The sequence below is a fragment of the Sitodiplosis mosellana genome, unplaced genomic scaffold, assembly GCF_009176505.1.
Source record: "Sitodiplosis mosellana isolate CC-2019 unplaced genomic scaffold, AAFC_SMos_1.0 Smas_scaffold_3, whole genome shotgun sequence".
Lineage (NCBI taxonomy): Eukaryota > Metazoa > Arthropoda > Insecta > Diptera > Cecidomyiidae > Sitodiplosis > Sitodiplosis mosellana.
In genome coordinates, this window is record NW_022595246.1 from 3,706,727 (window position 1) to 3,778,815 (window position 72,089).

General features: G+C 37.2%; 3 protein-coding genes across 10 annotated transcripts in view; 1 reads left to right on the forward strand and 2 right to left on the reverse strand.

Annotated features, from left to right (window-relative positions):
* Positions 1-7,443: 7,443 nt before the first annotated feature.
* On the forward strand, positions 7,444-35,974 carry LOC129565949 (protein lozenge). 8 transcript variants are annotated; one of them, XM_055441339.1, is made up of 7 exons: positions 7,444-8,617; positions 15,055-15,626; positions 15,748-15,861; positions 28,216-28,329; positions 31,810-31,926; positions 32,929-33,138; positions 33,311-35,974. In XM_055441339.1, the coding sequence occupies exons 2-7, from the start codon at positions 15,257-15,259 to the stop codon at positions 34,039-34,041; spliced, it is 1,656 nt and encodes a 551-aa protein (XP_055297314.1). In that variant the 5' UTR covers positions 7,444-8,617; positions 15,055-15,256; the 3' UTR covers positions 34,042-35,974. The 8 variants fall into 8 exon arrangements, with proteins under 8 accessions (XP_055297314.1, XP_055297316.1, XP_055297315.1 ...); XM_055441341.1 differs by having other exon boundaries at positions 32,929-33,123; XM_055441340.1 differs by having other exon boundaries at positions 15,748-15,855.
* Positions 35,975-58,492: 22,518 nt separating this feature from the next.
* LOC129565673 (dnaJ homolog subfamily C member 7-like) lies at positions 58,493-60,176 on the reverse strand. Its single transcript, XM_055440785.1, has 4 exons — positions 60,151-60,176; positions 59,714-60,030; positions 59,155-59,331; positions 58,493-59,091 (listed from the first exon to the last, which is right to left on the reverse strand). Exons 1-4 carry the CDS (start codon positions 60,174-60,176, stop codon positions 58,493-58,495), a joined length of 1,119 nt encoding a protein of 372 aa, XP_055296760.1.
* An 8,679-nt stretch (positions 60,177-68,855) lies between these two features.
* Positions 68,856-72,089, reverse strand: part of LOC129565535 (uncharacterized membrane protein DDB_G0293934) — a 27,323-nt gene continuing 24,089 nt past the window's right edge. The window contains exons 6-7 of the mRNA XM_055440521.1: positions 70,894-71,070; positions 68,856-70,803 (exon numbers count right to left, since the gene is read on the reverse strand). Of these exons, the coding sequence (XP_055296496.1) occupies positions 69,884-70,803; positions 70,894-71,070 (1,097 nt within the window). The 3' untranslated portion in view covers positions 68,856-69,883. The remainder of the gene's footprint in view (positions 70,804-70,893; positions 71,071-72,089) is intronic.

Here is a 72,089-nt window from a genome sequence, read left to right on the forward strand (position 1 = left end):
AGCAATGCACGGGGTAAATGATCGTAAACAACAACATATGTGACTTTCGACCAGGAAACTGTTGAATTTATACTCGTTCATTCGCTCTGTCCCAGGGATGAGCCAATGGGTTGGTTTCTTTGATGCCATCGTTTTTACATATATATTTTCGAAATAGAGATTTCGACGCGAATCCACATACACCGAAGCAATTTTTACTGCTGAAAATGGCCCATTCATGCCATTGATGTTTATTCATTTCACCATATCGACCCTGGCATAAGATAACAAAAGATAATTTCCGTTGAACAACACATTTTGTAATAGAGAAAGAGAGAGAGAAAAAAGCGAACGAACGAACGAACGGTTTGGGTCCCATTTTCACTTGGAATGCAAATCATTGGGAAATATGTACGTACGCCTCTTGTTAAAGCAAAGCGAACAGCAAACGAGGCATATTTTATAATATTAATTTTCGGACAACACAGTGGACACTTTTACCGGAAAGAATAGAAGCGGTCGTGTTGTAGGTGGCGTAGTCAAAGAGAGAGAGAGAGAGAGAGAGAGAGAGAGAGAGAGAGAGGGAGGGAGGGAGAGTAAGAGAGAGATTGCCAAATGCGGACACGACAAAGGATGTGAAATATGTCAGCAGTAGAGAATGAAAAAAAAAACCCAACAGAATTCACATGCTGCAGATTCCTTGTGAAATAAAATAATAATACGGTGGAATGGATGAAATGGAAAGCATTGTTGGTCAATAAGTCGAAAAACAACGAGACAAAAAGTGAGCACGGGGCTAATGATAAATTACAAAAGGGAGGCTTGCGTACGAAAAAAATCTTAATAATGCAAACAATTTCGGTTTTTCTGCTTTGTTTTGTGAAACGACGTCGTTGCTTTTTGAGTTCAGTGTAAATATCAAATGGGACACCTTCTGTACATTTCAGGCACTTGTACATTGCATTTTCTGGGATGAATTGTGTTCAAACTTCAATATTTCTCAAATAATTAAAGTCCTGCTTCAAATATTCCGCTCAAAACGCAATATATTTCTTCGATAAAAGCATTGGAATTCCCTCGTCCCAGCTAAGAAAAGTCACTGACCATTGGTTTTTGTGCAATTTACTGAAATTGAATTGTTCTTCGATAATTCAATGGAATAATTTCCGTTATTTGATCCTTGCGAGCTATTTCAATCTATTCTTTATTTTTAATCTTTCGTTATTTCTCTCGTGTAGCGCAATTGCTTCGTCAGTTGTTTGTGATGATGAATGTTTTTGGGAGATGCGTTCATTGGCAATGTTACATCAAGATTGGCCTATGAATTATTTCTATTAGAATTTCCAATTGACTACATTTTCATAACTTTATCCCTCCCTCTCTCTCTCTCACACACACTATGCATCTTTCCTACAACTATTTCATTCTCTCAGTCGTTTTTTTTCCTTCACTCTCGATCGTTATTTTATGAGACCGAAGCTAAAACTATGCACAGACGAATAGCTTCGGATCGGAGATAAATATGCGAGGATTTAAACAAAAGCAATATCTCCTCCTTTACTTCTCGTTCGAGGTCGTAGCCCATTATGCAATTTTGCTGTAGCAAGAGAGAAATTATTTTCCTTCGAGAACAATAAGCACAGTGAATGCAAACAATGGCCCGAAAAGCGATTAAAAGTAGAATAATGGTGTAGAGGAAACAAGACACATCCACAGAGAGAGAAAGAGAGAGAAAGAGTAGCACAAACACCAAAAAAAGGCGACAAGAATAACAAACGCACCAGCAGCAAGAAGACAATGGGATTGAAATAGATAAAAAAGAGGATGGTGATAAATGGAACAAGATTCATTTGGTGGCAGGTCACTTATTAGAATTACTACACACATTCATTTGGTTTTGCTGTATGAATAAGAAATTAGAATGGAAAATATAGTGGGATTTTGCATACGAATAGTTTCTGTTGCTGCTACAGCTTCTGGGGTGTCGTTGTGCTGCTGCTCCGACAGCGAGGATGGCAACAGTTCAATTTTCAATCAACAGTGAGACAAAATGGTAACCAATACGTCTTGCTTGGAATACACCGCCTCTTATTTAGGAACCATCACGCGCAACGAATGGCAATAGACACAGTCTCTATCACATCTCTATAGACACCACTGAACCAAATGAATAATTCTCTTAGCCGGTTTACTGGTTCTTCTCTCTATCACATATGCAAATTTTATGGTTCTAATTCGAGAGGGTAATGACGATCGTCCAATGAATTAGATTAGGGTTCATTAATTCAGTTCGGCTTTTTCAGCCGTCTATTTTTATATTCTTCGGTGCAATGGGGGAAAGAAACCGCTCCATATGGATTTTCTTCTCGAGAGATGGAGATGGACGGAAAAAGAAGCAGCTCCACCGTTTTTTGCTCCTTTTTCACACAGCAAACGAGAAAAAAAAACGAACGCTGAGCGCTTTGGAATTTTAACTCTTTGGAAATTCCTTTAGTTTAGCAAGTGCTATGGTTGATGCTTGCCAAAGAGTTTGGCAAAAATATTTTAATGAATTTTAGTTTTTCCCTTTTCGTTTGTGTTCGATGCTGCATCGCATCGGAAATTCTTTTCGCTCCAAAAGACTCAATTTGTGTGCACACGAAATAATTATTTATTCATAAATGAAATTTTCAATAATAATGAATTTTCATGCATGAACCGATAGATTGAGGCATCGAGATGATATTGGGATTTTCTTCTGTGTACCGAACAGAGAAAAACCGCTGAGTTTGTCTTCCAACAATCTCTGGATGGATTTTTGTACCGAAAATTGTGCGCAGTGATTTATGAAACATCGTAATCACGCGGTTTCTTTTATCTATTTTTCGCCTTCATCTTGATCCTATCGCCCACACACGCACACAAGCCATCGCATCGACTTCATTGCATGCTTTTGGCAGGCAGACGAAAATACTTGAGCCAAAGCAATTTAATCCGAATATAGGATGTTGAGCGGTTGTGAGTATGTATGTGTATGGATCTTATTTGGTATGTCGCATTTTTCTCTCCCACATGGTTCTCATTTAGATCAAACAAAACACTTGATTTTAAATCGTACACGAGAAAATGTTTTTAATTAGCAATTAAAATGAGCACCATTCTCACATTTCGTCAAAGTGAACGCACATTTCCATTGTTTAAGCCATTTGCTTGACTGGGTTTTTTTTCCTTCCAAGTTTTATAAATAGGAATTGTACCCATATGCAGAGAACCGAGTTTGAAGAAGTCGAGCAGAAGAAAATCGCTTTTGCATTTGAAACTTTTCGAAACAAGTGGCACAAACTGAACAAATGAACAAATGAACACACTTTTGTACGGTATCATTCGCTTTAATTAGCATACTTGCACTCATTATTACATCTTACAGTGCAGATTACAGCCAGAATATGGCTGAAAAAGATCCTTAGAAACTCTTACACTTCTTACTTGATAAGTGGGACTTACATGGACACGTATGCCAAAACCGATGCACCATTTTCACAATGGTTCGGATTGCTTGGCACTTGAAAACGCAAAAGATTTCAGCAATACAACACGAAGAGGGTTCTCATTTTCTTTTACGCCTCAGTTAGCAACAAGCTTGATTTTTGTCTTTTTCAATTTACATGCATATGTGCTAATTGTGTGTGCAACTCCCTCGAATGCCACAAACAAAAGATTTTATGTTGTCAAGTTTTTGTGTAACATTTTTCTGGGGCTCAAGAAATTCGCATTTCAAGTTAACAATTGCGATGAAAATATTTGACACCAAATGAGTTTCCAACAAATACTGAAGAAGTCGTTTGAGAGTAATGGAGAGTTTTGTATGTTACTTTGCGTAGAAGGTGCGATTTAATCGTATGAAATTTACATTGAAGGAGATTCTGTAAATGAGAACGATTTAACCTTTCATAAATGTTAATGTTAAAAGATTATGTCAGACGATTTCATTATCTGAACACAATTGCTGGTGATAAAAGTGCCTATTTTGCATGTGAAAATTCGTAAATTATCGTTGAAATGTTCAAAGTCTATAAAATCTTCCGCCGGCCTCACCAGAGTAAAATCTTTCGAAATTCCATGGAAAGCCAAAAATCGTTTGCACGCAATGAAATTAAACCGTCTAAGCTGTGTGAATTACGGTCCTTATCATTTCCATTTAAGTGCCATCGAACCGATTGAATGCCGAATTTGATGTTCTCTCTTTGTGTGTCTGTCGGTATGTGTCGGTCGGTTGTCGGGCGGTTCCCATCAAATATGAACCCAGTGTTTTTGGTTGAAAAATCAACCGATTCAGTGGCGGCACATGAATAACAGATATTTATAGAAAATTGGTTGCAGTTTCGGCCACTAACTGGAACCGCTGATAAGACCTCACTATGGTCTGGTTTTCCAATTATGTAGCTACCGCACATCGAGCACAAAATCTGGTTTACATCTTTTACCACCAGTATATTGGCTAGCAAACACGCGCTCATTCTCTTTCTCTCTTGCTCGCCTCCAACTCCCTGGGATTTCACACCAAAAACACACTATTCGCCAGAGTAACCTCACTTAGCCGAAAATTGGACAGACAAAAAAAAATACATACACATACACATACTCGTAGCCCGAGTGCCGAGCATAGTGAGTATTGTGTCGTTTGTTTGGTTGTATATAAGCGCCAAATGAGCGCGCACATTGAATAAGAAAATGGTGTGCAAAAAAGGATGCTATGATAATGTATGAGATATGTGTGTGCCCGCTGCTGCAATAAATAATTTAAAATTAGGACCGAAAATTCGAAAAACAAAAGAGCAAGTGCTCGGCTCGGCTCTCGTATGTGTTCATGTGTGTAGTGTATGAGGGTCCTACAATGGTGAAACGTCGTGCCGAACTAATACATCGAAGTCGAGTAAAGGAGAGGAGCAAACGACATGCAAATCCCATGTAACGAGTTTTTGTGTGCGCGCTCTAATTAAATCCACAGTTCAACCAACGGCCGGATACATAGAGGCAAACGAGGCCACGAAAATAACAGTGTGTTTGATGTGTGTGCAGTGAGAGTGAACGAGCGAGTGAGAAACTGATTGCCAAATTCGTACGTGAGCATGTGTATGTGTGTAAGGGAGCTCGTTCGAACCGCGCAACTACATTCCTTAACTCCGCCCGTAACACGTGTTTTTGCGTCGTTATCAAAACGAACCGAACGTCACCACCGACGACGATACCAACACTGTACCGTTTCAAAAACTATTGTCACATTCTTATACTTGTTGTGAAAGAAGAAAAACTATTAACGATTTTTGGGCTTGAAAAGCAATTAGAACACTAGGATTTGGGAAGAAATTTTCCGGATTTACCCTTTTATTGCTTTACCGAAGAATGTTTCCAATTTTCAAAACAAGAAAAAACCAAACGATCTCCTCATTTTCACGCTATTTCCCAACATCCGATAGTGTCACATGTCATACTTTATCATTGGCACATAGAATACAAGTGTGGTGCAAGTGTATAGTTTCATATCGAATAAATGATTTTTTTGATCCAACCCATTTTGACCGCACAACAGATTTTCCACATTTTGGTTTGTGTGTGCGCGCTGCGCTCGCCAACTCTATCTCTCCCAGCCTCGGCATGTTGCTGTCTCTCTTACCGTTATGTTTTCATAATTTTGGTTGTTTTGCGTGCAACACACACGGCTAACGTCGTATTTTTCGGCTCGGTTGCCTTTTTTCCACTAGCTGCCAGCACTTTGCTTCTCTCCTACGCTTCAGAACGTCTTCTTCTGTTTCACCATTGACACTCGGCTCTCACTGTGCCACTAGCGTTGGGGCATGTGTGTGTTTCCGAGCAACGGTTCTGTGTGCGGGTCTGTTGATTGTCGGTTTATGTGTATTTAGTGGGACTCCGCAGAAACTTATCTGCTGCCTATATCATTAATTTAAATGCTTCTTCATCGTTTCAAGCGTTTTATATACCTAACGAGCGAACGAGCGCGCACGTTTGACTCTATACGACAATGTATAACAGCTCGTTGCTAAACGGCTCAACATGAATGCAAATGAGTGGAACATTTTGAGTGAATTTTCATCAGTCGATCGATGGAGCGTATGATCAGCATTATTTTTGATGAAATCCAATAGGACTCTCAATGAACAAACGCTGTTTAAAGAAGAAGCAGAAAAACGTGATTTTAAAACATATCAGAAATGAATTTTTTTTAATTGTTTTTATTTTGATTTCAATTTTTTTCGTCATTAATTTTTTTCAATCAATTTTTTTTCGTGATCATTATGAACATCTGAATCTCTTAAAGAAATAAATTAGACACTCAATCGAGTGTAATTTCAATGCGAAAATTTCTTATTGGACTTTGATTTTCCACTCGACTTTACCAAATGGATAAATTGCGTACTAAAACAGAAATAAAAGTTCTAAAAAATCAAACAAAGCAGAATTGAAAAAACTCCTTAGCTTTTAGCTATGAACATTTCAATCCCCCTGTCAAGCGAATTCCAGTACATCGAATGAAAATCGCTGGCTTTGAGAAAATTTGAGCAAAATGAAAATTGAGTGAAAATCACTTGAGTTTGGAGCAAAGAAAATCGTTTGGTTATGTATTTGGTTGCCCCGCTTCACGTTGCTGTATGTGTGTGAGAGAGAGTATCGTAGTTTTTGGGTTCACATTCAAAACTGCCACTGGTACTATAATCATGTGATGTGTATGTAATCAGCTTCTGTTTGCGTGCAACTCCATACGAGCTCCAGTGATTATTATCAGTAACATCATTAATGTAAAAACACATACTCGTTTGAATATTGTGCGGCAAAGTGGATAAATTTTGTATATATACAAAGTGCGATGCAGCTACCGCGGCAACAGCAGCAGCAGCAGCAGCAGCAGCAGCAGCAGCAGCAGCAGCAGCAGCAGCAGCAGCAGCGGCAATAGCAACAAAACACAATTTGGTTGAGTTGCTAACGCAACATTCTCGCTAGGCTCATTCTCATTCTCCGTCGTTCCGAAAGAGAGAGAGAGAGAGAGAGAGAGAGTGAGAGAGAGAGAGAGCAGCGTTAGCTACATATGTAAATACGACCAAAAATAAATTCGATTCATAAGCATTTGCTTACAACACACAGAGCAGCACCGACAGCACATATGTGTGTGAAACCCTTTCTTCATCGTATCACATATATGTTTGATGCGATTTTTCCCATATAGCGTGAGCGCTGTGTTGGGCTAACTCGAGCTAGAGAGAGAGTGAGAGCAAGCGAATGAGCCCATTTGCCTGTGCATTTTGGCGCCCGCGTGTGTGTGTCTGTATTTGTGTGAATAATTGTTGTACATATATTTTTCACTTTGTTTGATAAAATAGAAAGTGTGTGCAGGCGAGTGAGAGCTGTAGCTATAAGCCTAACATCCATGTGAATCCGTGAAATGCCAATATTTACGAAAAGTTGTGGCAACGACAAGCAGCAGCAACATCACCATCCGAGAGACAACATCGAGAAAATCAAACGCACGAGTAGTGAATAGTCGGGCAACAAGAGCACAACATATTCATACGATGATTGACCATTACCAAGTGAACAGTGTTTCTGAAGTTCGCAGTTAAACAATTTGGTTGGTGTTAAAAGTCCTTTCTTCGTATACCACGGCGAGGAAATTCAATTTACTCTGGCGACAAATTAAATTGAGCTTTTCTAGTGTTTTTGACAACTAAAAAAGTAGTTTTTTGGATTTAGTGCAAGATATTTTTTTGGGGAAAGTTTTTTTTTCCTCCTAACAAAGAATGTTTTATTCGACCAAAATCAGTCACATCAATTAAAAGCGGCAAAAATCTGTGTGCAAACAAAAAAACAAAACAATGATCCGTTAAATGAATTACAAAAGTTGGAGAGAAAAAGTCAACAAACGGCACAACAATTAACTTAAAACAAGTGTTACTTGTCGGCAATAAAAGAGACACCCATACGTCCAACGACAGTGATAAAAAGAAATAAACAACTGCAGCAGTAGCAGCAGGGAAAAAACGACAACGCACATCGGCTTAAATGACCATATCATGTTGAACAATTGATTTTTGCAGTGTTTTTTGAGGTAAAACACAACATTGCCAACATCACACTAAACGCCTAACAAATACAAGCGCCGAACTAAAGAACTCAATTGATGTGTTAAACCAGCCAACACAGAGAAGAAAAAAGAACACGAGTCATCGAATGTACAGATAAAAAAATCCATCGCTTAAATACTTAAATACTGTATGCAGCCACCAAAAAACACACATATCTGAACATAAAGCGGAAAAAAATCATTCATTGCACACACAAAATCGGCGTTAACTAACTAGATTCACAGCCGACTGCTAGAAAAATTTCCGCATTTTTTTTTTCAATCTGTTCCCGGCTTTTATACAGTCGTTCTTTGGCAGTGTGACATTACAAGTGAACTGAACAAGCAAAAAAGCAAGCGAAACTTTTTTTCGGTCGAATTTTCATTGCCGAAAAACACCAAACGCATCACGGAATAAAAGTGTAGGCCGAACGTGCGGGAGAGAGCGAATGAGAAAAAAATGCGCGTAAACAGCGAGTGAGAGTTCACATCAACAGAAAAATTGACCAACATCGCCACCGACGCGTACGTATATTGCTCAGTCTCTGGTTGTCTAGTAAATTTTTGCAGGCGAAAATGAATGTGTATATTTTACGCTTTGTTTTTCCATCATTCGGGCTTTGTTTTTCTCCCGGTATTCCAGTTCCAAGCGGCGGTAAACACACATAAAACTCCATTTACATCGATGCAACAGCGGGAAAAAAAACCAACAGACAGGCATTTTTGTGCACAAAAATTTCCTATTCACCATTTCGAATTGGCGCGGCACGACGAATAAGAGCGAAAAAAAACGTGTTCGTTTTGCGTTATGACATTCGCTCGGGTGACCAGTTAAAAAGCCTATCCAATAGATACAATTAAACCTTTTCTGCATACTCAATATTTTTTGCGAGTTTTTTTTTCTTGTTTTCGGTTCGTTGGTGTGTTGCGCCAGGGATTCTCTTTTTTTTCGACTGTTCTGTTGAAACTCGATGGCTCTTTTGCCATTCGGTGTACCGATGTCATTTTGCTATTCTGAATAGCAACAGAAAGCGGCGGATAATAAAAACGTGTGTGCACTTGTGCTGTTTTGATTGCTGCCTCTGACATCACACATTGCGTTCGTCCGTTGGTCATCTCGATGCACGTTTCATTTTTTTTTTTAACCGTACCGGTCGATTCGTGTTGTATCGCTACTACTACTACTGCTTCTTTTTTCCTCTCTTTTCTCCACTTCATTCCAATTTATGTTCATTTGCCAGTTTTGTGTGTTTTTCAGTTGTTTTTCTGTTCATTGTCCGGTTGTTGTTGTTGTTGTTGTTTTGTGTTCACGTGAAAAATTCACCAACTCGCCGAAAACTGGTAATGAACAGCATGAAAAAAAGAAGAAAAAATGCGACAACCAGCCGAACAGAAGAATAATAACCGTTCACGTACATTCCGCATGTGTTTATGTGTGACATGAGTGAATTTTAATTGGATTATACTTATTCGGTTTGAAACAAAAAGATATGTCGCGTGAGCAAGAGAGAGAAAAAAACGCTCCCGAACGGGCGAGAAAGAGAGATTGAGTGAGTTTGTATTCACTTTCGGTATCGTTGCGTTTTCCATTGTGTTCACGAGCATAAAACGTGCTAACCAACCATGTAATGCTATGGCCAAATTGATGGAGCTCAATATGCAGATAACAAGCGAAAAAGCTGCACAAGATCCATTGCATTCGTCTGGGATGGCGAGAGCGTCGGAAAATTTCAGCTGCTTGTTTAAAATATCAAATGGAAATTAAAAAATTATTCGCTTTGGTGATTTAGAGCTTTATATTTCATCGGCATCGATATCAAGTTCACTGCAGTTGGTTGTACTGCTGTATGTCTGCATGCATTCTCTCACTCGCTGTGCGTTTTTTTTATGTTGGTCGGCTCGGCAATCTCTGTTATTTTCCCAATTTCTCTCTGGCGTTTTTTTGTTATCATCATCATCATTGATGCGCTCTCTGTTCAAATACGTGTCGATTGGCCACGGCCATTCTGTTGTTGTTGACTTTTTTTTGCCACTCTCCCGCTACCAATATACTCATTTTTTTCCATTTCGTTCATTTAATATGGTTATCTCTGTGCGCGTTCGACATTTTTACTTTGTTTGTGCATTTGGGGAATGTCGCACATTTTGTTATTATTAATTTGTGTGCTTTACGTCCTGGGTTATTATTTCCTCCAGCTCGGTTGCTCATGCGGTTATGCCAACGATGTTTTTATTTCGGCTTCGATTTTTTTTTCTCCTTTCCACGCTGCTCTTTTTTTTTGTTTGCATGCATTGTTGACCAAACCTGTTTGCATGCTTCTGTCAATTTGAACATTTGTTCGAAGGGATAAAGATGATTGCGTTCATCATAACAGTAAAAAAAACATCAACTTTGTCAATGGAATGTTTAAACAGCAATTAATCTTCGGAAATCAAATTCAATTTCGATCAAATAATGGAAAATTCGATGAAATTTTGCCAAAGCGGCCGATGTTCCCTCGAGGAATTGTCATTTAAATCTTTCGTTAGGCATTGTTGGTGGCAACAGTGATGGTATTTCTTATCACAAAGCATAGGAAAAAAGAAGACGCTTTTCCGTTGGTTCACATTTCTCCAGTTACTCCACCCCTTTGGCAGATAAGAGACACGAAAGAAGCAAGAAGACGAACACAGAGAGCACCAAAAAAAATATGGAAAATGGTACGCACTGCGCTGGCTGCGGCACACGGGCGAATAAGAAAAAGTAGGAGTTTTCTTTATGCGATACGATGAAAGAAAACGGAAAAACGAACTTTCCACCGACTCGTGGACCCGAGCACTCTTTCTCTCATGTGTAAATGATGTTCGCATTGCACCATTGTGAATTGAGCACAATTTAACTGAAAACATTTCAATTTTCTTCATTGAAAATTGCGATTTTTCTTTCTTTTGTTCCGTGTTGTGTGTGTGTGTGTGTGTGACTTCGGAAAACGAACTTTTTCAATTGCAATTAAACCGCCTTTGTTCGATTCGCACATCGAAACGTACGTACGCGAGTGTGAGATTTCTTAATTGCATATGTGTTGTCGTGTCGTTGACGATGACACATTGTTTCCACCAGATGCGGGTGACAATTTGAAATTAATTTTCTCTTTCTCTGTCTCTCTCTCTCTCTCTCTCTCTTCTGCATACACACACGCAATTCGGATTCATGAGACTGTCTCTCCACAATCCCAAGTCTATATATTCCACCGTATTTCGAATTCGAATCGAATGTCCCATTCCACCAGTCCACACGGATGATATGTGCTCGATTGTTTGCCAGAGAGTGAATTATTTAAAATGTCGCACACACATTCGACATTTTAATTAATTTATTACAAAGCGACTCTTTTTTTAGGCATTGCTACAATTGCTCTGTATCGCCATACGAGAGATTTACTCCCGAATCAAATGAAGAACGAAAAAAACAACAGAAATGCAGCAAATAAAGCGGAACGGAAATCATAACGTTAAAGATAGTCAACGTGTAAACAAAGCGAGTCTTTTGTTTATGTGAAAGAAAAATTTTCATACGAATTATGAATTTTAATAATAATTGCTCCGAGGAGAATATCCCAATGTGTTGGCCCCGCGAAATCATTCGCGTTTATATGTGTTTTCGAAATGGTGTGCCTCATTTACGATTACTGCTACTGCCGTTTCGTGTGATGTGTGTATGTTTATTTATTTTTGGTTTACATAGAGGCACATTGAACACACATTCACACCCGAAAAAAAAATGCATCGTCCCTATGAACTTTTGTACAACCATTTTAATAACCGTAATAATTCTCTTTAGTTTCATTTTGGTCGCGACCATGTGATATTCGCCATAAAATTGAACATGTTTATATATTTCGCTCAAAGAGACACATATGTGACGACGCGCACAACACATTTCGGACACCGAAAAATAGCTCTAGAGGAGAAGAAAAAAAAAGCGTAATATGAAAAAATGTGTGTAATTAAAAACGTTTGAATAAAAAAGAGATAAAATGTTAAACGTTGAAGATACTTTGACAATGTGTGTGGCCGTTGGTATTTTTCTTTTTGTGTTCCGTAAATGACTCACATTTTGTGAACAAGCGATCACTTTTATCATTTTCTTTCATATTTTCGGAATGGAAAATAAGATCAGCTGAAATAAACAAATTTTGAATCGAATGATAAAATAGACTGAAATAGAGAGTCGTGCTCTAGTACTGCTCTAGTACAATTGAGTGATTTTGTTCTGAGTTATTGCTGTTTTCATGATTCAAAATGTATTTCTGAAGAGAATTGTTTGTTAAACGAATTGAATATATTTAATTGTTAGCCCTATAGGGCTAGAATTTCACCGAATCCTCATTTTGATCGAAATGACACGCAAATTCTATGAATTTTATCCCCAAAGCCGAGTTTCGCACTAAAACCACCATTGAATGTTCTACATTAAAATTACTTTAACGTGCTAACTGTAAGAACAAAACCAATTTCCGGCAATTTCCATTCCGAAGGCTTCCTATGTAAAATAATTTCCACGGTTTTAATCCAACAGCGATATCAAAAGTGCTTTACAAAATATGTTTATCAAAATTCTTGCAATTCCGAACGTTTCCATACCACAATGCCATTTAAATCGAAAGATCGATATGGAGGCATTGTGATTGTAATAGCTGTTTAAGTGCACCAAAACTCCAAACCAAACAAATCTAATCGATGTATTTTATCACAAACAAACCGGCAATATTTTATTCCTGACAGTGGATCGATTGTGTGGATTGCTGCCGCTGCTGCTTTGCAATTCCAGCTCGATGCTTTCTGATTTTGATTGAAAAAAAAAGTCTCGTGCATCATGTCTGGGTTATTAACAAAGCCGTAATTTAGTGCACGTACAACATCGCCCATTTCACGTAACAGAGTGAAGCGAATGGTAATCATAGGTTATTCCACGCTGTAGCTGACTAAAAATAAGTTTGGTATTCGGATCCACCGAGCTACGGTCGTTGTTATGGTAAAAACATATTGAAAAGTGGCTGAATGTGTTTTCGGTGTGAATTTCGATTTTGTTTGTTTGCGGTGGATTTTTCCGCGCGCACGACTCGTATAAACACAGTGAGTGGTATTGAAAAGTGCCTGGCTTAGCATACATCCGTAAAACCATCGATGTAACCACTTTAGCACATATATGTGTGTATTTCGTGTGTGCCAGCAGCCAGCACATACTAGTGCCAGAGCGCGTCATCATCGTCGTCGTCGTCATCGTCGCCAGTCTCTACACAAAATATATTTCGATTTATCGAGCGCGCGCGGATTTTCCTATTTCATAAATCATAAACCGTTCGCCCGATTTACAGGCGACAACTCGCGCGTTGTTATCTCATTTAATCAATGTTATAATACATTTTTCGTTCGTGATCAATTCTGTGCTGAAGATTAACTAAATTCCGTACATGACCGAATCAAATATTTCGAAATTGTAGAGCACAATTTTCGCTAAATTTTGAAAATGTAGAAAACTATTTTTGCTGCGTTGGTGCACTTTGAACGGTTTTGTGTCGGTGATTTTTTTTTGTTTCGTGTTTGTCTCGTATTGTGGTTGAATGTACTGCGGAATGTGTGAAGGTGAAAAAGGTGTCCGAAAATACCAGAACGATACATACGTACAAAAGTGAATAGTTCACGAATTTACAGTGGTATCAATGGTAGTTCCTTTTTGACCACATTGAACCGTTGTTGTTTTTGTTGTTTGAGGTTTGTGCCAACACAAAATCATTGTTTTTATGCTGCATATCAAAAACGAAACTACACCAACGATTCTTGCCTGGCGAGAGAGAGAGAGAATGGGAAAAGGGCGTGAATAAGCTTCGTGAGAGATCTACACACAAACGAACCGAAAATGGTTATTTCGGTTTTTCTTACCGAATTAAATAACTGCGATTCAGGTGTATTCGCATAATTTAATGAGGTTTTCCGGAGAATGTTATCGCATGAAATATTTTTATACACTATGAAAATATGCTGGAATTTGGTTTTGTTCACGGTGAAAATTCCTTGTTCAAGAATGGTTTTTTCTTGTCTAAATTTTTGGTCGGTTGTTCAAAATGCAAAGGTTAGAAAAGGCATGTGATTCATTTTGACAGGACCAAACTCGAATTGAATGTCACACAGTTAGCCCATAAGAATTAAAAAAAATAAACAACTACAACGATTTTGTGTCGTACACGCTTAAATTATATCGTAGATGAATCCATTTCGAACGACAATGTCGTTGTGTCGCAATCAGAGTGTGGCAACAACTTCTGACTATTGCTCGATGACCGCTAAACATTTTGATGTCAGGAAACCTCTAAACAAGAGCTATGCCATTCTAAACATTCAACATTAACGAAAATGTTTGGTTCGAAAATGGGCCGAGAAGCCATTGCCTTTCGATAGACATACATACATGTATGGTTGAAGCGTGCGAATGTTGCGGCAAGTGTGTGTGTGTGTGAGAGAGAGAGAGAGAGAGAGAGAGAGTTAGGGAATCGGCACATATAAAACAAAACCATTAAACCAAAAAGGTATACATCTGACCATATATTTATCCAATTGTCTACACATTATCATTTTGAACGTAAAACGCTTGCTGCCGTCGCTGCTTTTGCCCAACCGGATGCCTGATAATAATAATGGCGCTCTCTGCATCACTCACTGTCCCATTTGCCATGCCGAAACAATTTCATTGTCAGCAATAAGATTTAAATTATGCGATTCAAACGTTGTGTTGTTGCTAGTTGAACAAGCGAAAATTCATACATTTTCCAAAAGCGATGCCTCGGCTCGTACGCATTTACAAAATGCGCTGCATGTGTTCCGAGGTTGTCTAACGAGTTGATGTCTAAATTTTTGATCCAATTCTGATTTGAGTAAAATGTTGCATTTCCATTTATTGAGTCGTTGTTTCTCTTTGTTTTCAGGATTTTGTGAAAGTTCAACGCGCGAAATTACAGTTTTCAACAGCACAAAGTTACGAAATCTAACGATTTTCAACGAAAATACTTTCCGCTTGGAAAAGTAAAGAAGTCACGCATTAGGGAAAATCCCAACATAAAAATTCATCTTTCTTCTCCGCAAGTTAGAAAAATTTCTGCAAAAATTCGGAAAAAAATCACCACCAAGATGCATCTTACCGGTAATACAACAGCAAATAACAACAATCTAAATGGCAGTGGCACAAATACCGGAAGCGCAACCTCAAATGGAGGTTCATCGGCCACTGCCTCGGGCACATCCAGCGAAAATACATCGCCGCCAACGGCAGCCAGTCTGCTAAATGATGCATACACAAAAATGACGTCAGACATTTTGGCCGAACGCACATTAGGAGACTTTCTGTCCGAGCATCCAGGTGAATTGATACGAACGGGAAGTCCATTGTTTGTATGCACCGTTTTGCCGCCGCATTGGCGCTCCAACAAAACATTGCCCGTTGCATTTAAAGTGGTGTCATTGGGCGACGTCGGTGACGGTACCATGGTCACCGTGAAAGGTACATTTTAATTGGAATACAAAATTTCCCAATTTTCCAATTTTATTTTCTCAAATTTGAACTATTACGAAAAATGAATTTTTCATTATAAAAATAATTCTGATGTCAATTCATTTGAAAGCGGGCAACGATGAAAATTATGCGGCCGAACTGCGAAATTGCACAGCAGTGATGAAAAATCAAGTAGCTAAATTCAATGATCTGCGCTTTGTTGGCCGTAGCGGACGAGGTAAGAGTAAGCAATAAATTATTCACAATTTAAAATTTAATTTATGCAATAAATTTCGGAAAAAAAGCCTTCGAGCAATATTTGCTCGACACGTTCAACAGGTAAAGTCAATGGATTTTGGGTCGGAAAAATAAACCACGCACCCCGAAGCCAGAGAGTTTGCGGAAGCAACGTATACATTTATTGAAATGAAAATTATCACGTTAAACACAAGAGAGAGAGAGAGAGTGAGCCACTCATAAGCCCCATAATCACACATATTATTATGTTCGGCTTTTTATAAAAACGCACATCTCCGTGGTGTACCTCGTGAAACATATGTATCGGTGGCACCCTTCGAAAACATTTCACAAGAAAAATCCGAGGGAACACCATGACAAAATATACCTCAAACCTTTTTTTCACGTTTCAACGCTTTCTTTCTTTCGAACGGCTTCGGGCAAAACGTTTTCTCCTCACGATTTTCCTTCCGCTTGTTTTGCCATGCATTAAGAAAGAAAGAAGGAAAAAAACTCCAGCTCGCATTCAAAGTAATTCGTGAGGGTGATGCCAAGCGAGAGTGATACATCACCACAGAATAAATAGCGGGCTGAAAAATGCCGGAAAAATCGCTTTGTAAATAAAGTTGTCTATTATGTCAAGACGGGTTTATAACGACGACGACGAGAAAAATTAGGCAACATCCGTGTCGTTGTGAGAAAACAGATGTGTGGCCAAGCTATGCTACCCGTGCTCAAAGCTCACGTTTTTTTCAAGACTCGTGTACAGATTCCAATGCAATGAAAGAGTTTCTTCTTCCCTGTGTAATACTTTCCTTCCGTAGACCGGTTTTTTCTCCATAGGGGAGGTTCGCAAAACCGCTTATCAATTTATTCATCAGCTGCTCGTAATTCGTTAATCGAGTAGAAATCTTTTCAATCTCACCAAATGAAATGACATAATTTATTTATCACTTTATTTACAATCTTCTAAAAACTTTTTCCCCATTTTTATTGGCATACGCAATCTTGGTTATCCCTTGAAGTAACTCTTCTTCAAATTAATTATTAAAATGATTTGAACTTTCAATTGACAAACTTCACCGACATGTCAATCCTGTTGAATTTATCAATCGGAAAAGTTTCTTGAATTTGATTGCAAATTAATTACAAAATTCTCATTTCCAATTCAATTTCGAATTCTCTTCGGTCGGCTGTCAAAACTTGCCCTCAGCTAATGAATCTTATTTATTTTGCCCAACTAAAATAATAGAAACAAAGAATCCTCATTGAAATTTTATCAAATTCGACATTTCCATTGATAAGGGTATTGACCACAACGCATTGGTCATCGTCCAATTAATTTATTCGGCAAAATCGGACATTCGTTTCACATTGCGAATTCAATTCAGTCATTTCAAAACGTGTATATACCTACATCAAAGTATTGGTAGCATAGCCTGGCCATTTTAAATGGAATTGAATGTGTTTTGGCACAAAATGAATGTGATGCACCATTGAAATGGCGAGTGAATTTATTTATGTAGCGAAAATCAGTGTGATTTATGGTCGAATGAATGACTACGTTGAAAATATGGCTACTAAATTTAGCATCGATATTGTTAGAAACGCTTGAATAATAGAAATTCTCGGAAATTAAATGAAAAATCCATGGTGTTGCATCTAAACAGAAAACCATCACATGAATCAGTGTGCGTGTTCAGTGATTTAAATGGGGCTGAAAATTGACATACACTCGCGTCCAAATTTACTATACAAACTAGATGGATTTGTGTTTTTTTCCTGCATCCGTCCGATAGTCATTTTTCAATTCGCATTCACTGCGATCTATAGAGTGAAAGCGTGCTGTGATTTCATGAGAATTAGTCGATTTATCGCATGCACACCAGATTGTGCAATGATATTCATGAGGCGAATTTTTTTTTTTTTTGGCCAAACAATCAAATCGGTTGCAAGCGAAAAATATACATCAAACACACATCATCATCATCGTTTGATGAATGCCAGAGAGAATAATGCCGAATCATCAGCATTTCGGATGATGCATTCAATTACATCACCGAATTCAAATGAGCTAGGTGGAGTGTGTGTTTTTTCCTGTCTATTGCTGAATTTAAATCCACTGCGAAGCGAAAACTTTCGACAAACGCGAGAAGCATTGTACATAGTCACAAACCGACACAGCTATTGAATATGCAACGAACAAGCGTACAAATTCATTTTGAAAATTGAAAATTGCACATGCAGAGAAACCGAGAGCGAGACAGAACCAGCGAAAAACTTCCGGCTGCGATAAAAGCTTTGCCAAAAATTGTATAGCGTTGTCATAGCGACATGCAAAAAGTAATACCACTGGCAATTTGTGTGCCGAACACATACACATATTCAATATTATCGTTCATTACAGTTCGATCGCAGAGCACATCACATCCGACAAATCCACACACTCACATACACACGGACACAGCCGATAAATTTACAACACAAAAGTTCTATAGAAAAATTATTCGGCCGTGCTCTTTTTGTGTGTGCCTCATGTGTACGGGTGTGGGTGTGGGTCACCGTTTGAAATTCATAAAATGATTTTAATTTCGAGTAAATGATTAATGAATTTCAATTTAATGAGTCGGCTTTTAAATGCGAAAATCAATTTTAACTAAAGTTTAAAATGTGCCATTCGGAAAATGTTGAAGCGAATTTCCGTGGAAAAATCAATTGATCGACTATCTCACTCGTCACTCTGGCGTTCTCTACTTTTTCCTTTTTCACAAAAAACAAAAGAGCTGATGCAAGCAATTTGCATCGTTTCCTCACGCATCCACCTCCCACTCACCATCAACTGCTTGGCAATTTTCAATTGTGGTCTTGCATGCGGTGAATTCGAAGGCAACAATGTGACATCCATTAAAAATAACTCATAAAACTCCATCACTTTGGTCACTTTTCAATCATTGTATTGTCTAATGAAGATCACCATTTGGTTGGGAAAAAAGCGAACTGCCGTCGGTTTTTTTATCCTCTCTTATATTTCGTATGCGAATAATGCAATCAAAAACGAATTCCTGCGTTTGAGCGAGAATGTAGGGCTTTTTGACGCTGTCAATAGTTGATCCAATTGGATTGGATTGAAATCGTCGATGCAGCAAAAAAAAGGAAAACACAGCGACAGCACATGGATATCAGCGGATTATTACAGTAATTTGAGAGTGTGAACGTGGCGTGCATCTGCATCTGCATCTGCATCGGCTCTCAATGCACTTTACTTTTCGCACGATGCGTACAATTTCGAATGACCGGAATTGAAAAACCATGTGTACAAAGCACACAAGAGAAACAAAAAAAAACACGGCAACAACATGCACACAAACCCAATCGGCTTGCCCGTATGCAATTTTTTTTCCCGCGCCGAATTGTATTTGCTGAAAAAAGTTGGCGTGCGGTGATTTTTTCGGTTTTGTATATCCAAGTGGTTTTGAGGCTTTCACTTAACTCAACAACAAAAACAACAGCCGGCGGTCACCGCGCGAATCGAATGACGACGAGTAGAGAGGAAAAATAATTGTATGAGAATGTACATACACACAAGTCTTCCCATAGTTCAGATCTCACCGATTTTTGTGAATAAATTTTTCAACATTTTTAGCGAACAGAGAAAAAAAACTCAAACACACACACACGTCGCGAACCACATTTTGATGATATTTCGAAAGCCACGCCACCATTCGGCAGAGTGAGAGCAAGTGATAGAGAGAGTAAAAAAACGCACATTCAAATGGTATGGCTTTTGGTTGGTGAAACACTTTATATGATTTCGGTTCACCAAATATTAGCAGTCGGGAAAATTGAATATGTGATAATGATAATTGATGTGGTGGGCGTTTTTCGGTTGTTTTGTTTGACTTTTTTCTGGTTGTTGTTGATGGAGTTTTTTTTTACGATTTGATTTAAGTCCTCTTCGGTTGATTATTGTGGTAAAACGGTTTACACAAACCGGTTCGTCGTATCAACATCAACATTTGCGTCCGAAATGTACACAGTGATCGATACGCTTTGATTTTATCTGATGAGCGACAGGTTGGATTTGCCACACATTCAGGTTTGGTTTTCACCTTTTAAAGGTGTTTTGACAATTATTGTGAAGCAAATAAGTCATTTTTAAACTGAATAACAATTTTGATTTCTTGTTGCTGTAAAGAGTGATTGTTTCAATCGACAAATTTGCCTTTCAATTTTATTGGAGCTTTTCACAAAGCCAATTCATTTCCATTATATTAACAGCCAATTTCGGCTTGTAATAAATTCCATTTTATTAGTTGACAAAAACATTTGGATTTTGGTTCGAAATTTTCATTTTGACTTTGTGTAAACACGAAATTCAAGAGAAACAATTTTTCACTCTAAATATTGTTACTTTTCAAGATTGGTTAACCAAATGTATTTAAATTAAAGTATTAAATTATCCATTTTTATTCTGTTTCGGTGAGGGAAAACACCTCACATGTTCAATATTTGAAAATGTTCAACATTTTTACATATTTTACACATCGAATGCATGTATGCGAAAATTGTCAGAATTTGTATACTATAAAAATAGGTGCTTGTGCTTTGTGTGTTCTGGCTCTTGAAAAATGTAAAAATGTGAGGCAAATTAATTTTGCGAATAATTAAAAACCGCTTTTTTCGATTAAAATTCTTCGAAATCTTTTACACAATATCGCAATTTTTTCCCTCGCCCGCCAAAGAATGCATTGATTATTATGTATAATTTGTCGCATGTTTGCGATGTGACACGTACACATTTTTCGAAACGTTTTTTAATTAAAAACTCAATACCAAATCGAGGAATCCGCATAAAAATCGATAAATCTAATCAAATTGGCGGACTAAAGCCAGCGCGGCACTCTGTCGACTTAAAAATCGATTTTGCCGACGTAGAATATGTTCTCAATGTGGCTATACGCTGACACATGGTGTGTGTGTGTGTGTATGCTCGTATGTGATTTCAGTAGAAATGCTTTGAACGCTTAATATCTTTATTAAAATCGCGCCAAATCGCATATTTCCTCGAAACATGTTGCGTATGTGCGAATTATAAATTTTGAAAACGGTCCCGGCTGATGAAAAAGTATAAGCGGATGCTCGCAAATACCGCTCATTCTCGCTCGCTCTCTCTTCCTCACACACGCACGCACGCAAACACGCACAAATACATCGAGTGTGCTGCGAAACAATGAAGCTATGGCATACATGTGTAAGTTATTTGGCATTCTGCACATAATTTACAAACAAACAATCGATACAGTTGTGCCGTCGCCAACCTCCTGTTTCGCCAATATTTAGTGTGGCTCATCGTTGGCGAACAAACAACGACAGATTCCAATTATGCATATACATCACATAATTTCTCGATCGTTATTGTTCGAAAGCACATACGCATACCATGTGACGGGACGGAGGAAAGGAGCACGCGCATGAATGGAATGGGAACTGGCGAACGAGAGTCGGTTGTTGCATGCCATAATTATTATTTTCGAGAGTGTTTGGTGCGAAAATATCGACAAATAGATTTTCCAAAGGTGATTTTATGGTGAGATTGATAACACACAAACCGTTGACCAGAGGTTAAATCAGTTGTTGTTATGTCTCAATTTACGATTCACATTCTCGATCCATTCGTTCGTGCACCACTTTCAGAATGCAAATAACAATTTTTCAGTAGATGAGTGGTGCTGCGGCTGCTACTGCATCATCAGACTTTCGGAATGACTGAATGAAATTTCACAACGCGTTCGAGATGTTCAATAATAAATGAGTTTGTTTGAGTGAATGAGCGAAAAGCCAAGTCAATATCAAAAAACCAAACACGGAATATGCAAAGGATTCATTGAGAGTCGCATTGATAAACACCGGCACAGAAACAAGTATTTTCTATCTGTTTGCAATTTAGCTGTAGTGAAACTGGTGTGTGTGCGTGGAAAAGTTACCGATGTCAGAATCAGAATGCTAGTGTGTTGAATGCGTCGACTACAAAATTCGTTAAAATATTATCGTAGACCTAGTATTTTTAATATCAATTTAACCCCATACCATCGATGACATGTGCCAGACCGTGCCACATATTTTCATACACACTCGTTCTCTTGCACACACCCACTCACTACTCGCTATCTCCATTTCTCTCACACACTCGCTCAATGCATATACTAGTTCGGGTTCGCATGTTCGCCGATGGAATTGTATCGAACAGAGAAAATCCGTATCAAATCGCTCGTTGATGGTGGTATTGACAGAGTGAACGAAAGACGAACCCGTAACGCTTCGAAACGCTATGTCAAGTGGCAACTGTTGTTGCGATGATAAAATATCGATATTTGTACACAATAACATATGAACGCGCACGGGGAGCCCGTATGTATACTACAGTTCAACTTTTTCCAAACCCAACATGTTATACGAACAGTACACAAATCCACCTATACCATTTTAGGATCTAATATCGAATTTAATATGTACCGAGTTTTAATGGCACCGAAAAACCCGTTTTCCCCAAACCAAAACTAAAAGCGTTCGCATGAAAGCAAATACTTTCTCATTGTTTTAATTTTCGACATCGTCATTGTGTCTGGAGATGGAGAGTGGGTGGGTGAGTGAATGAGCTAGCAAAAGAGAGACAGAGACAGAGTGTCGATTCTGTTTGTCGGCAAAACTCAGGAACTTTCCACATGTCGTATTACATACAGGGGCTACAGCCACATGCATGTGCACATTTTATTATTTATTTTCGATGTTAAATTTCAAGGTTGGACGTACTCCAACGAAACCTTCTGTCGAAAATAAATTGATATATTTTATGTGTTTCCGAAAGAATTTTTTTTTTAAATATTCATGTGCATCGTCTGATTCAAATGAAATGCAAGCACACACCAAATGTTTAATTTAATTAAAATAAATAGCAAAACTTCACCGGCGCAGGAAAAAAAATCACCGTTCAATTAATGCATTTCGTCCGAGTTCTGAGCTCATGGGCCGGTATATAAAAAATGGCATTGCAAAAGGTGTTTTAATTAAAAAAAATCTAGAGAATATATAGAGCAACTCTCGCTCGGCGAGATACAGTAGCCTTCTGCTTTTGTAGCAATTCATAATGGCGAGTGCACGTGATATCGATGTAGCAAAAAACAGGGATGGCAAAAGTCAAAAGGGAGACCAAAGGGTGAAGTTTTGCAAAAGGCGAGCAAAGACAGAGCCGTTTTTTCTATCAAATGAAAAATAAAATACCCTTTTTTTTTTAAAATGGAAAACATACGCTTTTCCTCCATATTAATTAAAGTAATGTGTTGAATCAGATGCAGAAAAAAATGTATTTGAATTATTAACATTTCTACTTTTTGCACTTGGCGAAACTCAATGCAAAGCCGTTCTCTCTCTCTCTCTCTCTCTCTCTGTTTCGCTTCATATCTGCGACACACATCGGTGATTTTCCACAAGTGTACCGTTGTCCATCGCATCGAATATTATCAAGTAGATCTAGATCTATATTTTTAAGTGGTTGTAATTGAATGTGTAACAAGCAAGTTTGTGGATTAATTTAGCACTGAAAAGTTTTGGTGCGGACATTGTGATTTATTGCACAAGACACAAAACCAATATTTGCACTTTGTAATGTCTGTATATCTATCGTATGGCTTGTCATCGAACGCACTGAAGTGCAAATTCTTTGGTCGGCCCCAATGGTGAGAGATACACGTTCATGGTGCCGTGTGTGCAGCAGTTGGAGAGAGACAGAACGAAACATGTAACAATTGTTTTCCCATATTTCGAGAGGTGGGAAGGGGGCGAATGGTTGTAGTGTTGCATCGATTTTCATCGCTTCACATGTGCTAGTGTATATGGGCCGAGTGAAAACCAAAGATGAACCCAAAATGCAAGCTAATCAATGGTTACGCTTGTAAATCCAGTCTGAAATTTCATAATCATAACAATCATAACAGGCGTTCGCGTGAAAACAATGACAATCAAATGTATTATTCAAACATAACCGCAAAAACACATGTGCATGTTACAGTGTGATGCGTGTGTGACACATTCTACTTGCGACGAAATTTTACATTGCATTACACCGATCCATACACACACACACACACCAGCAAATTGTTATCTAAATGTATTCGCTACAAGTAGCATAAATTACAAATGAATAAATCCAATTTAATTCCATTTTTTCGTTCATTTCAATTGGATCAGGACCCAATGAATTCTTTTTGTTGTCATTGTGCAACTCAGCTCCCGTTTCACCTGCTTAACTCAATTTGAGTGGATGCTACACAATTGGTGTTTAATTTACTTGGCCGAAAATTGTGGAAATTGTGTTTAATTCACATGGCCATGAAATCCTTTTTGGAAGAACGAACAACCCCAATAAAACGCCATCCACACTCGTACAAAAAAAAGAGCCACGTTTGGGAATTGTCGATTGGGGCCTTCATCAAACAAAGTGGTTTCAACAAAACTTTCTCCCAGTGACAAAAACCCATTTGACACTCGAAGCACACATTTTAGCGCCAGCACTTGAGAGTTTAAGTGCACCACCAAGGGATGTGAATGTAAAAAATGCTTTCAAATGCAGTTAGAAACTTTTTTTTGAATTCGTTGTTAAAACAATAATTCATTAGTGTAAAATTGGTTGTTCAAAGCTTACTCGACGAAAAACCTGGGAGGGAAAGTGTTCGATTGTCAAGTGAAACTCGTTTACTTGAAGGAGCGACACATTTTTTATGCACATTGTTCTGTCATTTGTCTTATGGGCGATCGCATGCTATCATGTCGATGAGTAGGAATCGCATTAAGCAACCCATTTTTTTGCGCTTCCGTGTGTGCCAAGTGACAACTTTTGAACCCTTTTTCTAGCAGTGTTGGCTGTTTCGTACAAATTAAATTTGCATTAGTTCCAATACCGTCTGAACACAGAAATGATTTTGCTATTAAAGGGAGACAAATTCAATGAAACTAAACGAAGCTTTTTTAAACACTAGATTTTTTACAGCAAAATTTCTTCGTACATTTTTTACGCTACATTTTTTCGTAGTGCATAATAAAAGCCTCATTTTTACTGTTGTATAGATATGACCATCTCTACACACACCCGTATATCGATAAGTTAATTTGATGCGATGCACAGCACATACTGAAGGCAGCTGAGTGACACAACTCGGTGACACAAAAGTGTGCTATTAATGGCATACTATCAATTAAAATTGTGCTTGGCGAATAAATGCAACCATTTAAAATGTCAGTAGTCGGCCAAAATCCAATTAAAATCAATGCAAAAAGTGTACACCATGTTAAATTTGCACTAAATGATCAAGTCATCGATTTTGCATTGTCACTTTGTTGCAAAGTTGATTGAAGTGCGAGCAAAAGGAGTGAGGGAAAACGAGCGAAAAAAAGGTAGCGGTCAGCGTCCAAAGTATTATTCGATGGGTTTTAACGACGGAACACACGACCATTCATAAAGCCAAAAATAGATGTGAAAAGAAAACAAGTGTACGGAACAATGAACGGTCCGATGACTTTTTTTTATTGGCGGCTTTTCAAATGTGGTGTATCGAGGTTCATTTGGCACGGGTACATTGTGCCCAATGAAAAAGTGTATTTCTCCAAATTGTCCATGGTTCTCAGTGAATCTGAACTACACTTGTAATTTGGTTAAGCAAACATCATTGAAAACGCTGTCGCGATGCTTGTGCCGATATATATCGAATATCAAGCCAGTCGCTTCAATGAACAGCAATCTAGAAGGATACATTGCCCGATCAATATTTCGGCGATTTAGCAAAATGACGGGATAGAGCGACTAACCCTTTTGCTGAAAACTGCAGACGATCCATTTTCAACGCAAATTTTGGTGTGAGTTGAATGTTAATCGAGAGAAATTTCGGATATTTAGCCTCAACGCGCGGCCGGTGTGTGTGTTGTAGCAGTTTGCAGTGAAAAATGGTGGATTTTATTCGCGCGCGCGAGTGAACGAGCGAGCCAGAGAGAGAGAGTGAGTTTTTGCCGGAAAATGGGCAGCAAGGACCAAATTAATGTGTGATTTGGAAGCCACTGTTTTCGAATTTTCGTCGTCACCGCTGCTGTGTGTGTGGCTGGCCTTTTGTTTCGGCTATGATTGTGTGTTACCTCAAACCAAAATTAAGAGCGCGCGTGGTTTTACTGTTAGTAACAATTTTGGTCATTGCCAGAAAGCGAAGTGGTAGTTATTGTGATACGGCCGTTTTTTTCCTATCTCTCTCATTTTCTCTCCACACTTTTGATGTGCTTATGCACAAAATATGCGCGTTTTTTTCCTGACTCAGTCTCTATATATATATGTGTGTGTGTGTGTGCATTTCGGCTTGGTTCCAACCATCAAGTCTCTTTTTTGTGGGTATTTTTCATTTCAGCAAAATCATCATTTTTTCCATGGTTGTCGGTTATTTGCACATGTTTCACGATGCGAGTGGATTCGCTCATTGTTAATAAACGGCGAACTCTTTTCGGGCCGCGTACAACCAATGCACCCGTCACATCAATAAGCGACAGTAGTGCCGTGCGCGCGCGTTTCTGTTTTTTTCATCTCCATATACGCGACAATGCGACATTCCTGTTCATCGGCGTGTGTCAATTGAGTGATGCCCTTTTAAAAAGTCAACTGAATTACATCAACCGACGAACATTTATATTTTGTTTCCGATGATGTTTGCAAGCCCGTTTTTGTTAGCCTCTCACACTCTTTGTGTGTGTTTTTATTATGGGCACCTCTTTTTACTTCCCATTTTTTCTTAGTGAAAAATGCAGAATATTAACCAACAACCGCTATTTGGTGTCGTTGCTGTTTATGAGGGCGGAGGTAAATATATCGATGTCACACAATTGAGTGTCACGAGGTCAATTTGCGACATTTATTCGTTTCATATCTGTTTAGATTTCATTTCTAAACAAATTGAATTGTTGTATTGGGGTCTTTGGGAAAGGTATTTATCGTTTTTTCACGTGCTTGGCCATCGTAAATCAGTATTAAATGTAATTTTCCAGATTTTAGCGCCTGTTACGGATATTCAAAACAAACACGACATCAAATCGAATAAACATGATATGTGTGATTTAGTCAAATTATGCCTCTCTCTCCCACCACCATCCAGAACAAATCAATAATTGAATAAATAATCGTTTGGAAATAAATTGAAATGAAAATATCCGACAACTTAACCGTGCCACACATTCAATCGCATTTCAATGTTTTTATTAATAAAGTTTTTTCGGGAAAGATTGCATGTTTGCAATGTGTTTTAGCCGTCGGCGCACGTGATCCCAAAATGAAATGGGAACTTTAGTTGTCTGCACGCGACGCAATCGGTAAAATTCAATATAGAAATCATCAAAATTTTGTGTTTTTTTTCGGATGATAATAATTTGCAAAATGGTTTTAGTTGTTTTCTTTTTAAACTTATGAACAAAAATAGAATTTAAAAAATTCGACAATTTTTCGTTTTCCTTTCTCATATTTTCGAGTACTTTTGTGGAAGAGTTAGAAATGATTCTTTGAATATGCATAGGTAACACACAATTCAGCCTAAGCGGCGTTTGACAACGATGCAATCAAAAACGCAAAACTTGATTGATGACGAATGCCAAACCAAGTTTGCATACACCGAACGCCCGGTGTTTTCATACCCATTTTCGCCTAGACACACTCATCAACCAGATCGACGATTTGTGAAGCAATATTCGCAAAACACTACGGCGGTTGCTACGATTAGTTAGAGTGGGGTAAAGTTTCGGCTTCATGGTTTAAGTATCGGTTTGATTTGAGGTTATTGGGCGAACCGAACAGTGGAAGCTTCATGACACGCTATTCAACTCCGGTTTGCACGATGTTTGTTGTTTTTTTTCTCTCTTACAAGCAACACGCACACACAAACACACAACCGCTTGCACATTGCACACACCAATCCCACCCGCAGACTTGTTGAAGTGGTTTTAAATCCATAATGATGACAACAAGCGTCGGCATTTTCATCTTTTTTTTCAATTCTTCGTCTTTTTTTAAATTCTGAATCATATGGGCTATTTTTTGAAGGTGTGAATGAATTCTCTAACGATAACCTTCATTTTCAAATGAAAAAACTTTGGAGACTCTCCAGAGTGATGTAGAATCTTTAAATGAAAAAAGAAGAAAAGAAATATTTTGAATCGAAATTATTTTATTTTAAAAACCATTCCATTACAAATTAGTATAGTTAAACATTTGAACTAAGAATTAAATTCAAACCTGTTTCGTACCCAAGTCCTTTTCTCATTCTGTAATCATTTCTTTTCACAGGTAAAAGCTTTACTTTAACGATAACAGTATCAACAAGCCCGCCACATATTGCAACCTACAGCAAAGCGATAAAAGTAACTGTTGACGGTCCCAGAGAGCCTCGTTCAAAGACAAGTAAGTGGTGTATATAAACTTATATCCTTTAGGTTGAGTTTTTTTTCTGTATTCCAATTTTTTTTGAACAAATTAAGAAAAAAAACCCAACTGGGCTATCATTTTTCCCTAACGAAAGACATTTTCTCTCTGTGGTCAATGGTCGAAATGCAAGAAATGAGCAAAAATTAACTATAGATATAGCTTGAGAAGCGACCGCTTGGATTTCCTGTTTCAATGCTGTAGTTGTGGTCACAATTAGAATATCCTCTTTGCATCGATGCATATTTCAGTGGTACAAGATGTTTGAAATTTTACATAAATCTCAATTCCCTCACTTTTGCAAAAGTGGTCTCAAGATCCTTTTTGGCTAAAATATAGTGCTTTAATGAATTAAAGCGGCTTGATGACAGTGACTAACGTATTTGTCTGTGATCCTCCTCTGAGCTTTTCTTCAATTCGACTGCTCAACGATATTCATCACAAATATTTGCATTCGTTTGGTGCTGGCTGCCTTTTGCAACGTGTCTTTTGGCAATGTGTCAACTTATTTGGATTGGTGCACGAGTGAGTGAGAAGGAAGAGAGCGAGAGAAGTGTGTCGACGACATATAAGTTGGAATCGCCTTATCGGTTGTCGTCAAGCATGTGGAAATTGTAATAAATTCCGAGTCAAAGTGAAGTTTGCTATTTATTTCCTCCCATTTGCCATTGAGATTCTTGGCAACATACTCGAACTAATCAAACACGAAACTGCACCATTGTAAATCAAATCACACACATCTTAGGCATGAAAGCACATAGCACACACTCTTTCTCTCTGCGATACTCTCTCCCAAACGATGCATATGTGTGTATAAGTGTGTGACGCTCAAGTCAAACAAAGATCAAGCTACCGGATGAGCTCTTTGTATGTTGCTAATGAATTTTAGAGAGCGGCATGCAAATAGACCAACTGACCCCCGGTCATGCGAAATTCAGCTCATGCACAAACAAACAAACAACTTTACTTTGTGCTATTTTGTGCAAAAGGAGCCGAAACCATTTAATTTAAAGCATCAACAAGAGTTGATCAGGCACACGAAATATTTTAATTAGAAATGCTCCAATGAAGAGTGAGAGAGCGCTCCATTCAATTTGTACCGGGTCAAAATATTTGACCAACACACATATTTACATAAATTCTACCGCCTTTGGACAGCAAGCGCATCGCGCGTACACATCAACTGTCCAAATATATTGAAATACAAAAATGAATATAATCACTGTGAAGAGGCTTGATCGACGAGGTGCAATAAATTTTGCACGGCCAACACACGAAAGCATCATTATTGATAAAATCGGTCAGATTTTAATGAAAATAATTAATTGACTCCTCAAGTAAGGGAATAATTGATGGCAAACATGGGATAAACGATTTTTCATATTTTCAAAAAATGTTTCTGTTGAAAATGATTAAATATGGCTTTAAAATGGTGTATACGCAAAGTTTCGCATAAATCCTCAGGTCAACACTAAACTCATAAGTTTTAGGCACATGAGCGATTTCGATTACATGAGCGAGCGACATGCAGCTGAACTTTAATTGAGCTTAGAAAATCTCACTCAGCAAAAATGACATAAGTTTTGAAGCGATTCTCTCTGTTAACAGCTGTCGCGATTCTGTGGCTAAATCACTTAACTTCGGCTGTACTTTGAGCCAGACGGAGATAGAGCGCGTGAGTAAGAGCTGGTCGTCGATTATTTTCCTCATTTGCCATTGTGCATTTCAATCTACGGCCCAATGAATGTTGCTGTTGGCATGCGATAAAATTCTCGCTTTTCCCTTATGTCACCAATTTAGGTTTCGAGATACACGAGTGAGCGACCATCGTGTATAAAATTTGATTCGTAGGTAGATTAGAAAATGAAAATAAGACTTTCGGTCTTTACACTCTATCATTCGAATCCGGTATTGTTTGCAAAGTTCATAGTTCATCGAAAATAGTGACGGAACATTGTGAGTGAGTGTGTGTTGAAGCAATGGCCGGGGCCGAATGTGTTGTCAGACAATTTTCATTGTTACAGAAAATGAATTGTGTATTGTCCTCCTTTATCTTTGCTAATCCAACATTAAAACAATACATACGCTGCCCTTATGCGACAACGACGACGACCACGACGACTACAACAACAACGACACCGAATGCGAATTAAAATAAAATAAAATCTATTCCGAGATGTTAAATGTGAAATTTATACATGTTCTTTGTTTTAGCTGTGTGTGTGTGTGGCTCGTCTGTTGCCTGTTTTCTTGTACACGAAAACCCACTCATTTACTCACTCGTTCGTTTGCCCGCTCCGGTCGACGGTCGAGAAGCAGTAGTTTATGTGTTCGGCACTCTTTTGATTTTCACATATGTGCGCACACACACGATTTGCAACCGAAGAGGGAAAATAATGGGGATGAATAAAATTGATTTACCGAAACGATTCATTTTAAAGTGCCAACATGTTCATTGTTTGGTGTGAGATTTGTCAAATAACTGAAGAGACGCCGTTGCACACATGAAATGCTTGTAGCAAGAACTAAAAACTAGTTCGGTTAATAAGAGAAATGTGACGATTAAGGAGCTGTTTTCTTTAGAAAATCATAATTAATGTAGCAAGACGACAACGACGATGGTGATTTTGCAAACGGGATTCGTGTCAGACGTCGAAAACGAGAGAGAGAGAGATAGATAGAGAGAGAGAAAGATCGGACTGAGATAAATTGGTTAGCTCAAATGACGTGTGTGTGTGTGTGCGAGAGCACGGTCGACAAATCGCAAACACTCGCATCAATTTGCGTCACCATAGCAATTTCCCCAACGAAAATCCACACCAAAGCGAACACATTCAAATTACAAAATGCTTAAAAGTAACAATTATATCCCGAAATTTCGTTTTAACTACACACAAAAGACCGTTTTTCCACATGTGGATTCTTGCTCCAGTGAAGTAGCGGTGCTGCATCGTTGAATTTTTCGCTTATTTTATTGTGTTTCAACTAAATTAATGGCTTAGTTTTAACGACAGTGTACGTGCATTTTTCAACCGTGGACCTTATAAGGTCGAGCAACAGTTTTTTTTGAATGTATGTTCAGCGTTTTTCTCGTTACAACGTTTCATCCCTCCGTTGTCGTATTCTCGTTACGTTGATTGAGGTGAAAGACATTTTATTGATTGTTCTACATAAAATCACCGAATAGAATGCCATGAATTAAATCAAGTATTTCAATTAATTTTATGTGGAACTTGTACGAGAGCACTCGTTGGCAACACATAAAATCTAAACAAATTAAAGAGTTTTTCTTTGTTAGGGGTTTGATCCTTTCAAAGCGAGCCAATTAAATTCGAAATGACTTTTAGTCAGTAAATTCGACCAAGAGCATTTTATGGAATGAGCGAGCGCGTACACACACACACAGTAGCCTTTATGCGAATCGTTCAATGAGGACAGAAATCAGACTAAAAATATCAGTGTTATCACTTTTAGGGCAACAACAACAGTTCCACTTTGCATTTGGTCAGCGTCCGTTTCATTTTCCGGCTGATCCACTATCCGGCTTTCGAATGCCTCCGATTGGAAATTGTCAAAGTAAGTACTTTTACTTTAATCTCCTTGAAAAATTCATAATCATCAACCGAATATCGATATGCGTTGGCGAGAAATTGAACATTTCATTGTAAATTAAAATCGATTCATATTTTGCCGAAAAATATTATCCGCTGAATGTAACGATGGCATAGTCTGGGTGACTGGTTGTTAGTTTTATTAATTTTTCCATTAATTATTTTTTATTAAATTACATCGAAATTTGTGTACCGCACACATGCGAGATACATTGCAGGTTTTTGTTCACCCATAGCGGTCCTCACCAGTTTGCTACGTACATTCACTGATAAAACCATATTCGGTCATTTAAACGGCACCCGATCCGATTTTAGGATTAAATTTCAAGTCAAAATTTAAAACGAATATTCATCAGCGCGCGCGTTCGCGACACGCAATTTTATTAATGAAATATTTTTAATTACACTCCGTGTATGTCGCGAGTTCGTACAGTGTGGCCCAAACACAGACACACATAATATCATTAGTGATTTAAATAACAATTTTTGGCTTCTGAAATCGATTCGCCCGAGAGAACATGATCCGAATGGCACAATTGGCCGCTGCTGCATCGACTATCGCACCCTGTGCTATTTAAAAAGCGGCCGGTGCACATACGAATGCCATTAATAAATAATTTGACATTATTAATTTGCGTCCTCATTTTTTCACATATCGTATATTTTGCTTACGGACCATTTCCATTCATCATCTCTCTGGCTTTATTTTAAATTAAATTTATTAAGTTTGTATTCACGCAGCCAAAAAGCATGTGAGCGCGCGCACGCGTTTGTGTTTGTGTGTATTCACTATTCAATGTGTTTATTTTAACGCTCGCGCATATATGAATTTATTGAAAATTCAACCAATTTTTCGTCCCTCATTCGTTCAAAAATGATGCACATTTATTTCAATAAAAAACGGCAGAGAGCGAAAGCAGAAAGGGTGTAAATATTTTAACATTGCAAATGTTGATTTATCCATTAGATATGTCGCAGTTTGGCTTAGGAACGGCCAATTCACATTGGGGATACAGTTCAGCCAACTATTCACCGTATCTCACTAGCAGCGGACTATCAACATGTGGCACCACATCGGCTGCACAATTCAATAATCCAGCACTGGGATTTAGCTGCTCGGCCACCGATCAGGCGACCACACAAGATTTCACAAACAATGCACGTGAGTGTTTACCAAGTAAGTTTATAAATAAAGTTAGGGCCACAGCACGTTCATCGATTCGAATTTAGATGCTAGTTTTCAGTCAATTAAGGGCAGAAACCAATCAGCCTAAAATAAAGGAAAATTGTTTGAAAATCCAAAAATTCTCAAATTCATGAATGAAAACCCCATTTCTCTTCTGCGTTAGTGTTGCCGGATTCCACGGCAAATGATTTAGATCAGCATCTCAGCAATTTGGTTGGAACAAGCCCGACTGGTCAAATGACTGCAAATCATGGCAGTTTGTCCCAAGCCACTCTGAATGGAACGAATCATATTCCACGCTACCTAGCCACTACAAATGATTACAATTTGCACGCAAGCAACAATGGTCCACGCAGTCTAAGCGATTCATCACAAGCTGAATCACCGGTCCAAGATGATTTGCTCACATCAAACACACCGAATTTGGGCAATGGCAACAATGGATCGGCTAATGCCAATACAAACGGAGGAAATCTTCCAAACAATCCCAGCTCAGCCATTGGCAACAATCAAAATTTTATCAGTGGTGGTAATCAAAGCCAAAATTCATACGGAACTGGTAGCAGTGGTGCCGGTTGTAATAGTTCGCTATATCCAGTTTTACCGGCGAGTTTACTCTATTCCCAATTGTATACGGCTGCTAACCAATCACATGGATTTCATTCACACGCCGCCCAAAATTCCATGGTACATGGTGAACTGCAATCGGTGATGGAACACATTACGACGGCATCGGGTCGACAACAACAGAATTTAATGATTGGCGGAACGGATTTAACACATCTCGGCAATTGTGGCAGTAGTGCACGGGCTGGTGAAGATAGCGCACGTCAAATGGCCATTCCACGAGCACCACACCATCACACAGACAACGCAGTTTGGCGGCCCTATTAGTATTGGCATTTGGACTCGCACGGAGTCACCAACCAATAAACAGAAACTCATTTCGCACGCATTTTTTTCGGTGTTTGATTAAAAATCAAATTGAAATTCAAAATTTTTCAAAGTGAAAAAAAAACACAACACAGTCATTTTTAGGTAATAGCCATGTTAATTAAGCTAGTCAGAGAGATCTTCGCCGGATCGTAGATCCAATTGCAGTTTTTATGTAAATATATCAATGTTTTATCACACATTTCTTGAACAAAGAAGAAAGAGCACACCTTTAAACTACGTTTTCATTAGCAATTCATTCGAATAATTCAATTTTAAACTAAACTTTAAACCAATTGTACATTGAACATATTGATTTATTTCAACAATGAATACAACACGGCATGGTATCATTTTCCTCTTCATTCACATATTTTATGTACATAAGTGACACAAAATACAAATAGTGAAATCTAGTCGTAAAAAGACAAACACAACAGTGATGCTGAAAGAAACTGATTTACTGTATAGAAACATACGCATCGCTGATGCGGCATCAGTGTCAATGTATTTTTATTCGGTAAAGGGAATATTTCAAACAGGAAAAAAGAGAAGGAAAAACCAGAAACATTATCCAAAATCGTTGTCAAGTGTTGTAAGAATCTTTACGTAAAAATCTCGAATGAAAGGATTAGAACTAAATTCGCAATTTTGGAATTCGAAAGACTATGGCTCAAAACTAGTAGTTTTAAACTACTCATTTTGTATAAATCTTTGAATTAAAAAGATTCTTTTAAAAAGGTAAGAGAAAAAATGCTGGAAATAAACAAAAATGAAGAAAATAAATTCGATGAAGAGGAAAGGATTTTGGAATAGCAGCTCGGCTTTGGTAAAATTTTGACAAATGTTGTGAATATGAAGTCATTAGATTTTTAGCGTAAACCATTTTATATGTGCAATAAAGTATTGAATCTATCTCATACTTTTCTTGGAGTCGAGTGAGTAGAAAAATGTAGTGGAAAGCGCATTCTTGTTTGATTCTCACTCGCTCATTCAAAATATGCATTCAACAAACAGGAATGAAAACAAAAGGTATACAGAAAGCTAAGAGAAATATAAATTAATCGTTCTTGGGTAAATGTTGAGATGGACGTGATTGAAATTGGCTTATTCGTGTAGTCATAAGGGAAAAGTTGCAATGAAAACATAGTTCGAGCAAATGCAATTAGCAAAAAAAGAATCATTCACAAACATAATCATAACCAAAAGTAAATAATGGCGTATTTCGGAAGTTTATTGAATCTTATTGTAATTGTAGTAACTAACACACATGCAAATACACAACTCAAGCTCATTCATTCACACAAACACACACACACACAAAATCTTTGGACTAAAAACATTTTAATAATCATGGAATATTTTGTAAGGATGTCTCTCACTCGTAGAACTATTCAATTTCCTTGGAATCCTTGGCATATTTGTCTTCACACAGAGAATAAGAATTATAAGCATATATGGAAAATAAGAGTTTAAAACTGAGCATTTCAAGTTAAACCACACCAAAAACGAAGTTAAACCAAATAAAAAGGAAAACTATTCGATCAACAAAATCACAAAATGAACAATGAATTAAGGTGTCAATTTGAGAATTATAGACAAATAATTTAGCACAGGTTAAAATAAAAGAAAAAATTATTCAAGCCCATCTTTGTATGCAGTTTTAAAAGTTAAATCTGAATGTGAAACAGTGTCCGAAACAATTTTTGATGTAGAAATTAACGATCAAGACAACCCCCAAATTTGAACCTAGATTTAAAAAGCACACACACACACACACACACGCACTCACTTCTAACAGAAAATAAAAACAAATGTTATTTCGTCGAAAACGAAATTCCTACCACTGAGAGAAAGAGAAAATTCAATAAATATTGATTTAATGTAAACAAAATTGTTCCATATTCGTTTCGTGTCATATTTGCAGTTTTCAGGAACGAAAAATTCGGTAAGTTGTCGCAACATAGAAATGAGTTTAGGTCGTCGATTGCAACGATCTGCACTTAATAATTTAGCTTGATTCGGAATTTCCGTTCGATTCACCAGCTGCACAACACATCGAAGTCATTGCCTAAGCGAAATGAACACGATTCCAAAATCACGTTACGTTCACCCGGCAAACACAAGCAATTATTCCGACAAAATTCGTTGAGGGCACAATATTCAATGGCCACCATAATTTGTGATGTGATGGCCCCCGTACATTATGCAATAAAATAAAATTGGTTACTGTGTAATCGTAACGTTTAGGTGGAAATGACGATGGGTCGTTGTGATGTCAAAAAATCGCCATCAAATGCTGTTGGCTATGGCTGCAGAACGAACGTACAGAGAGATACATTGCGAAGCACATGGAGAGAGAGATAGAGATAGAGATACAATGTAAAAATGATGTCAATCCAAATAGCATGTCAGTTGGTAAGTACAAGGGATTTTGCCAAACATTTTCTGAATCGACCATTTTTGTCGACCATCTCATTTCCTTTAGCAAGGAAAAGTGCAGTGATGTGCTGCATCAGCTCAACATGCTTTTACCATTAAAACGGCCGAACGAACGAGAAATGAACTCAAATACATTCAAGGAGTAAATCCAAAATGCACGAAGAGTGTATATGTTTGTTCACCTGTGTATGTCCAAAGCAAAAGTCAAACTGTAATGACATTTTTCTAATCTGATGCGATGCAACAAACGTCAAATAACTTCCAAATGCTAATGGAAAAAAAAGGTTCAATTCAAACGATGCACAACGGCATCCAGTTTTCGGGCACAAAATATATATGTTTCGAATTTATCAATGTGGCAGTATATTTGCGTGTTCGATGGTCAGGTCGAAGGCATAAAATGGTTCTTTCGTTCTCTCATAAAATTAATCCATTAAATTGCAATGTGTGCTGCGCCAAGTGTCTGGCCATCAGTTTACGTGATGCACATTTCAAAATGCACAATTGTAAACCATTGCGCTTCACTGATTTTAAGTATTATGCGAATTGTCCGGGTGCGATAAGGTTTTCGGACACTCTTTCTGCCTGCTTCCGGTCGGCAATGTTGAAAAGTTGGTTCGGCATTAGATGGGGATTTCTGTGTGGATTCTCTTTCGCTCACTATGTCTCACTCTGAGTTTATTCGAAACGAAAGCGGCTCCAGTGCCGGAATAAAATTTAAAATTTAACTACGAACGTATGAAAGACGCACTGTCTTCAGAGCATCATTTCGAGCTGATTAGCATCAGTGTTATCATTAACTTTTGAGATTAAACTTTTGGAAATTTCAGACATAATTTGTTGAATATTTCACTTCGATAGTTAGTCGCATTCAATGTCGAAAGGATAAACCTTGCTTGTAATAGAATCCTTCGCTGTCGCTATATACAGCTGTGTGATAAATCTCCGGAGACATACACGAAAATTCGAAACAGTAACAAACCAAATAACTTGTTCTCTTGCTTGCTTGCCAAATGAAATCCTTTAATTAAAATATGTTAGAACTATTTTCCACAAACTCATTTTTACATATTCGCTAAGAATGATAACGCACACACAATCCGCCCATTTAGTTAAAATTCATTGCAGTTGTTGGAAGACAAGTCGAGCTTTCTCACACCCTCTTCAAATACACGCTCGTATGGGATGGCTTATATGATGATGATGATGATGGTGGTGGTAATAAACCATGAGCGTATTCACTTGAAAAACGTTGTTTACGAATTAATTAAATTCATCCGCACACTTTTCATCGTGAATGTTGTACACGACGAAATAGAATGGGAGAGAGAGAGCAATGATTTGTATTTCGACAACAAGACAACGACCGAATCAACACAAAACAATTCGCCCTCTCTCTCTCTCTCTCTCTCATGCTCATACACAATTATTATAATTGACGCACAAAGAATAAGATAACATGAAAAAGTTTTACGTCTTTTTGTCGGTTTTTCTACAGAAAAGACACAGAAACAATAAACAATGCACAACAATTGAGTGTGATTTTATTCAAATGAGATGACTTACATGTTAATGGCGTTTCCACACACACACACACATAAGACGAAGAAAAATGAATTGAAACTTGTGCTGAATTGTTAAATATCCCATTTTGATGGTGTTGTTGTGATCATTTTCTACGCCATAGTCTTGCTGATCTTGCAAACTTGCCTTGACTTCTTTGTACGGATTAAAATGGTAATGAACGAACAAGAGGCAGCAATTTAAAATGATAATGAGCTGAATGATATGTGTATGTGCTCATTTAAGTTTCTTTTTCGGTCTCGTACTCAAAGAATTATGCGCTTTTCTTGGATTGCAAACCTCTTTTCCATCCGAGCCGAGTTTCCATGGCATTACTATGCTCATTGCTCATTCTTTACGATGCTCAACTAGAACATTGCTCATTCGAATAAGAAATAAGTACTCGGTTATATTTTGCACAAACTCATCATTTTTACTGGCAATTGACTTGCCTCTTTGCATTCGGAAAAAGTTTTTTTGCACATTTTACTATGAATTTCAACTTCATTAAGCTTCAAAACCGCATAACATTTCTTGAAATGTTTCTTGAATTTTGACACTTTTTGCCATTCATTTCAAGCGAATGCATTTTGACTCTTCGAAAATGTTCGTTGACCATAAAATATTTAAGCCCAAATGAAATCATGCATTCAAGTCCAAAAATGTAAAATTTAATTGAGAATTGCAGTTGGGGAAGAGGAATTTTCAATTTGACTAGATTTGGAGTAACTAATAGGCATTTTCTGTTCCCTCTGGAAGAAAAATTTTCTTCGTGCATTTTGATTGGTGCGCAGAGATGAACTCAAATTGCAATTTGATTATTTATCTAATGAACTGACAATACCATATCAACTATTGGTGAAAGTTCAAATTGTTGAGCGTTTGAATTCATTCATCTGAACGACATTGAGATAGAGTCTCTAATTTAGAGATCAGTTGAAACCGTGTTTAGCAACCAATTAAGTCATTAACACTGAAATCAAAGCGTACAAAAATATTCTCGCAATCATCCACTCATTGTATACCATGCACTTTTCCCTCAAACCACTATCAATATCAAGATGCTCCGGTATTTCTGTCAGAATGCGACGAAAATTATTAAGTGGCATAATTTAACGCTTTATTTATTTATCAAGCATCGCCATAAATTTCGATTCGTTTCACACTCGCATTTCGTATCCATACCTTAATGATAATTTGAGATGCCAATTCTGAAAATTGAAATCGGAAATTAACTTACAATGAAATATATGCCTTTGAATGCGGACGAATAGCTGCACAAGTGTCATCATTCGTATTATCCGCATATTTCGTAATGCAATTCCGGAATTGCGCAATTTCGAAATGGATTCGAATTGGATGCACACACAACAGACACACATACACACATCAACGAAACACAAAGTGAATTTTAATCACAAATCACCCGATACGAATTATTTACGCAATGCTGCCGCATTAACGGTGAATTTCAGGTGGATGTCTTGAAGTTGATTTCGGTTTTGCAACTAGAATCGAAATTCCAAGCCTTGGAATTCAGGGCTTGAATGCAATAAACAAATCGAAATTTCAATGACCAAATTCGATTGAATTTCCAATGAATAAATATTTAAAAACCTACGTCGATTTAGTATTTTCTACATCAAAATGATTTTCTCTTGGAATTTTGATCTATTTCAATCTTTTTTTCCCACCTTTATTTGTTATGTTTTGTTTTGATCTGTCAGTTGAAATCGTCTAGAAGCGTAACTAATTAGCTTGATTTGGTTGGAAACGATTGATTGTGCATCTGAAAATGCACCAATTTTGACCATCTATAAGCAATTTATGCGACTGCCATTTTCATGCGCATAAAGTTCGATTTGCAGCATCAACAAATGGAGAAAAACGGCATGAAAACCAATTAAAATATGTGTGACAAGAAAATTAACCAATTATAATTTCGAGTAACATAGTCGAAATGAATGGTATGCATGGAAATATGTGGACGACGCTCGCGAGAGAGAAAGGGAGTGAGTGAGTGAGAGACGAGATGACTGATTTTGCATTTGAAATGCATTCAAATTATGTGGCACAATGCTACATATAATTTATGCGTAATTATCGGTTGCTGTTTCACAGAAACATTTCAATTCAGTGTATGCATTGCATCCACACTCAATGAATGCAGGTTGATACGGTTGAATGTTTCGGATATTCTGTTTACAATGACGAATAATAAAATTGGGATATGAACCGATTCCACCTTATTAAATAACTCGGCCTATGAGTGCAATGCAAGGCGAGCGCACGAACGAACGAGCGAGCGAGTGATGGGCGAAACTTTGTTTACGATATGCTGTATGCCTATGTTACGAATCACACATTTCGACCGTCAACTATCAAAACCAGCGAAAACCACAATAATTTTCACTTGCATAGGCACATACATTTGCACACGACTAATTGCAATTTATACGTCAAAATGACTTTCATCCATGGAATCTGGCACCTTTTCCACACTGCGACAATATCGTATTGTTGTGCTACGGAGTATAAATCAAAGCCACACATCTTCTCAAAACACATTTAATTGGGGAATCGTCTTGAAATTCGTCTTGAAATTCGTCTTGAATGTGAACATTGGCTCATTTCAATGTGGGGTGGAAAGTTAGTCAAGTGGCTAGTTTTCATACTGAGTTACAGTTTGACATAAGCCGATTTTCGGCTGGCGAAGTTTGATTTGGACAGAAAAATGAGATTTTACAAATAGTACGGATATAATGAGCTGTTTTTTTCTCACAAGAATCTAAAAGTTCCATTTTGTTAGTCTAAAAATAAAGCACTTGAATTCACTTTTGGGCTTTGTATTTCGTCAATTACTTTACTTCAAATTTTACCTGGAAATAACCTTGTTGAAATATTGTATGCCACATAATTCAACTTCAATTCCAATTTTCATCCGTTCAAAATCAGAAGATATTCATTTGTTTTGAAACCAATTCCATGTTTCAATTTTTTTTTTTTTGAAAACACTTCGGCTCAAGCCAAGTTGAAACCGAACTGATTTGCCTTTACTTTGCATTGCTTGAATTCACTCAGTTCCAATATTTACTTCGTCTCTATTCTCAATTCCTTAATGGGTTGCTTATTAAATTTTCCAGGAATTATGTTGCAATTTGCAATATTGAATTTAGTGCACCGGAAGGCAGGTTTCAAGACGGGCTACAGAAATAGCTCGTGTCAATTTCATATGTGTGTAACCGCTTTCTTCAACGGCAAATCACAAACAAGAAATGAGCCGAATTTGTGTAGATTTTTGGTTTTCGTTCACTAAAAGCAATTTTGCAATCAAAATATTATTCGCACAAAATGCCAAGTAACTGTGAGTCAATGCAAATGTACAGTATTGCGGTTGGTCTGGTACGGATACTGTGTATCAATCAATTTCCAGATTTGGTATTCGCTTCGGAAAGCGATTTTCGCTTCGGTGGAGAAAAAAAAATGTTGTGCCCGAAAATTGTGTGTGAATTCCATTGGCTGCGTTGGCAATTTGTGGCTGTAAAATGAGAGGTTCGATTCGAATTAATTGGCTGGTTGGATTTTTCGTGATTTTCGATTTAGGAATAAATTAGCTGTGCGTTTTGGCATGTGCCAAAGAGTTCGACAGGTACTTTGTTCCGTTTAATTATTCAAAGTCTCTAATATTTAATATCGACCTGAAATATACATTGAGTGGAAATTGTGCGCAATATTTTCGGTTTTAGAATTTAAATGATAAAATGAATGGAGAGTGAAACGGTGTGAGAGATGCATTTCTAGTCTTGGTGAATGTGTGCTTCTGTGTGTGTGTGTGAGCACTGTGCACTGTGCATCTGCATGGGTGTGTGTATGTTTGTGAATGGGACACCACTGTATGCTGCATATTGATTATTGATTCGAATCAATTAATTTTATGTGGCCAAAAATACATTATGGTATCGATCTAATTAATTTTAATGCACCATCTCACCATTTCGCCCGTGCCACCAGCCATATCTACCACTTTGTTGTTGGTGTCCCTTTCAATTTTTTGCTACTTTGTCAATTTGTGTGTTTTGTTTGCACAACGGAACGGAAAAACTAAAATCATTTTCGCAGCGAGCAACGAGGTGGCGGTAGCCGGGCAGTAATGGGCAGGGACAGGGGCAATTGGGAGGTGATAGCGACGAACGGTGATGTCGAATGTACTAAAAACCATCGATTTTCGTGTATGTGTTTGTTGATTTTTTTTCTGTGTCTATTTTCGGTTGTATTCTGTTAACATAAATGCAGTCAGCGCATTTATCATTTCGATCGGGTGTATTTTATGCACAAGCTAGCACATAAAATTGATTTGCGATGTTAGTAATGTAATGCGAGGAAACTGGCAACCGTGCCAATAACAAAACGTCAATTTACTGGTTTTAATGAATGGCATTCGGTGCACACAGAGCTCTCTCGGCAAAATGACGACATAATGAAAATTCGCTTTTGAACACGCGCGAACTTCAGCCAACCAGCTAATCAGCCAGAGAGAGAGAGAGAGAGAGCATTTCGATGGAAATACAAATCTAATGTAAATAAATTTTTGTTTAAATTGAATACAATGTGCTCATTTACTGCAATCCACTCGCTTTTTATCGATGTGTCTACTTGGAAATTCAACTAGATTTTTCCCATTTCAAATCAATTACAATCTCTGATTGGGTCCGATATATATACATATATTTTATATTAAAATTTTGTTGCAGTGAACACACTTAACACAAAAATTAGCGGAATATAATGCATTTGACCGGCAAATAACACAAGAACCATACAACTAATTTCGAATTTCGAATACATCAAATCAAAGTTTCAACTTTGATGCAATTTTTTTTTGTCAGAATGAAATTCGGGTGGAACTGCAATTTGGGGGAAAGAAGCCGAATGCGCGCATATGATTTACAGCAATTCAAATTAAACAGTCATTCAAACGATATGCAGTCGGTCGATTCTGTTTTATTAAGCTATTTGTTTTAGTGAATTAGTTTCGCCATTTTCTGCCGTGTGTGTGTGTGTGTGTGCTCACTCGATTCGGCCGAATTCCCATTTTAATATATTTGTGTGGTTTTTTGCATGTGAAAACACAGCTATTGCGGCTACCTCCGCTTCTGCTGCTCTGCCGATTGCTCCATTCGTGCCGGGCTTTGTGCTGCAGAATATTTTTGTGCTGAGGGTTTTCCCGGCGAGTTCTTAAAATTGCTAACGAATGTAATGAAACTAATTAATTGTGGCGGTTGTGCACGGGTTGTTTTTTTTTCGCTCGCTATACAATCACTAAATTGGATTTGATTAATTGCTTTGATCATTTTTGTGCAATTTTGAATTAGATAATTTGGAATTTGCGTTCCAATTGAATGGGCTGATTAACATGTTGTTCATTCATCGAGTGAATTGTATTGTTTTGAATGCATTTGGCTTGGGCTGCCATCTATTGGGATTTCCGAGCGAAAAGTAAGAAAAAAAACCATCTAAGAATACAAGTTGCTCGCATTTTTCTTCCGAACACACATTTTTCGTCTCTGCCGTTTATGCGGTCGTTGGAAACCGAGACGCAGACCAAGCCATACACAGTGTCTTGAAACGTTCTCTTTCCTTGTCGTCAAGCTTTCACACACCATAAACATCAAGAAAATTCCCCTTTTTTTCCATCAACGCACACTTTTATAATATTCTTTATTGCGAAATGAGTGGGAGAGAACAACCGAGAAAAATTGCATCGTGTAAATAAACGCAACCCCTATTGAATCATTTTCCAGTTTTTACTCCGATTGTCTGTGTGTGCGTTGATTATTTGTACCGACTGCGTGTTTGCTCTGTCTTACAAGTTGCTGTAAGCAGCTCCTTTGTGAAATACGACAGATTGCATGCGATGGAGTGAGACAACAGCTTGTTTCGTTCGGGAACGATTCAAGAAAAATGTAAGAACTGGAAAAGTTTTGCACGAAGAAATCCCGTAAAAACGATTTCTTTCAGCTTTGGGCGTCCGAAAGCATTTTTCTTCGACGACAATTTTCGTGCTTCTGTTTGAAAAGTTGCCATCTAGACGGCGTTGTGGTCTGGTTTTTGGTTACAATAAAGCGATTTGTTTTTTTTTCTTTGTGGAATCTTACAGTTTGAAGTATCGATTTTTTGTGTTCATTTCCTTTGTAAAGTTCTTCGAAAACTCTTTGAAATGTTTAAAATGAACAAAATCAGAATTTCACAATTGGATGCATGTGATATGTGCCATTTTCATCATCAATGTAATGTTTCACATGATTGAAGTTCCCCTAACCGCTATCCGATGAAACTTTTTCTATTGGATTTGTGTAACCGCAAACCACGCCCAGTTTAACCGCAAGACCAACCGCAATAAAGAAAACTACACGGTGTATCGCGCGTACTCTCAATTGTTTGCCCGGATTTGTGGTTAATGTCAATGATGTGTGTATGTATGAGTGTTTTTGCGGTTTTTAATTTGTTCCAAGGCGATGTCCTTCATGTTTTCCCTGTCACAAACGATGAGAGAGGCCAATAGTCGGCTTTTACTGAAAAGAAAATGGAGAAAATCGTATTTCATTCACAATTTACGAATCGAGACTGCGTCTTGAGTGCGACTTCTGAGGAAAATCGATAAACTCGACATTTTGCTGAAGAATCTGTGTGAGCTAATGTAATATCGTAGTTTTTGCTTATTAAATCTGAAGGGAAAAAAATTCATAACAAAAAATCGATTTTCTTCTCGTGTAGTTTATTGCACGAAGAGCTCTTATGTACATGTCATATATAGGGCATTGTACGAGATAGCTTTGCATAGCGTACACTATATTACAACATATTGTACTTGATATCCGTAGATGTTTCACCAATTTGTCGTGCATTCGACTTATACTACTACTTAAACAAAGGGTAAAGTGGTGCAAAATAACATTCTGTATACAGTCATGTGTGTTAGACATTTTGAGCTAAAGGTTCATTCTCCTCCATTGCTTTCAATGCACCTCAAAATCTTTAAGCAAAAATAAGACCGATTACATGTCATTTTTCATATTCAATAAATCTTGAAATTGTAAGATTTCGAAAATTGATGACATGGTCAACGATACCACTTTTTCCTTCAAAAACATCCATGATATAAAAACAGGCACTTCGATAAAGTGAAGATAACTTTTCCATTTAAATTCAATTTGAAAAAAATATCCATGAGTTCCCCAAAACGCTCTGTCATCCGGTAAAAGTGGTTATGGAGAGAATGGTCAAAGAAATTGTTCGAAAAACGCACACAATCACCATTGCAAAAACCGTTCATTCCATCGTATTACGTGCCACAATCTCTACCATAGATGCATATACGACATACGCGTACATCTGTTACAATTATTAAGAGTAATCCTTTATGGAAAGGAGTAAGAACAATGATTGAAACAAATTGTTTTGAGGAAAACCATTTATTGGCCCAAGGTTTTGTTTGAATCACACTTAAAACCCTCTTTTCACTTGCCTGCACTCTTTGCTTGCTCTCGCTCTCATTCTCTCGATTATTTATTGAACGATCCATTGTGTTTGGGTAGCTGGGCTGAACGCTGGTGAATATATGATTATTGGCTAACGTATTTTTTATTAAGTTAGGGTCCAAGCAAACTAAACAGCAAGCAAAAAAAAAAAAATAACCGGATCGGAAAGAAATAACACTTGGTCGTGCATCCGTTTTTTTTCTCGGTATGTTCTTGTCTAGGCATGTGAGCCCATTATGGCTAAAAGATAAATGTAGCATTCAAAATTGCAAGAACCAAAAAAATGAGCAAAAGAAAGTCAAACCGAAAAAGGGTTTTGTTTATATACTGATTTTTTTTCTCTCTCGTTCCTTCAAATGTAATTTAGTGTTATTTGCGGACATCGGCTATCGGCTTTATGTGCAGCCATCAATCACTACTTTGGCCAAACGAATGAGGCAGAAATTCACAATCATTTTTTTTCGCCTTCATTTGTTTGATTGTCGGCTTTTCGGACAGCACCAAATTTCGTTTGAAAAATGAGAACTTTTTCTATGTCTTGCGCAGCGACCGCATAGATGATGACTTTTTTCTTGGAAATTTATGCCAAGGTTTTTTCTCTCTTTCTCTAATTTCAATGGTTCAGCTTTGAATTCTGGCGGTTCCGTAAACGTATCTACTAGTTGGAGCCCACCAATCACAATATACGCCATGCGTTTCAAGGCGAAAGAGAAACACGCGCACGATTTAATTAAAACCAAGACTTGATTTATTGCCACAGCAGCCTTGCACCCTTTCGCCTTCATTACGCCAGTTGCTGCCACCACTTTCTGGTTGAACATTCTATTTCTTATACGAGTTTCTCGAAGATTTTCAACATGTTCGAAACCATCATCAGTTTGGACGCGAACAAAGGATTATGTCATAGGAAAACATGATTTTTTTCTTTTTGTCAATTTTTTTACAAATATGAAATAACAATGACATTTCAATTTTGATCGAAAATAGACAAAAAAATCTACAGTTAGGTTTCTACTTGCATGCAAAAGATCTTTTGAACTTTGAAGGCATATTAAATCAGAGTGTATACTGGCAACATTTCATTAGTTTGTATCATTATTTAGAGTTTGCATCAACTGATACCGTGTGTATCATTAACCTCAAGCCAAAGCTGTCCATGAGTTTAATTACACATTAAATTGAAAAATTGTTTCATTTTGTATATTTAATGAAAATTTACGCAAACCGATTGCGTATCCCTGGTTTAAATGCATACAAAATGCACTCAAATTTCACAGAAATATACAAAGTATTTCGACCATGATGCTGATGCACCTGAAATCCTGTTAAAAACCCGATATATTCTGTTAAATGGATTTGGTATGCGAGAACACCGATTACATTTTATCATCTAATCAACTTTCGGAGTGGAAAATTTCTGAGAAAATGGTACACTCCGATCCAGCTGCAGAAAGCTAATAAAATGCGAAATCCTCTTTAGCTTAATGTATAATTTATTTTGTATTTAGGTGGATCTTATCGAGCACATAAACTATTCTGACGGAATTTAAATCATTTCGATGATGATGGAAACGATTCAATGTAGTGCAGCTTGATTTGGGCAGTGCTAGTCGATTTTCTAAGCTGGAATTGAAAATGCTAAACTGTTGTAAATCCATGGCAGGAATAGACACAGAAAGAGAGAGAATGCGTGTAAAAAACGACGAGCGTGACGGTTAAAGCTTTAAAAGTAAATATCAACATTTTATTTAGTATAGTTTAATACCCTTTTAGTCCGTCGTCAGTAGCACAGTGGAATGTTAATGTCATGAAACAACGATGACAGTATTTATTAAATAAAATTTATGTATGCCACTTTCCATTCGACATCGTATCAGTCTCTTTCGCTCTAGCTCTTGCGAGAGAATGAACGCTAGCTGAGCTCGTTCAACGAACAAAGTGTGCAGTTCGGTCGGTTCGTTTTTCTATTAAACGGTAGCTCATCATCATCATCATCAAACAACGTTATTCAATTCAACACTGGAAAATATAGTTCCATGCATATCGGATTACTTGAGAGTATATTGTGTCATCGCTTCGAAGCGAGCTGTTTTCTGTTTTATTTATGGCTTTGGCGACTGAAAAACAAAATAACGAAGAAAATGCTTTGGTATTCGTTGTCTCTCGTTCACTCACTTCCGATCGACCTGATGTGTTGGATGCATGGTGCAAAGTGTAAAGAGTGAGAGAGGAAAAGAGTATCGTTTGCTCGAAACAACCAAAAGCACTTTCAGCTTAATAAATACTTCGCTTGCCTTAAATGCGCTTAATATTGTCAAAGTGTATGCAAAAATATTCTCAGCTTTTCCCAATTCAACCCAGCAACGAAAGAACTTTCAACGAGCTGATAAAAACAACAACTACGACGACAACGCCGCTGAGCAGTGCATGTATACGTTTGTGTGTATAATGAGCACGAGCATACACTCGTTTCAACTAAAAACCAGCAATAGTTTTATGTGTACGTTCTTCTAAGCACCCGCTTGAGTAAACAATGAAGAAAACGGAATAAAGAAATAGCATTAAACGGAGAGAAAATGGTATCGTAAATCATCAGCAGCAGTGTGAGGGAGTGAATTTGGATGGCAAACAGTGTATGCATGTGTGTGTGGTGAAGGGTAGAGAGCACGATATAGAAATAATATTCTGTTTGAATTCTTTAACAAACAGTGCAAACATCAAAATTAATGAATTCATGCGAGGATCTTTCAGACTTGAATCAGATTAGTAACTAATTGTGAGATAATGGAATCAGATGCGATGCTTCATCGATATGTATTCAGGCTTCAGCGACTTTGCTCTGTCTCGAGCAAAAACGCGCTGGAATTTTCTTTCGAACCGAGTCAAAACGGAAAAGGCGATGAGTGGTAATTAGTAATTCCAAACTGCGCTTCGGTAACTTGTGTGTTTAACCAGATTTAAATTCATATATTCGATGAATAAAATTCTTCTATAAATACTATTTACTAAGTCTTAGTCTACTTTTCACTATCGTTTTCGATGGAAACTTAATTTAAGGGAGAGAATTTAATAGTGCCATTGATATTGTATGCCTTGTTTGAATTGCAAATGCTTCCTTTTTCCATAAAAAAAAATGTCCTTTTTACCGTTGACTTCAGTCGATTTGTTCGAAGATATTCGACGGACCATTGAAAATATTTACCACACTCTCGGATCAAACGTACAAAAACATTCCTTGAATCGTATGACAAACACGAGACAAATAGTAATCTGAATGCCGTTGGGTATTCTACTTCGATAACAATAAAATCGTGAACGCAATCCGCAGGAAATGTGATTGTCGAAAGAATGGCAAACAAAGTGGAAACGGAAATGAGAGAGAGAGAGGAAAAAATGGAAGATGAAATGGGACGAGAAGAAAGAGAGAGAAAAAGCGATGGTAACAAAAGTAGCTCCGTTTCACATCGGAGTGCTCAAATTGTCCACAAAAGGAATAAATAAGCATGAAAAACTATTTCTCCGTGGAAAGCATATCGCATGCATACAAAAGGTGGACGCCTGGTGTATTATTAGATGGTTGTTTTTGTGTGCGCTCGCTCTCTCGTTCGTTGGCTTGCTTGCTTTTTAATATTTGATGTTGCCCTGTCGACATTCCGGAACAGGGAATGTGTATGTATTGAAAACGCAAATATGATTCCAAGCATTTTGGCTAATTCACAACATGGTTGAGAGCAATGCCGTTAACCCATAGATTTATCATGCTCACGTGGCGCTTTATCTCGCTCTCAATCTCTCTCTCTCTTTTCCTCTCTTACACACACACTCTTCCTATCCCTTCACCTCAATGTTCGTCTCCATTTTTTTGTTGCATTTGCATGAGATTATAAATTCATTTGATGAGTGTATATAAAATTCTGCGGAAAATATAAATTATCCAGGTTCTTTAATAGCAGCAGCAGTGGCAGCAACAGCAACGCCATTGGATTTTTCGCATCATGCAATGCCAGTTGAAGAATCCAAATGAAAACATTTCGAAATTCAAAGATATGAATTTGTGGCCCATATTCCAAATACTTCACAGCATTGCGTGCATCTCATATGAAATGGCAATGCTCGCTCACACACATTAATATTGAATTGCGAAGCGTAATTTTTCGCTACTGAAGCAAAGAGCAAGGAACGAACGCCAACGAAGCGAAATACCCCAGAGACTTTGCTAGCATATTTCCGAAATGGCGTTTGCATTGATGGAATACAGATTTCATACACATATATATATCTAAATAATTCAGCATGCATTTTGTGTGCCATAAAGTAAAAATATGAAAGGAACGACGAAACAAAAAAATATTTTTCGAATTCTCAAATTCTGTGGCTCCGGTGTAAATATGCATGTGGCTAATGGGTACTGGTATCCTTAAAAATCCATCGCATTTGATTGTTTCCTGAAAAGAAAATTCACTCCACTCACGGTAAAATCTGAAGAAACAAAAAAGCGGTCTCCTTTTCATCTCTTGCATTGCCGTCGGTGCAATGATCTCGATGCTATAAAAATATACATTTCATTCATAAATAGTTCAATGGAAAAGCTAAAGAAACCACCACAATTTCAGTTGTTTACTAATTCATAAGATTTCCTCAAAAAAAACCTCGCCGACTGGCATTTATTCCGTTGAATTTAAAACATTTCAATGTAGTTTTTTTCCTCTTCATTTGCTAAGTAAATGAGGTTCAAATGTGAAAAGTCAATAGATGCACAGCGGTTTTTTTTTTCCTGAAGTGAAACACCGACTGAATACTAACGAGTGGGCTTCTCTTCGTAATATTTACGATAATTCGCATTAAAATGAAGGAACAAGGAAAAAAAATGCTAACGGAACAATCGAACTGGAGAAGTACTCGATTCGGTGCTCACCTTGGAAATGCACTTGGGCGTGAATGTACTTGAAGTGTTGGTCGGGGGCTCGGTTGCTAACGATAAACCGTATAAAAGGTAAAATCATCTCGAAAAATCATTATAAGCGACCGGGTAACAATTTCAGTGTCTATGGCATATTCGACGAAGTATTTTTAAGAGGGTGCAAAGCATTCCTTTCCGTATTCCTATTCTTTTTCGTCCCATCCTTGTTAATGAAATACGACGATGTAGCGTTTTTTTACCTTCTTCTTAGGTTATCATTGCTTTCGCCATTTATTCGGCTAAAAATTGCTACAAAGGTGTTCATTAAGATGATGGTTAATTGGATATCAAGGAAGTGAAGAAAGAAAAGAAGAGAGAAACGTTACATTCGGTTTATTTTCGGTGTTTGCAATTAAAATGATTCGAACAGAAAAAAAAATGTGTCTTTTACCGCAGCGGCTTGGTGAATCGTGTTTTTTCCCTTCGTGCGTGGCAACCAAGAGAGGGCGATGTTTCGTTTCTTCAAATTTGGCCGATATGCCGAGTCGAGTTGACGTTGTCGTTACGTTTTATAGTTTGAATTTTGCCATTTCAATTATTACGGAAGCCGATTCGTCCACGTTGTCGAATTTCCACAGTGTTTGCCCTTCGAAGCGAACGAGAGTCATGGCAAAATAATTAATCGAAAATGAATACGTCGTACGAAGTAACACCAACAACGACGACAGCATCAGCAACAGCATCAACAGCGGTAGCATTAGAAGTAACAACAACAGTGGTGACGACGACTACAGCAGTAGCTGGAGGAGCATTCAAGAGATGTGCACCGAAGCGAAACATGGTTTTCGGGGTTATTCAATTAAAGTAAAATGGCACCCTTATGGTTAAAATGATAAGATGTTTTGTCACTTTTGTCCGTATTCTCTCCACGTGCACCCACTCCAACATGGTGGCATTGGGCCGGAGCGTCATCCTTTGGTTGTGTGTGTGTGTGTGTGTGCGTGCGTCTACATCCAAATGAAGATCTATCACTTTATGGATACTTTGCGTACGAATATATGTATACATGTATTTGCATAAGGATTATCACATTCACTATCCCGGTTTGTGTATTGAAAATTGTTCACTCTATCGCTCCCATTCTGTCGCTCACAAGACCTGGTTGGAGATAAAGATCTGGTTGGAGATTTTTTTTGTCCTAAATGACATAAAAAGTGATGAGAAAATCAATTCAATTTTACAGCCTTGTAACAAATGTTAGCCCTAACAAGAACGGCGACAAAAATTATGAAAATAGTGAAAATTTGTCGGCATCAACGCAACAAAAGCGCAGTAGCACACACACACACACACACACAACAACCACCGAAGATGCTCTGAACCATTTTAATTAGGATAACTGAAGTATGAGAGCGAGAGAAAATGTTTCGCAATGAAGCGAAAATACCAGAAAACTTTCCACCATGTTTTAAGCGATGCAGAGTAAAGTGAACGACGATTGGAGCGAAAGTTTGTGAAAAACTTGTGCTCATTGTTTCGTTTTACTCGGAATTTATTTATTTTCATTTTTATGTGCTTGAGTGTGTGTGTGTGTGTGTGTGAGTGTGTCTCTGTCGTTTACAGTCCCCAAACTTCTATTGCGAGTTTTGTGAAGGCGAATATGCGCGCAGGTCATGATTCCATTATGCGAAATAGTTTTAATCTTGTTTTATATACAAATTATAGATGTTTGTGTGCTCACTCGGAGGTTTTTGCACTGCATAAAACTCACTGGCAGAGCGCTGGATTTGCAAGCGAGATGCAAGCGAAAGAGAGAGAGGAAAAATGGAGAGAGAATGGAGAAACAGAGAGTTACAAGACATGCAAAAGCAGAGGAAAATTTTTATGGCGATAAGTTTCAACTAAAACTAATTTAATTACTATTGCAGGACTTGTATCGGACACATTGGCCACATGAAATTCATGTGATGATGCTGCTGCTGCTGCTGCCACAGCCTCTGCATAACACTTGCACTGCAGAAATACATGAATGAAACGAAATAAATGTATGGAAATAATATTTTTATGTGAGTATGCTTTTGCGAACCGGATTTTTTTCGGTCTGGTCATCACTTACGGTCAGTGAATGACACGCAGATTGAATGCGGAAAGAACAGTTTGCTCATTATTCTAAAGCGTTAATTTTTAATTAGCGTCAGACTGGTGTGTTCCTTTTGATTTTAATCATTACACTGTGATGATTTGCGTTCTTTTTTTTTCGGTGTGCAACCCAACGGTGAACACTTCACAAATGAGCATGACGAACTGACGAGAGTTGCTTTCCACAACGATGCTCCTGATTCGAATCTGATTTTCCTTTTTACCTCTCTACTATTTTTTTATTGCTCGTTCTCTTGCTTTTTCTTCTTCCGACATCGCCCACATTCTCTGCTTATCCACCGTTTTTATTTTGCTATTTCATTATACGCGTGGTATCACAAAAATGTTATAATTAAACACCTCTACTTATTATAAATTTTACATCAAATTTCATTATTGTACGCTACGCTGTTTGGCTTCCGACATCGTTCACTCGCTTCGAGAGTTTTCTGGGCGAAATTTATCCAAGGCAAAAACGTTTCGGTCTCTTCTGAAATTGGATCGATTGTTGTCGAGAATATAAAGAATGATTTTTGGTATACTTGAAAAAAAAAACATTTTGTATACGTGCAACAAAAAGTCATGCTAAGACCTTTACAGCCGCATGCTGTAAAGAAGATTCAGCAATGCTGCAAAGACTCGAAAATATTTACACTCTAAACGAAAAACACTCGCTCAACCCATGAGCAACTGTGAATATAAGAATTCAATATATGTGTGGAATAACGGCGGAGACTTCCCGAATGAAAAGCATTAAATCGCGTTAATTAATAATTACTAGCACAAAGCAGCAGCTCTCTCGAATATGTTGTGATGGTTGCGAAGGGCTTTGACTCATGCTCTCTTTCTCACTCTTTTTCTCTTCTATCGACTATACACCGTTTTATGCATGTCTGATTCCGCATTATCTACTCCAACGATGACGCTCATTTTTTGCCGACAATGCTCACTGCTGATGTTTTATATATTGTAAGCTATTTTAGTCTTTGTGTCTTATATATCCCGTATGTTAAACTGGATTAACAAAGAAAATTTTCGCTCTTCAGCCGCTTCATTGCCAATGCAAATTACCGTATTTATTGTATTAATTCTATAGATAAAATGAAAACACTTTTTCGACAAGTATACACTTTCAATTGTATGTAGATCCATGCTTGAACTCACAGGAAGGGGAGCTTGAATTCTTTGCTGCTCATTTGGTTAATTCATAAATTGTATCCGCAATATCTATTATTAAGTAATTGTTCGTTCTTCTACGACCAAACCATTCGAATGAATCTTTTGCAGATTTTATTCACAGTAGAAATAGTGGCTGGGTGTTTTCAAGTAGCAAAATGGTATAGAACTCTCAAAAAAACATTTCGAGATAAATCTTTGATAAACGTGTGTCGGTTTTCATCCCCGTTTATTCAATGAACTTCAGTTGTCCGCATAAATTTGCTTTTCACATCCACAAAAACCTAATCTACGAATTTCGGTTTTTCGATATTACAAAATTAAATATTTTCAAGTGGAACAATAAATTAAACTAAATAATGACCTCATTTTATAATAAATTTTTGTACAAAAATATCTTCATGTATATTCTGTGGGTTTCTTTGTACTGGTACTGCGCCACATCACAATGTGCCGAAAAAGAAGACTATATATATTGAAACTTATTCCAAATTTATTAAATTTAATGAAGAATCTCTTGATTAAAATAATATTTGCATTCGCCAACCATCATTCATCCGGGCGTGTTAGCTATTTGATGATTCAGTGCAAGTATGAAGCAACCCTCTTTTAAAGCGGAAACATTTCGTAGTATGCAGACTAAAGTGTGCAGTTTCAATGCTCATCTCTAGATTTTCGAGCTAAATACTTACATTGCTTAGTTCTTACTTCTCCAGTATAATTCATGAAATCGATTCTGATTAGAAGAGAGCGATTTTGAACCTTCGAACTCACATTCCCAACCGAAATGTTCGATTTATGAACTTTTTTCATTGTTGACCAAGCGTTGGAAGATAGAAGGATAGAATTGTGTGTTGGTTGTACAAAATTCACGAAACTAATCGGAATCTGAAAATTTGAAAATGCAAACTGGAAATTCTTTATTTCGGAGAACTCTCGAAACATTGCATGTACACTTTAGTATTTGTCGTCTACTTACAATACCTAGTTTACCTAAACTTCTGGGAAATATTCGATTTGGTTTTTCGCACCAAATGGTTCACTATTGTTATTTCTAATCAAATGAATACCACCGTTCATTTAAAATTGTTGAAATGATTTGGAAAATTGAACTGTCGATTGCAAACTGTTGTAAATTAGAAAATGTCAACAAATTGAAAATCGCAGTTCGGAACATGCAATCAAAGTAGAAAAAAACTTCATTTAAATTCGATTTGATTGAAGTGTCCAAATGTATTTGCTCGTCGACGCAAACAGCAACAAAACCGAATATAACAATGGCTACATAAAATAAATTGCTGGTTTGGACAGTGATGAAAAAAAACACGTTGAAACCAAATGGCAAATGCAGGCGAACATAATGCAATTAGTTTTGAATATCGATTTGGAATAAGTGATGAACAAACGTGTACTAAACACTCAATCAGTGCATTTCCCCTCGTTATCCGTTTGTTGTATAGCTAAAAATCGAGTTCTTGTTGTTAAATTGAAAATTGTTTATCGAAACGCCTTTTGTGAGCTGGCATTTTTGACCGTTCATCGGAGAACAAAAAATGTGATTCAATGCAATGGATTTGAATCAAATAGAATGGAACTCGAATTTTCGACAACGACGATGACAGTAGTCGGTAATTTTCCTCAATATCCATCATAAAACAATTATTTGCTCAAGACTTACAGCCACACCAATGTGGCTCTAGGTTTATTGACATTTCGATGCGAGAAAATGACGAAATCCAATTTTGAAATTCCTGCAAATGAAACCAGAAATTCGTTTGTAATGTTGATTTTAAGTGTAGCATATTCCTTGGTCAACTTGGTCTTTCGGAACGGGCAAACTCTGGTCCGTGTTATTAAATGTTCCATTATTTGCATGATTTTGGCAGTTAGTCTATTAAAATGAGAGCGGATTGTGTGCACTTGAGTCGTCGTAAATCAAAGGCGAAACCATATCACAAAAATGATTTTTGTGAAATGTTTGCATTTTGCAATTGGTTGACAGTTTTCCATTTCATGTGCGTTCGACATGTCGCTGAGCAAAACAGTAATTATGCGAAGATATTACATAGTGTGTTGGGTGTACGATGCCAACAAAGGCGATTAATTATTGCATTTAAAAAGCGGAAAACAGGCACAATGGGACACACACACACACTTTTTTCTCTACCAGTCGCTATTAAATAACGAATCGAATTATTATATGCAAAAAAACCTCCCATTGAAATGTGCTACTGTGTGTCAGCGTTTAACCTTTTTGAATATATGGGGAATGAGAAAACTGTACGACAGGAGCAGAGCAAGCGGAAGACCGGGAGAGCGGGAAAGCGGAAGAGCGGGAGAGCAAGAGAAGTTGATAGATCCATAAAATTGTTGGTAGTACATAATTTATACACTGTAAGCAAACACCTCGAGGCGTTGAATCCGGTTTGGGAATATTATGTTGACACAAGCCATTGTGAAATTGAATGATGCAAACACGGCCGCACCGAAATTCAAACGTCGAACGTTGACAATGAAACCTACGACGAGTCTCCACGCTTGCACAACGCCATTCCATACTGGCAACAACAAAATAGGTGACTTCAAAAACGTAGCAGGAATGTAAAGTGCGCGCTCTGTTTGCATTCTCTGTAATATTTACTATGCCATGTTCATTTTGTCTGCATGCAGATTGCAAATCTACGCGGTCCATAGAAAATATATGCTCATTTGACTTGGTGCGGGATTGTTTCAAAAACACAAAACCTTTGCGCGCCGCTATTACCCATCGTTTGTCGCCATCATTACCACGGCAAGTGTATCGCCGACAATACCAAACTGCCACCACTACACGACACAGCCCACCGAGTATGATCAAAGCCACCGTGTTTCTCGTCTCTACTACCCAACAATTTCATTATGTTTTCCGCTATGTTCGCTCTTCGTCTAAGCAGCATCAGCAGCAGCAGCACACTTTCATCCAATGCACTTTACAGGGGATGCTCAACAATTGATTTGCCGTCGACAAATATTTGCGCAACGGATTGATTTTACAAATTTCGAATCGAAATTATTGAAACATCTCTCACCTCTTTTTAGTCATGCTATGATGTCATGTCTGAATTTCGTTTTGAACGTAGAACGCTCGTTTCAACGAAAAATTGTCTAAATCATCCTTTTCTAAAGAAGAAAAAAATGTTGCCATAAAATGGTCTAGACTCATTTACCTATAACACACTCTTAAATTTTAATAAAAATTCCTTGACTTCATGAAACTTTATCAGATTCTTAGGCAATATTTTGTCGTAATATACATTGCTGCCGGTTTTATATTGGGTTTTAGGGTGAATGAATCATTGCAGAAAAAAAATGAATTCAACTCAAACCGCTCGCTTGATTGTTCTCCGCATGACTTGGAGTGTTTGACTTCGGTGAAACAATAACAGTCGCAATTTATGCAAAAGTGTACGACGTCATTGGGAATTGTTCGTGTAATTAGTAATGAAATGCTTTGTATTATGCGAATGATGTGAAATCAATTTGGCAGCAATTTTGCTCATTAAACACGACGCATACATCAAAGAATGGAAGCTCTTTCTTCATGCATGACTCACACATCATTTTCGTTCGATACCGATAATTATATTAGGAGCACACACACACATATGCACTTTAAAATGATGCGTGAGAGTTTCAATCCAGAGCAGAACATTAACGTAAACGAAATCAGCCCGGTGAAGTGTGAAGTATGTTCACTGCCAATAAGCATTCCGAATCGATGCCAACAATTTCATTCAGTCATTTTCTAATGCACACATTTTCATATCGTACGTCAAAGCTACCTTTAATCAGACCCAGTTATTTAACATTCTTGCGCCGTTATTAGTTTCTCACCGATGAATTGATGGCAATTTTCAGAATGGAACGAATGGAATACTTCAATTTGGGACATGAGAGTGGAATGGAGTTCTGGATCTAAACTTTGCACATTCTCAAAAATAAATCAAAAACAAAATTCAGCTCTGACAAAAATAGGTCCTTTCTTGCTGTTATTGTTAGATTTGGTACTTTCGATTCTCTCCAGTTTCATTCATGGAGTATTTATATGCCAGCAAAAATTGCGAATATAAAAGCCGGTAAAATTAAATGAAATCAATACAAAAGTTACGTATATTCGGACCTTTTTTTATTTGTTTTAGCATTTGAAGCCTATTTTAGATTTTAAGTTCTAATCTAATACAGCAATATTTGTATAGAAATAAATAAAATTGATATGAATGCCACATTTTTTTAAAAACATGTACGTAACCTAATTGAAATTTACTATTTTTATTCGATCTATTTAAAATGAGATATAATTTTTTTAAACACATGTCATCAAACTTTTTATTTTAAACTAATCCAAAGATAACTCGATTGGTGAGACGTAAAACAACGTTTGTTCTTTAGTTTTTCATATTTGAAAAAGAAAGGTATGTTTCATGGTCATTTAAAATATTGGAAAGAATGCATGAATAAATTAATAAATTTAATTATTTACACTATTTTAGCAAACATTCATTCTTCGTTCATATTGTCAACTTGACTACCACAAAAAATACATAAATTCCTTTCAATATTTCAATTTGCCATGAAATATACTACTCCCCTTTATTGCTACGAATTTGAACAAACGTTACGTTCTTCTACGTCTAGAATCATACTGAGCCTTTTTTTGGAAATCGCTTAAGACTTCGTAGGCTTGGCCGATTTCTTTAAATATTCGTTCGTGGTCGCGTTTGACATTTTCAGTTGCGTTGGAATGACGATCTGGATGATGGATTAAGGCCAATTTTTTGTATGCCTGTCGAATCACCTTGGCAGATGCACCTCGTTCGATTCCTAAAATTTGATAATAATTTTTCTTTTCTGGACGTTTGCGAGACATTTTTGATGTGTTGAATGCAATTTTCGCTTTCGAAAGAGCAATTTCAATATCGAACGTTCTGTTGATCTTTAAGGCAGCTTTATAGTCTTTGATGCAATCTTTGTAATTGAATAAGTCACTGTGGCATTTTGCCCGTAGTAATATCGCTTTAAGATAAGTACGGTTGATTCTTAGCGAACTGCTACAGTCTGCAATTGCGTCACGGATTTTTCCTAATTTTGAGCTCATGAGCGCCCGATTGAATAGAATTTTTGATTTAATATCTTCGCTCAGTGGATTAATTTGCAATGCTTCTGTGTATTTTTCATGTGCTTTACGAAAATGTCCCTCTTTGAATAATTTGTTGCCTAATGGAAAAAGAATTGGCTACAGATTTTCAAAATAAAATTTCAATTGTATTCATTAATTACCAGTTTCCCTCATCTCCTTCAATCTATTGACCTGTTGCCATATTGATCTTTCCTTATCGAAATCGGAATCCAATGTGAAGGCTTGCTTAAAATGTTTTAGACATTCATCCAAATCAACATCGGTTTTATGGTACAAATAGAGACCACGTGTAAAGAGGGTGCAAGGATTCGAAGGATCTGATATCATGTAACGAAAAATTATATCATTTGCATCCTGGGAAAAGTGAAAAACGAAAGTTGTAGCAAGATTGTTCCGGTTCGAAAATTGAGCTCAATACATGTTATCAATTGATTAGATACCTCCATCCGTCCTAGATATATTAAAAATTCGGCTTTTAGCAAATTGGTCTTCACACATGCGGATGCGATTTTCAGGGCTTTGTTCACATGGAAAACTGTAATTGATTTCAAACGTCGTACCTTTTTTACGAATATCAACAACCATTTTATTTGAAAAATTACTACTTACCAGCCCTTTTGAAATTACGTTTACTTTGGCATTGCTGGATTTTTTCATTATACAAAGATAATTGTTTGCACTGGTTTCTATACTTCTTACATGCATCCTTCATTGATCCGATTGAGGTTAGTTTTTTTATTGCCTCTTTAGCACCTATAATATCACCTAAAGCCAAGCAGCATTTGATTATTCGCTCATAGCCCTTGGAAAACTTATGATCAATTGAAACGGCATGTTGGCTATCATTCAGCGCTTCTTTATAGTCGCCCATCATCATTAGGCATGCTGATCTATTGCCATAGTATATGGCATTATCTGGACATAAATCGATTGCCTCAGAATACAGTTTAAGTGCCTCTCCATAGTTCTTTGCTTTATACTGATCGTTTCCAGCGGTTTTCTTTAGTTCGGCAATACTGAAGAATTAAAGGGAAAGAATAAAAGTAAATTGATATTGGAAATGTAAGGGACAAAAACAGATCGCACTGAATATTAATGATCACAATTAAAAAATTTGAATTATTAAAACCACTTACCTTGGATCAAGCCACGATAAATCCATTTTCTACCAACTTCTAACTATTTCTTAATCACAGCATCTCTGGTCACTGAATCTTTTACGTTTATGACAGATGTTATGAAAAATCAACTCCTGTAAATAAATCCTTATTTTGACATATGAACTGTCAACCAAAAAAAGTGTAGTGCAGCCATCTTCTGGAGCCACCAAAGAACTATTAGACATATATTAGGCCGTTCAAATTGGATTTACCAATAACTTAGCCAGAATGATCACGTGGAATGCGTTCAATGCTTGATGCACAGACAAAGGTCTTTATATCAACTTACTTAAAGGAGGATATAAATGGCAAACGCAAATGCAGCAGAAACGTTGAATTTCTCTATGAAATTAATAGCAATGGTCGAATTCATGTACTTCGAGAAAAGTATGGAAACTATAGACACATGATAACCATTCACTCTGATTGCGGATTAGAAAAATAATTTCGATAGAATTGATGAACAAAAAGAAATTGCTGATTTAGAATTGAAAGATTGCCAAAAAAAATTTGGTTTAACAATGAAGATTTGGCTTGCTTGTTGATTTATTCAACGTTCACAAGACAAAGAGATAAAACATTAAGTTCAGTGAAAGGGAGCATAATCATATTGTTTAAATTATAGTTTTTATGGTAGAATTAATATACTCATTTCGAATGCTTCTAACAGCGAACAGGGTGATTATAATATGGTTGCAGGTGAGACCATCTTATTGATCCTGATTTCGATATACGGATTACGATAAAGTATTCAGCATTACACTCTATATCGTGTAAGGTTCTAAACCGCATACGGCTTCGGGGTGGCGTCTTTTTCGTTGATTCGTTATTCAATGATGCCAATACTCAATCATGTCTTTTGAATTACTTGGAAGAATTTAGGAAATTAATTTGAGATATATATTGATGTTATGTAAGAATACAATTTCGCTTACTTCGACCATTGAATGCAAAATCGATTTTTTTTCATCGGTGTTTATAAAATAGCTCAAAAGCTTGTGCTGTGATTTATTTTTTCTTGTTCAATCCATCTTATTTCCTACCTGGAATTTTTTATACACTGAAATACTAGAAACTCAAAAAAAATCCAATAGTTAAAGAATTCACCCAATATTTGTTCGTTTTGTTTCTGTTGTCTTTGATTCGTCAAATTGGCGAAATTTATTCAATGTAAAGTACGGTAACGCATCAAAATTGAAATTCACATTTTTCAATTAGAAAATCGTCGATGTATAAGTTTGCCCATTTTGTTCAATATGCTCAATAGTATCAAAAAATATCACCTAAAAATCGACTCATTTTTACCGAATGGAAATAATCTTGTCAGTCGTTATAGTGCTCCGATTTGTGTATCATTTTAGTAAACGTCAATAAATACACAGATTTTACGTTGTTCCCCACACAGAAATATACAAACACCAATGCAGTGTCCACATACATTATATCTTTCGGCATCTGTCGCTCTCTGTATTATCTATAGTGATGCGGTATACAGAAGATAAACAATAGTGCAATATGGTCAATTGTCCCTTTCGCACTTCAATGTGCGTGCGTAATACGCTGTAACCGACGCTTGAGTGAAGGATGACCAATACGTATTGAAATGGACAGTTATTTGTTTGTATTGCCATTGCTCACAGTGATGCTCACTGCTCAAGGTTGTGTGAAAAAGGCAACAAGTCATATTTGTAGCATCTAACAATTTTCGTACGACGCACCAACACAAATTATTCAGAAAAATGAAACGCAGTCATTTCATACAGACACCGTATCGGTGTTTACATGTATTGAGCGTGTTGCTTTGTGTGTGTGGGTGTAAAGTATTTGAATTCTTATAATTGAGAATCAAAACTTGACTGTATGTCAATAGCAGCGATGCAATAGCATTCAGCCACAGCACACATAGGTCGCAACTGTAGGAAGAGTGGAGATTCTTCTGTATATGTGTTCTACAGAGTCTGATTTGTTGTTATGAACATACGGCGACTCTTTCGGGATAATTCTGATATCGACATCGTTTCGGAGGTTCTTCATGCATTGAGCGTAAAATATAAATTGCAAAATCGGAAAATTTTCTTGCTCAAAAGTTTGGCTGCAGATATTGAAGATTTCAATATAATTTATTTCGTTTTTCGGCACTGTAATGCTTGTCAAGAGTGGGTGTGTGTGCACCAAACCGAAGTTACGATTGAAAACTTGTGGAATCATTTTACCGATAATAATGTGTCACCAAGCCAACGAAAAACCGAGCAAAATGTTATTAAAGCGTCTGGTATGGTATCAACGTTTGGTTTCAAGTATTTGTCACATATATCTCTTAATAAGGAGCAATTGTTGTCGAAAATCAGTTCGAGTTCGTTGAGTTTGGTTGGAGTTTAGGTGTAAAGTCTCTCGCACTCACACACACACCCCGCAAATAGAAAGATAAGAAATGGCATGAACAGCAGGGTATATCGATCGATTTGTTCCCCCTGCAGGTCGTCGGCATTTGACAACGGATGGCGGCTCATTTCTACCGAACCAATTTGATACCATTTTCTCGGGTCAAATATTAATATCACTTAGCACGAGAAAAAAACTCAATTCGTCTGTCGCTTCAATCCGGCCAAGACTCGGTAAGTGCGTCTAACCTAATCGCACAATATTAATGATGCCTTTTATTAAAAAATAGGAGACCGAAAACAATGCCGACAAAATAGCTAAAAATACATTGCTACACATGATAAAAATGGAGAGAGAGGGGAGAGTGTGTGAGAAGTATCCTTAAATCGGAAACGGTCGCTGCTTTCGAAGGTCGTGCAAATGAACATCATTTATCGTAGCATAGTTGGCCTCGGTTCTGCTGTCGAATTTTAATTTAACCGACATTTTTTGTTCGATCTCTCTTCATCTCTCTCCACCTCTCTATCTCTGTGTGTTTCATCTATTCGTTCAATCAATTGTCGTAAATCCCGCATTGGTTTTCCAATCCAGCTGCTCCGGCCGCTTGTTCACGTCTTAATAATGATTAATATCAGTTCGAAACGGATTTTCGTCTTGACTTGACGTTACGACTGATTACGGCTTCTAATAATCAAGGCTAGCTGTTGCTCTATGGAAGCTCTCGGCTCAATTTCATCCGCATGTATTGAAATGCGATGTACAGCGTGTAAGCATACTAATTCTCGGTTGTGATGCATAACATACTCGCCAATGCGGTGTCTTACCCATGTGTTTTCTCATAATTCTCTTCTCGTTGACGACGAATTGAATACACGACACAATTTCGAGATATTTGGTTTAAAAGAGAAATCATAGTTCAATTCATTTTGTTCAACACTTACAAACATACTAAAAATTATATGTAAAAGTATGGCACTTGATATATACATACATACAAGTGTACAAATCTTACATAGTATGATGTGTTTGATTGTTTTACCAAATGTGTGTCAACGAGAAAAAAAGCGGTAGAATGCATCAAATGCATTCATACGTATTGTGGGTGTCATGCAGGGTTTAAATTTTCCCATCCTCTCGATAGAGCCTCCATAGATTGAATCGAAAGAGTTTTTCAAAAGAGACTCTTTCAAAAGAATCTTTGCGAAAAATTTCAATATTCTGCTACAAATACGTTTTTTGACCAAGATTTGAGTTGTCCCATTTTATAACAGTTTTTCGATAGCCGATTACTCGAAAAAATTGTTCCTACATAAAAAAAGTAAAAACACTACATTAAAGTACATAAAATCTACAATTGAAATCGCCCTACCCGAAGTCATTTCGGCAAATTTGCCAAGATTTGAATATTCATCTAATAATTTTCATTTTCCTACCTTTAGTTGTTACAGGGCTCTTTTATATGAAGCCTCGCCAGTACGAGTACGTTCAAGGATATTCCTTGGCCATTTCAGTTATTTTTTTCGTAACGAAATTTTGAATATATGAATATATGTCAGCGCACACGAATTTAATTACCTCGATAGGTAATGCGTATCGTATTTTTACTGCATATCAACTTAGAATGTGCGAATCATACAGGTTTATATGCAGGCAAAAATCGTACACCAATGCTAACTTATGCAATTCACGTGCGCTCACTATAAGTATGATATATGGATATAAAAAAATGTCACAATTTCCGGAATATACGTCTATCAAGTGCGTAGAATAATCGATTTTTGAGATGGATGTCTAAATGCAAATAAACACGAAATTCGCCAGATTTCTTTTAAAAAGTCCCCTTATTATGACTTATCAATTCATACACGAATGAAAAAAAAAACATGCAATGAAATGAAGCGATTAATCCATTTCAATAAATTGCATAAAGAAGGAAATGAATCGGTGACCACAGTTCTTAATCAAACGAAAATCGGAAATGTTCTCTTTTGGCCATTTTTGCGTGCTGCATCAAACTGTTGGCCAGAGTTTTTTTTTTGTGTTGAATGTGAAAGGTTTCTACCGCACGAATTACAAATTTTAATGGGTTGCTTTTTTATTGGCATCATTTTGTAAAAACACACTTGGTTCTCGCTATTAAAAGAGGATAAATAAAAGCTTCAACCGCATCGAATGCAAATCAATATTTAATGCATAAATTGATAAAAAAAAATGCACACACTTGAATATGGCGTGCAGAGGCAGAGTGAGTGGATGAGTAAAAAAAACATTCTCACCAAAAAACCAAAATCATCGAAATATTTGTGTGCAAAGTGCTTATTTTTAGTAACATTCCACGAACGCTGTTTTTCTGACTGCTTGGCCATGAGCCATCATAAAACCTCGATATGCTTTTTTTTCATTTGACATCGGACTATTTCGCCAATTTGAAAGTGCAATTTTAATTAATTCATTGATTGAAATTGGCAGAGTTCACATATACAAAGGGCGTCCTCTGTGTGTATTTATGTTTATAGATGCCAAGTTGTGTTTTTTTTCATCTGATTCACGTTTGTGCCAGTGCAAGTAAAACGACTTTATGCCAATGTTTTCGGTTTCATTCAGTATGCAGGATATGATAAAATGTGGCAGCTTTGATGGATTTTATTTTCGATATTCCAATGTGATCGTTCGCGGTAGACATTTGATGGTAATGTCGATAATCAGAAATGCCGCGGCAACAATGTTTTCGTGCGACTTTTTTATACAATGCTGATCGGTTCGTTCATTTTTTTTTTCATCCAATTCACTGTTTTTTCTATCGAAATTTGTTTTCCCACCTTTTTACAACAAAAAAAACTAACAATATTTGAAGGCGCCATTCAAAGAAGGATGAAATCTTTTACATCATTTTCAATTTCAACGACTTGCCAATCGCCTCCGATAAAAGAAAAACACTTTTAAATGTTGGGCCAGTTCTTTTTTCCTACGCCTGAAAATTGCGAACTTTGTATGCCGAATTATTCATCGTCGATAGATTTTATCTCGTTTGGTCGATTTATGCGGAGACATCTCGAATTGTGTGCCGCAACTCAAGTGTAGCGTCTTCCCGATGAAATCGAGAGAGGGAGATAAAGCGAAAGATAGAGAAAAATAGCGAAAGAAAGCGCAAAAAAGTTTATCGTTTGAATTTTACGACAGTTGTTGTCTTCTTTTTTTTTACTGCAGTTTGCTCACTTGGAAAGATGGTCGTTCAACATCAACTCCACTTTTGAGTTTCAACGATGCGCCTATGTATCGACAATCGATTCAACTTTGTTTGCGCTGATCTATTAGTAAATCAATAAATTCCTAAAATGGAAACATATTGGTCTTATTAAATAAATAAATAGCGAATTTTATGCTTCGTCGATGTTGGAGAAAGCGTGGTGTGTACACGAATCCGAAGCGCCGAGGGTGATTTGTTCTTTCTTCATCTCTTTTCTGTTTGTATAGTTCGTGCGAGACAAAAAAAGAGAGTAGAGAGAAAAAAATCGTCGAGCGATATCTCGTAATGTGATGAAAACGAATCCAAAACGATAAACTCCCGAAAAAAGTCGCTCGTCTGAAGAACAAACGGAGGAAAAACGGTCGCTTGAAACCCCGTTTCAGCAACAGCCGAGGGCCGAAATACTGGTAGTACCAAGAGTGGAAAAATCGGTGAGTAAACAAATCAACGGAAACCAAAAGAAGATTCGTATTTTAAATTTGTTGGGCGCGCCATAAACCAATCGAGCGCGCACTCGATGATAAATACAAATGCTGATTGTGTGAGTGGGCACGAGCAGAAAAAAGAACAACGAACGACAAATGAAAAAAAACCTAAATGCTGAAAAGAAATGCCGTCCGATGACAAGAAGAAGAAAAAAAATGCGTACGCGAACAGAGACCCGAATTCAAAATTAAAATTAGTTGAAAAAAGGCCGGAGACACAGTGAAAAAGAGAGAAATGATTCGTTTGAGTGTGATGTTTAATTTGGTGAAGGCATACACGGGCTTGAAGAACGGACACTTTTTTCCTCTCGGCCAGCGTGTTTGAATTTAAATGAATTAGATCTGTAAGATGTTGTGTAAATCCATCCATCGACCAGCACGAAAAAAAGGCGAATCGACAACTTTTGTTTGGCGTAGAACCATTTTCGAATGTAAAATGCCGGAATGCGACATTTATCCCCGGAACAAAGTGAATGGAAGAAAAAAAAACATACAATCCATGCAAATTCTTTGATATAATTTATTTAAATCTGCTGTTGAGTTTTATCCTTTATTTATTTGCTACTTTTTCTGCTCTCTCGCTCTCTCTCCCGAAAATTAAAAAGGGGTTATGGAAATACGCATTTCGAATTGTTAATTCGGATTACACTCACAATTTCAAGTGAATATTTTCTTGAACATAGAGCAAGCGTTTCAAGACCGTTACCTCTTTTTTCATTATTATAATTCTTTTTTTTCCTCTGTTGTTGTTCGACAACGAATGCGGATTACAATTGGTAAGTAACCGAGATTCATTTCAATTCCAGTCGCTTGCCCATTTTTATCTGTTCGCTTTGATCTAAATATCCGATGACAAGGGCGAACAGAAAAAAAAACGTCTACCCATTAATGATGCGTATGAAAATGTAACCCTTGGCATTAAAATGCAATTCGATCCTTTCTCCGAGCCTGTGACGACATGCAAATGAACAACCAACTACCGAAGTCAAATAGTGATGAATGGTAGGAAAAGGAGATACCGAATAACGATGATTCAAAGGATGAAAAAAAAAATGGGCAAATGGAGAATAATCGCCTTTTTGGTCCCATTTTTGAATAGAAATGTCATTTGTTTGAAGTTTGCACAGGACACACAAAAATACCATAAGTTCAACGATAATTTTTTAATTATCATTTGCATTTTATTTAAGAAAGGACCGAGAGCGTGAGAGAATATACCCAACTTTTGCTCCTTTTCACCTCTTTTTCTTGTTGTTCTTTTTCGCCTCTTTTTTGTGCAAACGAACGGATTAGCTGATATTTTCTAGCCCAACTGAGTTGTGTCAATTGGCCCAGACTAGAATTCTCCATTGAAATAGGAAATTATTTGTCAAAAAAATCGAACGAAAAAATTCGAACAATCCAGCAAATTTAAATGAAAAATCTTTGTAAATTGGAGAATTCAATCGTTGACCATGTTGAAATTGCCAATATTCAAAATGCAAAAGAATGTCGATCGAAATGACCGTTGCAATCATTTGAATAATTTGCTAATTTCTCTCGAATCCTTGTTTCGAATCTGTGGTTTTTTGCACAGCGTTTATTCGTTTCGAAGCTATTTTAAAATTAGCTCGTCGTTTCATCTCTTTTTTATTCTCTCGTTGTTGAATTCAATGTAAATTCAATTTTCAATTTTCGTTGCGGTTCGTTTGTTTAGTTACATTTAGTTTTGTGCAACAATTTTTGTTGTTGTTGTTGGTTAAATGTCGTTGAATTGACAGGCATTTGATGTTTAAATATTTATTATTTCATTGATGAATGTAATTTTATTTCGAAATTGGCCATTGGTTTGCACTAACTAGATTTCAATTCAGTTCAATCACATATCAACGCCACCTGCATTACTTTATAGCACGAAAAAAGAGCTTTTGTTACATCCATAAAAATGACGGCGTTTTCTCATTTCGAGAATTCCTCGCAATTCTAATCACATTTTTGGTTTTTCACACTAGCAACCAAATATTCGTTAATCAAAGATATGCCAAATATTCATCGAAAAAGTAGGTTTCATTGCGTGCAAAAAAAAAGTGCATTGTCCAGCGTTAAAATGGAAATTGAATATTTGCAATAATTGAATGAATCAATTTTTATGTAATTTGACGACCATTGTAGATGACGCGTTTTTTGTCAATTGCTGTCAGTGGCCAACACAAGTGGATTAGATTGCATCGGTGATATGCAAATAGCCGGTACGGTCATCGTTCGTGTCATTAACATAAACAGTGTGTTTCGATGTTGATAATGATTATTTAATTTACCTCGTTCGCATCCAAATTGAATCGTTCTTTCATGTGAGTGTGTGTGTTTGTGTTTGGGTTGACATAAAATAAAATGAAAGGAAAGAATGATACAAAAAATAGCGCATTTGCACGGTTGCAATTTTGATGTGAAAATGTGATTAAAAACGCTGCTCACATACATATATATATATTCAAGCTAAACATGTCCGTCACACACATTCATTCACTCAATTCACAAGCCTTGTTCAGCAGCACATACTCAATTATTCAAATAGACTAATGGACAAATTGTTCAATTGGAAACAACCAAAAATTTTATTGTTCACGAAAATACGACAAAACTACAAATCACAAATGAAACATTTTATTTATAATTTCTGCTGTTGCTGCTGTTGTTGTTGCTGCTTTATCGCATTTGTCCGTTCGTTTTTTCAATTAAATATTAGCCAGAGCGATTTTATTTTCTCAAAAAATCCCAAACTAATAATATGCAATGCATTTTGGCAAATGATGACTGACCGAGGCCGAGTGGGAGGGGGATGGCTCTGATGGCGCTGGTGGTGATGGTAATTTTTGTTCGCTCTCTTTGCAATTTTAAACTGCCACTGCATTTCCATTTTCATTTAATTTTTGCCAATATATTTAATTTAAGTGATGTGTCTGTATGTTTAATGCGTGAAATTTACGGATTACATTCTACTAATATCTATAGTTAGATTGTAGAGGTACATATGCTATATGTTTTTGTTTATTATTTACGTATAATCATATGTGTCGTTTTTATATACAGAAAATGCCATTCTTTTGTTTGTCCATTTCACATGCTGTACGCAAAGTGATGTGGAAATGGTTGTTGTTTTTTTATGTCATGGGCTAAAATCCATTTCGAACGATTATAACTGTTCATTGGGATTGGCTAAATTTAGAGAGAATTTTTACTTGAGATAATTCAACAGTTTCGATTTTGAGTGTACACATTTCCGCTGTATTTTCGCTATGACGTTTTACTAGAAGAGTTGCTTAAATTCGATATGTAAACCGTATAGATTTTTTTTCTCCAAACGCAAAGTGCATGACTTGCAATTTGTGTTGTTATTGAGATATCCTGCCTGATTTGATTTAAACATGAAGTGAAATAAATAAGGATGTTTTTTTTTTCTTTAAAGAGATATGAATCTCGACTCAATTATTTCTAAGTTTGCATTAAATACAATACAATCGAAATTGGATTTGACTGCAATCAATCTCTACTTTTTAATCTCGCGCATGGGGCGAATTTCTTTATTTACAAAATGTGAAGTAGATCGATTGTTGTGTTAATACGGTCGCCAGACGTCATTATGTTTTGCTGTTCGACATTTTAACGAATCACTTTTCGGTTTGCCTGGATTGGAGTTGCTCACAATTTCAATGTCATCATGTGGGCTGGGTGTGCGTTTGGTCGATGTAACCGGTGGCGATGCGCTCGTTTCTTTTTCATCGTCCAAATGTGATATTAACGTAATGCTTCGTTTCGTGCCAATTGGTTCATTGTTCGATTCGGTGCACAGGGAATCCGATTGTGTTGCCAAAGCGGAGTCATTGTTTGTTGTGCCGCTTGTCAAACGGAATCCATTGCCGTTTGTTGATTGAAGCGATGATCGAAGCCATGGAAGTTCATTGTAATTTCCACCGTACAATTGTGAATAGAGCCATTGGCTGGGCTGCGGAATCAAAGGTGATTGCAAAAATAGTTGCGCAGCAAGTGCATGATTTAGAGCATGATTCTGTTGCGGTAATTGCTGATGTAGCGGATGAGCTGGTGTCGATCTTTGATGCAAATGCGTTTGAAAACTCGAAAGGAAATCACTTTTCTTCGTGTTGATGCCGATGCTGCTGCTGCTGTTGCGTTGGACGAGCGATGTGAATGCACCACCATTTCCAGGCGCTTCGGTTTGAGCTTGCGGTGGTAATGTGGCCGATGACTGAAATGGAGATGGACTACGTCTTTCATCGTCTTCGGTTGAATTGGCGTGTGTCGGTGAACCAGTAACCGATATGTTGTCATTTTCGAATCGGTCATCGTTCAAATTATTGTCATTTTCGTCCATGTGCGGCGGCGTCAATTGCGATGAATTCGTTAGTGATACATTGGCAGGTGATGAATTTGGACTCGTTGTACTATGCGGATTATTGTTATTGTTATTTGATGCGGTGCTTTGATTGTTGAGACACGTCAACGGTGGCGTTGTGGCACCTGTACAAGAGAGAGAGAGAGGGACGAAATGTGTGAAATTGCACCAATTGAAGTGAATAAATTGGATGGCATTTTACGGTTTGTACATACGGTTGGATAGACCCAAGACACTTCGATTTTGATCCAAATGAAGCATGTGCGGCGGGAAGTGAGATGCTGCAGGTTGATGATGGAAAAATGGTACATGTGGAAAACCCGGACGATTTGCTAACGTACGCCACTCATGACCCGCAGCTAAATGCGACGGAATACCAAAATGATGAAATCCTGAAAAAGATACAAGCAAAATACTCATTTATTACACTCTCAAATGCTGGATGAACATAGTAAAAAATAATGTAAGAACGTTGAATGAATCGATTTTTTTTTTGAAATCTCATTTCAATACAACAGACAGAAAGCAAATATAACAGGCTGGAAGCATTGATGTAAGCTTAAAAAATTCATAAACTAATTTGGATCGATTCAACATCAATTTGACGCACATCAATAGAGTCTGTTCATTTCTATGGGTATCGAGTTTCATACTTTGATTTGGATACATCCATTATTCATGCGATACATTGTCGCATGCATGCATGCATGCATAAACCGCGCTTGTTTATCAGATTATTGATTTTGATTGATTCATATGACTGATAATTAGAATTTAGCTAATCATAATGCGAATCATTAAATGAATGATTTTGTTGCCAATTGTGAATTCATAGAACCATACAATTTAAATGTAAATGAAATATAATTTATATTTACCGCTGTAAATGTTTTTGAAATACATTCAATACAGTTTTTAAAAAAACCATCTTCTCTGAGCACTTTCTTTGTACAACAAAAGTCTCTCCTAGAACACAATTCCATTCACTCGAAGATATTCTTTTCTACTTCTAACGATCCAAAAAAAAGCGACGAAGGAAACTAAAGTTAGTAATATGATTCGTTTGAAAAGAATTTCTTCTATGTATTTATTATACGAAAGAAAAGCCATCGTAATGCGACTTATGGCTGATTCAATGGAAAATGGTTAGCAAGAAAAAGTGAACATGCATAAAGCTTGTTTGTGGCGCACCAATAATATAGCTTTTTTCCCCACCATGATCTCTCGCTGCAGCGGGCTCTCTGTGTGTTTCTAAGGCTCCCCCGTAAAAGTATACGACCATTATTTGCAATGATTTTTAACGAATACATACACATCTATTGGTAGCATTTGTGTGCAAATTCAGGTTTACCTAGTACTACTAGTGGCTAACCTTATATCACGCTACCACGGTTTCCTTACCCGAACCGCA

Excerpts from the sequence above, each read along its gene's own strand:
- LOC129565949 (XM_055441339.1), top strand. The coding sequence starts at position 15,257 with ATGCATCTTACCGGTAATACAACAGCAAATAACAACAATCTAAATGGC. Across the intron at positions 15,862-28,215 it reads CCGTAGCGGACGAGGTAAGA|GTAAAAGCTTTACTTTAACG; the intron begins GTAAGCAATAAA and ends TTCTTTTCACAG. Across the intron at positions 28,330-31,809 it reads AGAGCCTCGTTCAAAGACAA|TGTTATCACTTTTAGGGCAA; the intron begins GTAAGTGGTGTA and ends TAAAAATATCAG.
- LOC129565673 (XM_055440785.1), bottom strand. The coding sequence starts at position 60,176 with ATGGATTTATCGTGGCTTGATCCAAG. Across the intron at positions 60,031-60,150 it reads TTATCGTGGCTTGATCCAAG|TATTGCCGAACTAAAGAAAA; the intron begins GTAAGTGGTTTT and ends TTAATTCTTCAG. Across the intron at positions 59,092-59,154 it reads GAAGGAGATGAGGGAAACTG|GCAACAAATTATTCAAAGAG; the intron begins GTAATTAATGAA and ends TTTTTCCATTAG.